Genomic DNA, 63,248 nt, shown 5'->3' with positions numbered 1-63,248 from the left:
CCCAGGCTGAGAGCTGTATTAATGCAACTCAGTTTGTTCAGCATGTTTTCTTGAAACTGGACAGCGTGATTTTAAAGCTCATATTTAAAAATATTAGCCAAGAATTATTTAAAACGGCAAGAAAAATGAAAATCTTTAGACAGAGGTTTGCCTGCCAGGTCTCATCAGTAGCTAAGCCGAGGTTCCATAATTTAAACAGATGGTGCATGCAGCTCCAGGACACAGACCCATGAGACAGAGACGAGCATCCAGACACAAACCTTGGTCTGCGTTCAGGGAAACACAGCGAGCCAGGAAAGGGCCTTTCAGTATGAGGGGAAAGGAACATTATCTAATACAAGAGGTGAAAACCAACAGTTACTTTTGGGATTAAATAACCTTAGCTCCTCTGTTACCAAATACAAAAATAAATGCCATCTGGCCTGAAAAGTCAAAATGTAAAGGTAACAAACAAAAAATAGGACTATATTAGCAAAAGTGAGGACCATTGTATAATAAAGAGATTTTTTAAGGCAAGACAAGAGGCAATTTTCACAAATTTGGCTTCAGAAAAGTTTACAACCTCTACACGGTGAAAGATCCCATAGGGTTCCTAATATGCAAAGAGTCACTATGTTTGATAATCCAAATAACCCAACTGTTGAACGTTAATTCACACCAGAAAAGTGGTAAAATGGTCAAAACATGAAGAAATCTTCAGTCCGAATGGTAGTAAGGAAATGCATATTAAAATATTATATTTTTCTTTGAATAAAACTAAACATATTGTTAGTATCTCATCCTGAAAAGAGTGACAGGGTTGAATGAAGTGTGAACTGCTCCACCCTTTTGGGGAAGTCATCAGAAAGAGTCTGTGAAGACGGAAAATGCACATGCCCTTTGACTCTTAGCCTCCAAAATAAAGCGACCTGCACTGCACAACACTGGCTCAAAGACGCTTCCTGAAACCCTGTTTGTGAAGCCAACCCTGGCCCTGCTGGGTGGGGCTCCAGGGTCAAGGCGTCCCCAGAGCTACCATTTACTTACCATGACTCAGGAACAGGTTGGACTCTCAGAGCTTACAATTTATATGAAACACTATTAGAGATCATCAGAAATACATTCAGACTCACAACTACAACTACACGTGTTCATGCAGAGATGTAGAAATAAATAAGGGGGTCTTATTCTTGTGCATTAGTTTAGATGTTAGTTATGAAGAAGGGAGTGAAGAATGTAGTTTCTGCAAGTAAGACAAGCACATCGAGATAGATGATTTGGTATAATTTAACAAAGTTAAACAAAACTATTTTAGCTTCTACTGCATCATCCCATGATGCCAAAATGTCTCATCATAGGTGAATTATTTTCCAGTCATTTGAGTTAAGAAAAGAATACAGATATTCTTCAGTGACCAAGCAACTGCAGGAAGCTGGCAACACCTATGCCAGATGAGCCCAAACCATCTCCTTGCTGTGGGGTAAACGAAAATTCGTAACATGAAAAAAGAAGTTAATAGAGCATGCATTTCTGATTCTAACTACACAAAGTCAGAATCTATTATTAGTGGGTTTTGAGGAATGGTACCTGGAGTTCTCTTGGGTCCTGAGTTCAGATCTCAGAACCACTTATGTGTGTACACGTTTTCATTTCTCTCTGATGAGAAACTGGGAGTGGGATTCCGGTCATAGACATTTATCTTTTGAAGAAATGCCAAACTGCCTTCAAGGTGGTAGCACTTTACACCCTCATTTAACTCCCACTAGCAACGCAGGAGACTTGCAATTTCTCTACAACTTCACTGACCCTCAGTGGTGTCTGGCTTTTTGATGACAGGCATTCTCCTGGGTGTGTGGTAGTATCTGGTTGTGGTTTTAATTTGCAGCTGCCTGATGTAGAACGATGTTGACATTTTTTTCCATGTGCTATGTGGCATCCATATATCTACATACCTTGGTAAGGAGTTTGTTCAAAATCTTTTGCCCATTTTATGTATGTATAGGCTTTTCTTTTGTAGAGGATACTGGAAGGCTAGTCTTGAACTTCTGGCCTCAGGCAGTCTCTGCCCGACTCCCCTGTACTGGATTAGAACTCCATTGTCCCCTCTTGCTTGTTTGAAAAACTGGGTTTCTTGTTTGTTTGTGTGTTTTGTTTGTTGCATTACAATGTGCTTGCCCCGAAGCTCTTTGTCTTTATTGCCCTCCGGTTATCAGTCCTAAGGGCCTGAAAATATTTTGTTTGTCTGTGAAATTTACCAGGGGCGAACACACTGGCACTGTGTGCTTTGCTTTACCGCACTTCATAGATGCTGTTTTTTTTTTTTACAAATTGAGGGTTTGTGGCAACTCCGGTCAAGCAAGTCTCGGCGCCATTTTCCCCGCACCATGTGCTCACTTTGAGTGTCGGTGTAAGCAGCTTTCAGCAATAAAGCACTTTTAATTCAGACACATAGTTTTCGGGCCGCAATGCTGTGCATCATGTAAACATAACTTTATACGCACTGAAACCGGAAGTTCACTTATTGGTGGTTTCCCCTGACAAACCACAATCTCATGTGTGCCTGTATTTTTATTTTCTTAATGGTGACTTTTCAACAGCAAATATTTTCATTTTTGGTAACATCCAAACTATGATTTTTTTTCTTTAATAGGCAGTGATTTTGGTGTCATATCAAAGAAAACCTTTGTCTCACTAAAGATCACAGAGATTTCATTACATGCTTCCTTCTAGAAGTGCTCTATGTTCAGCTTTTAAGTTTAGGTGTCAGATGGATTTGGGACTAATTTTTGTGTGGGGAATGAAGTGGTCCTGGGTAATCTTTGTACAGGTATGAAGAACTCAAATCATTCTTTTTTTCTTTTCCATGTGGATATCCAGTTGTTATAGTACCACTTGTTGAACTATAATTTCTCCCCATTTAATTATTTTAGTACAATTATTTAAAGTCAATTGACCATAAATGAAAGGTTTAACTTTGGACCTTTCTTCTGATTATTTCACTCTTCCTCTACATGTAATACAGACGCCACACTGTTTTTATTACTGTAACTTTATGTCTCTCCATGTCAAGCTTGCATCTTTAGTGCTACAAGCTTTTTCCTTAAAAATTTGGTAGTAAATTGCATGAACCTCCAATTTTATTTTTTCTCAAAATCGTTTTGGCTAGTATAGTTTAGGTCTTTTGAATTTGCATATACATTCTACAACCACTTTGTATCTATAAATCAGAAAGAGCTTGCGGGGTTCAACTTGAAGTTATTAATCTGTAGATCGGGTTTGGGGAAGGTAACCTTTCAATAGTACTTTTTTCCAATCTATGAATGCTGTATACCTTTTCACTCAATAGAGCATCTCTGACTTCTCTCAGTCATGGTGTGTAGCTTTCAGTGTATATATCTGCACGGGTTTGTCCCGTTGTTATTCTTTTTTTTTTTTTTTTTTTAGGGCGGGGTCACCAGCTCTACTACCTTAGGCTGGGTGAAGTGGCGGAGGATATAGCTGCACCAAGCTCCGCTCCGGGTTCCACGCCATTCTCCTGCCTCGAGCTCCCGGTAGTTGGGACTACAGGCGCCCGCCACAGCGCCCGGCTGGTTTTTGTATTTTTAGTAGAGAGCGGGGTTTCACCGTGTTATGGGATGGTCTCGATCTCCTGACCACCGTGAATAAAAGCCGTCCACCGACCTCCTCTTGAAGTGGGGATTTTCAAGGCTTGAGCCACGGCGCCCGGCCGATTTATTCTTTTTATAAGATTGTGAAAGGAAGTTTTAAAAATATAACCCAGATTTTTCATTGCTGGTGGATAGAGATGTGTGAGGATGTATTTTAAGACGTGCCCCACATCCTTGTTAAGCGATTTTATTATCTTAACTGGGTCTTAAAACATACTTTTAGGATTCTGTTGCCTGCAAATAAACAGTTTTACTTCGTATTCTGTATTGCCTTCATTTCCTATATGCGTTGGGCTGGCCGGAATGTTCCGGTAGCGATCAGTAGGAGGAGGCGATAAGCTGTTTAAACCTCAGAGAGGTCCACCAGCCTTTCACCAGGAAATGTCATGTCCGAATTGCTGCGGTGCTTTCCTGTCATTCCTAGGTCGCTGGATTTTGTTAAAAATGTGGGGTAGAACTTTGCTGGCACAAACTCTTTTCTGCATTGACTGGCTTGATCACATGGTCACTGTTCTCTATTGGACGAACGTGCTGAGCTGTAGTAATTGATTTCTAGGCCTTAAGCCACTGCGAGTGATATCACTTGGCTACAGTGCATGGTTCTGAGCCCGATGCTCCTGGATTTGGTTTGCCAAGGTCTTATCAGTGGTCTTTGCCTGTGTCTCCTGAATGTATTGATGACTTCTGAGCCTGGCTTTGATGGCTAAGTTGGTGGCATTGCTGAGTGAGTTGGGAAGTGTTTTTGGTGTCAGGTTGATGGTGGCATTGCTGGTGGGGTGGAAGTGTTGTATTTTCCTGAAAGAGTCTGGTGGCAGTTGGTATTATAGCGTCTCTGCTAGGAATTGCATGCATGAAGATTTCAGGGCCTGGGATTTTTCTTCACTGGGAGATTTTAAATTAGTAGTTCAGTCTCTCGGCAGCATCTCTATGTCTGTTGAGATTTTCTGTGTCTTCTTGAGTTGGTGCCAATGAATTCATGTCCACTTGGCTGAAGGGAACTAACTTCCCTTAAGTTGGCATGTTTCAGGCCGAGGTACAGAGGCTGCCTGCAGCATCCAGCACATTAGGGAGGAATAGCGAGGCTGGCGGATCACCTGAGGCCAGAAGTTTGAACCAGCCTGGCATGTCAGGCATCTCTGCTGAAAATACAAAAATGGCCAGGCATAGTGGCACATCACGATCCCAGCTAGGGAGGCAGGCGAGTGTTTGAACCCAGGAGGTGGGCTGCAGTGGGCTGAGATCTCCGCCCTTCCCTCCACCCTGGGCGCCAAAGAGATCACTGTCTAAAAAAAAAAAAAAAAAAAAAAGATGCAGCATTTCGCCTTAGAAAGTTAGAGATGTATAATGAAGTATAGAAATGTTTAGGAGACCCAGTTCCATTACTATCTTTGCACTAGGAAGTCATTGGTGCATTTCTGGTATTTAAGTTCACAAAGACACACAGACACACCCATGCACATAGCCTCACAGACACCTGCATGCAGGCACACACACTCATGGGGTTACAGGCTGCACCACTTCTGATGGTGGTGCCAAGCCTGGCGTGCCGAACATTGTCCCAGGCCTGAGACATGGAACAGAGACACAAGTGCACGGAGAATGAATCCCTCCTGGCTGAGAGAAGCTGGATCTTCTCATAACCACTTGGTGATTTTGAACTCTCTCTTCTTTTCGGGTCGCCAGCCAGGTACTCAGGGTGGTGCATCTTCTTGGCCTCTGGAAAGAGGAGGAGGAACAGGACAAGTTACCAAGCCCTGCAGCTTTGCATAGCGCCCTAGGTTGATTTCGAAGGGCAGCCATGCTGACCCAGCCTGTGCAGGGCGGTGCTCATGTCCCCTGCCTGAGGCCAGGATGGTGCAAGCCTCGTGTGTCCAGCTCCACAGCTAGCTGATGGTCAGCAAGAGAGCTCTGCAGCTGTGACCTGGGGACCGGCACCGGCCCATCACCCCCAGCCACCAAGACTCCTGCTGAGCTGCATTTATGGTAGGTGTCAGAAGCTACTCTCACAGACCTGAAGCCACCATACAGCCTGAGGGTTGCTCCAGATCCCCTGGGAACATTGGCGGGGTCAGAGGCCAGCTCAGGGGGCCTCTATGCGAGTCCAGGTGGCTAGGGTTCTCTTGCATGGGCAGGGGTGGGGCACAGGGATTCTAGAGACCCGTAGTCAGAGGACGGTGTGGCCACCAGGGCACTAGCTAGTGGGTGCACCGGACCACCTCCTGCTGGCACTCAAGGCCCCGGGCTAGGAGGTGAACCGGTACGTCATTGCCCTCCGGTGAGGGCAGACAGGTCTCCCTGCGGCCTGCACCCGAGGCCCACCTCATGGGCGTTGACCCGTCCACCGGCTGCGCCGGGCGGCCGAGCAGCACATCAGATAAAGGAAGCGAGGAACGCGGTTTATCTAAGACTTCGTTCTTGTGGTGTCAAAATGGGCTCACCTATTTCAATGAGCTTACCGGGGAGGTGCCAAAATCTCATGCTGCTTTCCCTGCTGCCATTGAGCACGATGACTATTTCGGAGAACTGGGGCGGCGTACGACTATTGCAGTGAGGAACCAGATGGCCCGGTGGGTGCCCTCAATGGGTGCCTGCAGCCAGCCGGCCGTACTTCTCACGGGTGAACTTTGGGTGTTACGGCTCGGCATGCGGCACCCTTCACACATGGCTCAGGCTAGTCCTCTACGTCCCCCAGAACCTGTCGTGGTTTGAGCCTTTTTGAGCAGCACTTGTTTATATTTCAATTAAAACCATGTTCTTTTTGCCGGTTTTGCACGCAGGAAATGCCGTCATGGAAAACCAGATTTTCAAGCTGCCTGTGACTTCCAGGGGCTACTTGGTGGGTGGGAAGCTCTGTGGGGAAACAGTTAGCACAGTCATGGTGGGGGTTGAGGGGCAGGGGAGCATGAGAGCTACTCCCAGGGGCCAGGGTTCTGTATGGCTGGGGCTAAATAGGCGGGTGTGTCATGGGAGGCTGTGCTTCCCTGACCTCATCAAGCAGGTTTTCTCTACAATCTACCGTGAATGTGGCTCCCATCCATCTCTGGAAGGCAGCCCCATGCTCACCGCTCAGGGGGTGTGCCCTCACCACGAGGCCCTGAGGGACTCTCAAGGTCCATCAGCTTCAAGATGGGGGTCTGAGGTAGCCAGCTGGCTGCACCCAGCTCCCCATGGCCCCCCACCCGACACTTGGCCACCCCGAGATGGGCAAGGGCTTTTGTTGCAGACCCACAGAGAAACACTCCGGGAGCCTGCACGGAGGGCCCCTGGCGACCCAGAGGGACCCGCTCACAGCTGCCTCAGCCTCATGGAGTGGGAGACGGGCGACCTCAGGAGCCTCTGGATGAGGAGGCACATTTAGAGCCCCAGTGGACTTTGCCACCTCCGGGGACCTAACGGGAGCCTGGCAGCTCAGAGATTTGTGAGGCGGTGGTGGCATTGCTGCTGCTGGGCGGCCTACGTTAGCCAGAACAGTTTTACCTGGCCTAACAATAACCAATCTACCGCTTTGTCACCCGGAAATCCTATTCTTTGCGATGCAATGCCTCAAAGTAACATTCCAGCTGCATCGATCACAAGGTCTGAGAGACCCTGTCAGCCGATGTTTCCAAGCTCATAAGGCTTTCCATCCTCTCAAGTTGCCTGGGTTGGGACCCAGGGGCCCACGGAGGCCCCGTCCTCATGTTGACCTCCTGTAGTGGGCCTTTAAGTGCTGCTAGTTTGGAGTCCCAGACTCCCAAACCACCCTTCCTTTGTTGTTTTAAAACCAACCATGTATAAGTTGACTAGGCTGTGCCCTGGCTTCCCTACTAGGGATGGCAGGGCACCAAGGGTAGCCAAATGTTTTCCTGCTTCACCCTTTAGATCTCCCGGGAAACGTCTAGGTGACCCGGGACTGACATGGTTTCAGCAAGCCTACTGACAACTGGGATGTGCCACACACTAGAACAAACTCCACGACACACTTGAGGCCACCCCGCTACCTCCCTCCATGGAGGCCACAGACGCTTACAAGGATGGGCAGAGTGGGGACTGAGCATTTGGCAGGTCAGGAGGTCTTCCTTGGAAACCCTCAGCAGCCTGGGAAGGAACTCTAGCCATTGCCCAGGCCCAGATCTCCCAGGTCCGGGGCAGCCTGAGCCAAGCCAGGGCAGGTGCTGGGGTTCTGATCACATTTTACCAGGCCCTGCAGGAGGGTCATCCCAGCTGCTCCTGCACTGGCTCTTACAGAACCACCTGGCCTGGGCCGAAGCTAGGTGGCCTACTCCCCTGCTGTTTCGAGTCCCTCGCCATCCTCCTCTGGGGGCCGCTTCCGACCCTGGTTGGGAAGGAAGGAAGACACCTGCCTCCTGCATCAGCGGTCTCAAGCCCATGAGGAGGCTCCGGGTCGCCTGGGGCTGTGGAGCCGGGAGCCCTGCCAGATGAAGCTTAGCTCCGGCATCCTGGAATGCACTGCCCAGGGAGGCTCCGGGTCATGGGAGTAGGGACTAGGCCAGAAGTGATGCCTCAGGCATCATGCTGTCTGCTGTGGTCGTGTGGGTTTGTCTGCCCACAGCACCCACCTACCTGTCCTTTCATGTTTCTGCCACACCTGATTTGGGTTTTGTGTTCAAGGGCAGTTTGCCAGCCTCAGTGCCTCAGGAGGACAAGACCAGGCCACCATCCCTCCCAGCCCTACATGGCTTCAGGCCCACTGCACTTCCCTGCTCTCCCCAGGCCTGACATAGCCTGGCGCGCATCTCCTCGCTGGTCTCTGATGTGGGGACAGATACCACTGCAGGAGACAGGAACAAACGGCTGATGCCTCAGATGGCAAAGGTTCATCCTCTGGGACTTCGCACCCTTCAGGAAGCAGTCTGTGTGTGGGCCACGCCTCCCCAAATGCCAGCAGCACAGGCTTCCACAGCACCAACGGTGCCACATTCAGGGCCAGCGTGGGAGTCACGATGAGGTCAGGAACCTTGAAAGGAGGCCTGCAGTGAAGGTGTAGCCGGCCTGAGCTTGGTCCCAAGTAGAGTAGAAGCAATAGGTAGTATTGACACCTATGGTCAAACACAGGTGACCGCTGCCTCCAGGACATGCAGGAGCAACAGAAGAGTTACCTTGGTGTGGAAAACCCCTCGGGTTGGGCACGTGTGGGGCTGGCCTTCTGCCCCTCATATGCCCACTGAACAGTGCATGTGTGAGCGGCAGCCAGCTCTTGGCATGCGTGTAGCGTGGCGGGGCGGCGACCACTCGGGCGCTGGCGTGCACCAGGGGTGGATGAGCGCAGGGCTTAGCCTTCCGAAGTCAAAGCTTCCCCTGGGGGCTTCTGGATCCACCATAAGCAGGAGAGTCCCGGCGACGCCCAGGTCAGAGCTGACCGGCCCCTGGGACGCGCCCGTGCCTCACTGCGCCCCATAACCCTCCGCCGCCTGGCTGAGGGCCGCTTCTTCCTTACAGGCCGATTCCACCCGTTTCCTGTCATTCTTCATCCTCTGCATTCCCCGGTACGGTGACCAATACCTGGCCACGGTGCCGCGGCCTGTTGCTCTGGCACGTTGGCATTATTTTAACCGAAACGGTACGCGCACCAAAGTTGGAAAAGAATGACAAGTGCAGACTTTGTACCACTGCGACGGTTTGAGTCTGTTCATCACGTGGGAAAAGACCATGTGAAGCTTGGCAGCCCAAGCAACCCGATTCTCGTGTTATGGGGGGACTTGCCCTGACTCTGAGCATCTGAGGGCAAGAGATTTCCACAAATAAGGAGGCGGAGTCTGGGTGGAGTGGGCTCAGGGAAAGCCTTTGTGGTAAACCCAAAAATATTTAAATATAAGAAAGGTGCTGAATGAATTCTGAAGTGCTGAAGTATTCCTGATTCCTAGGAGGTGGAACAGAAGGGTGGCCAACCTGCTGCCAGTTTAAGCTTCAAGGCGACAGCCTGAAAACTTCTAAAACAGAAATGCCATCTCCTATGAAGATTACATCACGGCTTTTAGTTCCGTTCCATTCCGTAAACACATCCTAAGCACCTACTCTGTACAGGCACTGGTCTTGACGTCCAAAATTAAAATTACAGAAACACCATTCAACGCCATCGTGAGTTTAATCCAGTGATCTTCACTGCACTCATTAAAAGGTTCTTCAGGCAAGACAACGGTATTTTGGTGCTGTGTTAGAGGTGTGTGTTTATAAACGTTCCGGATTTGTGTGTGGGGACCGTGGTTTGTAGGGTAACCTTTGGTTATGAACAACGAGCCTCTTGGTGGTGCACGTTCATTCTGAGCTGGACATTCTCACCACAGCTGCAGACAGGGGCACATTCGCGGTGGGCCAGAGGCTTGACCCACCCTGACCAGGGATTGGCCAAGCTGTTGGGAGCAGGGCATTCTTGGGGGCTGGCCTGGACACATTCTGCTGCCCGCGTCCAAAGAAACCCCCTGTGAGGCCACAGCCTCAGGGCCACCACTGCTCAGAGAATGGAAGATGCTTTGCAGCTGGCCCACCATGACCAAAACAGCTGATGCCAAGAGCAGGGAGGTGGTTGTTACTTCCAACAACAGGTTTCCCTGGGGCTGGAGAGTTTACCCTCCCTGGTTCATGACTGACCACCTACTGCTGTGCCCGCTGTGAGACTCAGCAAGACCAGCAACTCTCGCTTCAGTTGTCTGGGTAGTGGGTGACCTACCTGCCTGTAACATTTTTCATTGTTAGAATTTCTACTTGCTGTTTTTCTAAATCCACCTGTTCTTATTTCATAATGTCCTATTCTTGTTTCATAATGTCCTGTTCTTCTCTAATAGATCCCATTCCATTATCTCTGAACATTTTAAACTTACACTTCTGCGAAAAGCACTGCTTTTTCTCCTGCAGGTCTCTGTGTGAGTTTAGCTCCTTGCTGGGCCTGCTGGACCCTCATGGCTTTAATTTCTTCCTGTGATTTGCCCTTTTGCCGCGTTCTGGTTTGTTTTCTGCGAACGGAGACGAACTGACCCCAGGGGGCTCAGTGTGGGAACATACTCCATGGGTAGATGTGGAAGATGGTGTTGAGGCAGCTCTGACCACCCAGGCTTGGGGGAATCGGGGGGCTTAGGGTGGGGGACATACTCAGGTAGATGTGGAAGATGAGCAGCTGGCCCAGCTGCACCAAGCCAAGCAGGTCCAGCAGGAGCACGACCATCCGATGATCACGACTACCAGGGTCTGCACCTGCACCGGGAACAGGGAAGACGTGAAACGTGTTCGTATTCTTGACATCTGTCGAGACAAGGGAGAGACACTGTGTCCCGGCACCTGTTGTGGAAACACATCCCAAGGTGTGGGCGTGCAGACCAGAGCTTGCTGGGGATGGGGCAGCGTGGGACCTTGTAGCTTGAGGAAGCCTCTGCTGGTGGGCCGCCTCCCACCTGAAGGCCCCTGTGGGTCCTGCCTGTGGTTGTGCGGTTTTGATCCTGCATGGATCTGGGAGGTGAGGCTCCGACAGGGTCACTAAGTGCCAGGGCCCCAGCACTCACCTTCCTCACTAAGTGCAGGGGTCACATCGCCTGCCAGCTCTGCCGGGCCCCAGCACCCATCCCTTCCTCATGGCCCACGCTACGTCCCTGGGCCCTCTGCACTGAAACAGCGTAGCAGATAGAACAGGAAAGCCACAGCTTCTAAACCTGGGGTCATTTCTAAAAGATCTGATCCCTCTGAGACACTGAATGCCAACACTCAAAGAACCCTGCTTCCAAGAAGAAATCAGGCATAATGCAGAATGGCAGAGGGTCAGACAAGGTAGAATGGGAGAGATTCGGGTAAAGGGAATGGCAGGGTTAGGGTTGGTGGATGTCTTTGGGTGACTCAGCTTGAATGTCTTTGGGTGATGGACCCTCTCTGGAACTGGTGGCCTTGGGGGCCATCCTAGGAAGGAAAACACCACAGTCGGCCAGACGGGACTGCAGCTCAATGTGTCTGGGCCAGGCTGGACCCCACATGGCCCCCTTAGCGTGACATCACGATGAGTCCAGCCCATGGTAACAAGGAGCTGCTTTGCCCAGGGCCCTGCTGGTTTTAAAGTCCTGCAGAATCATCTGGAACAGCAAACCCAGGAAATCATCAGTCCACAGTCAATGAACTCACACCGAGCCACTGGCACTACCGTGTGGAAGCAGCATGTTCCAGGAGAGAAGCCAGCACACGCCGTCTCAGCCACCTCTTGCCTCTCACTCTCTCCTGGCATCCCCCATGGTGACAGCCCAGACAACGTGGAGGCTGCTGGGGAAGGCGACTTACTCTGGGGAGGCAGCAAGGCAATCCTGGGCAGGTCCTTCGAGGTCAAGAACGCCTGCCAGGGAATTGGAGCTGGCTTTCAGGAAGTGCTTCCGAAGCGGCTGTGAGGCCCGGGTGGCACCGGTCACGCTTCCAAGTGGAAGGAGGAGCTTTAGGGCCTTCCACACGGAGCTGGCAAAGCTCATCCTTGAAAAAAAAGTCACACCGTGTTGGCTCTGGAATGTTCTGGGAGCCGGGGCAGGCAGAGTGCCTCTCTTGCCACCTATGGGCGTGTGTGCAGTGGGAAGCAGCCGCGCCTGGGAACTGAAAAGCAGTCTTGGCACCCAAGGGGCTGCTCTGGCCCAGGTCCTCTTGGTGAGGGTCCCGGCGCGGTAGAAGCCCTTAGGCGGCGGTCGCCGGAGGCAGCTGACAGGTCTGCGGTGATTAAGGGGCAGGCTCTGACATCCAGCTACAGGACAAGAGGGCACACGGCCTCCGCATCCCACGGCAGACTCCTGCGCTCCGAGGCAGGGCTCTGACATCCAGCTACAGGACACGAGGGCACATGGCCTCCGCATTCCACGGCAGACTCCTGCGCTCCAAGGCAGGGCTCTGGCGTCCAGCTGGAAGACAGGCAGGCACGCCACCTCTACATTCCACAGCAGACTCTTGCAGTCGGAGGCAGGGCTCTGACGTCCAGCTTCAGGACAGGTGGACACACTGCCTCCACAGGGTCCAAGGAGGTCCTCCCACCTCTGCCAGCTCCCCACTGCAAGTCACGAAGGCGACCTGGGCTGTGACGTGTGACTCCCCTGCCTCCATCCTCACGGGGCTGCCTCCCCTCTACGTCTCTCCTTTCTCTTATAAGCACCCTCATGGCTGGATTTGGACCTCCTGGGACCACCCAGCATGAGACTCCCACCTCAGATCTCAAGTCACAGCGGCAGACCCATTTCCTGAGGACACTGGCATCACGGGGTCTGGGTTTGGCGTGGACTTCGCTGAACACAGTCCCTCACCACGTCTCTCTGTGGCTCAATGTAGGAGGGCATCCCAGGCTCTGAATTGCCAGCCAAGAGTGGCACTCTGCAGACTACAGCCCAGCACCCTCAGCTTTCTGCTCTCCCATTGGGCTGCTCCTGCTTTGGACATTTTCCACTGTCCACAGCCCATTGTGGCCCCTGGGAGACCCAGTGACAGGTGCTGCAAGGCTGGCTGACTGTGGAAGGCCGGGGGGGCAGGCAGGACCCCACTTCATCTCTCTGTGCAGCCTGCAGCATTCACAGAGCAGTGCGGCCAGTGCCTTCCCGAAGCCTGCCTCCTGCACGCTGGGGGCTGCTGGGCTGTGTGGACCACCGGGCTGCACCGGCCCCAGGAGTCAGAGCCTGCCTGGTGCTGCCCACCCTGGCCTCTCCCTGGGGCAAGAGGGGCCGACCACCTCCAGCAGAATCAGGCACTGCCGGAGAAGATGGCTGGAGGTGGAGGCCCCAAGGAGTCAGCAAATGATACCTTTCGCAGTTGGGGCCGATGGGGCCTTCCCGAGGTCCACAAAGTACTGGACGAGGATGTACAGCAGGATGGTGATCAGGCAAAACATGCCGGCTGTGGCTGAGACCACGGTGCTGAAGAAAAACCTGGGGAGACTTGCACTGCATGAGGCATGGGGGTGGGGACATGAGAGCAGTGGGCATGGGAGACGTGTGGGGAGCCGCAGGGGCAGAGGAGGTGTCTTGGGGGCAGGCCGAGGGGCAGGTGTGAGGGGCACAGGGGCATGGGGCAGGTGTGGGGGCCACAGGGGCAGGGGCGTGGGGGCAGAGTGAATGAGAAATGGCCTCTCAGAACTGAGCAGGGGTGGGGTGGCAGGGGCAGGGAGGCAGTGGGGCTTATGGGGGCAGAGAGCAGGGACATGTCACAGGGCATCAGGGAGCAGGCGGGAGCATGGGAAGCAGGTGGGGGAGCCTGAGGGGCAGGGTGGGTGTGGGAGGCGTGGGGGCAGGATGCATAGGGCAGTGGGGAGCAGAGTCTCTGCGAGAACCTGGGGCGGGACAGGTGTGGGAGGCAGGATCACTGGGGCGCTCGGGGGCAGGTGGGAGGGTGCGGGGGCAGAGGCAGGGACGCGCAGGGCTTCTGGAGCCCACAGGGTGGAGGCGACAGCTCAGCGTGGGCATCCACTAAGAGAGGGCCGCTGGCCACCGCCCGACACTGGCCTCAAACCCTGCTCCCGACCGTGCCTGGAAGCTCAGGCTCCTGTCTCTGTCCCATCCTGTGACGCCCCCCGGGTCTCCAGGCCTCTCACTGGAGAGGGGTGGCCATGGGACATTCCCACCATCTCACACTGCCCGACAATTCAGGCAGCACGTCTTGCAAACTTGGTTGCATTTACTCCCCACAACGAACAAGGAGATTGTGAGGAGGGGAACTAGCCCTTCTCACGAGTGGGGAAACTGAGGTCAGAGACGCGATGCGACTCGCCCAAGCCCACCCGGCCAGTGGAGCGTGAAGGTCACACCGCGTCTCCAGCGTCACGGCTCCGGGGCCTCTGCCCGCACCTCCGACTCCACCTCATTCAGACAGGGCTCCCTCCCAGCCAAGGAGCACGCGGGGTCCACTCAGGGCGCCCTGAGCATGGTCTGTGTTGGGGTCTCCATGGCACCATGCTGGCAAAGGCACTGAAGCCAGGGAAAGAGAGAGCCATGATTGCACCATGGTACCCAGGAGGGCCTGCAGGCTCAGGGACCTGGATCACTGCACCCAAAGGGAACTCGGGCTGAGGAGGCCCTGGAGGAGCCCGGCCGCTCCTCAGCTGCAGTTCCCCCTTCTCTGAGGCTCTCGTGCACAATTGAGCCAAAAGTGACGCGCATACTGTAGACATGAGACCAAAACCACTCCCAGCCCCTCGTTTTTGCTCAAAAGATGGAGAGAATAATCCATCCAGAAAAACCAATTCTGGACAGCGGTCCCTGGAACCTACTTTGACTAAACCGTCTTCCTTGGTCTTTCTGCCATTATGACTTTTTAAAATAAGGATCCTTTAACCTCCTTTAACCTTTTCCAGTGTATTCTGTTCACCTAAGTTCACTGAAATCCCTTTTTGTATTTTCAACTGGAGGCCAGAGCATGAATGCCGCAGTCTTCCGAGGAGGTGGTGCGGGGACAGCTGCCTTCCGGGCGCTCCTCTCCCTCCAAGAGTCTTCTGGATAATCCAGGGGTGAGGGGTGGCTCCGGCGTGAGGGGCTCCCCGACTGCTGCTCCCGTGCGCTGGCTTCCCTCTCACAGCGACGACCAGGCGGGTGGTCCCAGCCCTCCTTCCTGGTGTCCTGGTTCCTGACGCCACCAGTGCGCTCTCCTGCCAGCGCTGAGCCTGGGAGCCTGGCCTGGATGTGGCCGCGTAGCTCGGAGGACGTGGCGAGGCCTTCCATGCCCAGCCTGGGTTTCCAAAGCAGCAGCCCCTCCAGGCGGCGGACGTGCCCTACTGTGCCCCCAGTCCTCCTGGGCTTGAGCCCACTTGTGGGGAGTAAAGACCCCTCATCTTCATCCCACTGTCTGGACAGGACTCCCCTCTTCATCCAGGAAGGAAGGCGGGTCTCTAAGACCACAGAGACCAAAGCCCATAGGATGGGGCAGAGCCATTCACGTGGGGCCTCCTCTGCCCGCAGCCGCCCAGGGCCGCTCTCCTCCTGGTTAGCACAGCCTCCTGCCCCTGCTGCCCATGTTCAGCCCGCACAGTCTGAGGCCAGCGCTCACGGTCTTCCCGGGACACCAGGGCCGCCTGCTTCTTTCCATCCCCTTCCTCTTATCACAACGAAGTAGGCAGCCTCCCTCGCAAGGCTCTGCCATCAGCTCCTCGACTTTCCTCATCTTGCTCTCAATGCCGTTGTTCTCTCCGCCTCTGGCGGATGAAGGGACAGAAGTGAGGTTGGCACAGATGCCGGCGTTGGCTACTGCCTGGAGCTCAGGGCGCCCATGACCCCAGCCCTGCTCTCCTGATGCCCCTTTCTCACTTGTAGGCGGCGTCTACACTTGGTGCCCACATGGTGCGTCTCCAGTGCCCTTCCTGAGGAAGGCAAACCCTCTCCTTGCCACCTGCCTGTGGGCCCTCACCCCCCTCACCTTCCCCACCAGGCCCCGCCGGATTGAGCCAGCTCGAGGCACCAGAGCATAATGAGTCCAGAAGGAAGTGGCACCCGGGGCTAGCGTGACCCAGAGGAGCCGGCCACACCTCGGCCGTCCTGGAGCTGCTCCTCTCCTAGGGAGGAGGCGGGTGGGTCTCCCCAGCCCCTACCATCTCGTGAGGCCTCGGGACTCGCTCTGCAGTGATGCAGCCTCCGTCCCTGCCGGGCTGCTCAGCCACTCTGGACACACACAGTGCTCAAGGCGGGATGGCAGGGAGGCAGGGCAGGGACCCCACGGCACGTCCTGTGACACCAGATGACGTTGGTCCCCACTCCCACCCACACCAAGGCCTCTTTCAGGTCAGCACAGAGTAGCTGGGGGCAGATGTGGTTCTTTTCCCTGGTGATCTTCACAACTCAGGGCTGCTAACAGCCGGGGCTCAGAACACCGGGCCTTGAGAGTCCCCGGATCCTCCACCGCACTCAGGGGAAACACCTCCCATCCTTGTGCCTCCACCGCACTCAGGGGACACACCTCTCGTCAGTCCCCGCTGGGTGCCCACTGCCCTTCCGTGGCCCCACCCCTGCGCTGATGAGCCTCAGCCCGGGTGGAGAGGAGGCAGCCCGGCCCAGGACAGCGCGGTCAGGAGGCCTCAGCCAGGGCAGCCCAGCAAATGCCCACGCTGGGCCTCCAGGGACTTGCTCTGTGCAGATGACCTTGTCCAGGGACGGTCGCACCACAGCCCCAGAGCCAGACAGGAGGCCGGGGCACGCACGCACCAAGCGTCACCACATCAGGACAGGGACGCGGCCCCAAGACGACCCTCCACCTTTCACCACAAGGACCCCTGCCCACAGACCCCTCCCTTCCGAATTCCCCCAAGCCTGGCCCGCGCCGGCCATCCCCGCTGTGCCCCTCACCAGTAATTACGGCTTCCCACGCAGTTGTTGATCCACTTGCAGTGGTGGTCGAAGCCGGACACACACTTATTGCAGGAAATGCAGTGTTTGGTTTTCTTGTTCCTGGATGGATGAATCGGGGAACGGCTGTCAGGCCCCAAGTGCGCAGGCTGGGCCAGGGCCGGAGCCCCATCACCGGGAGCCAGGTGCCTCGGGGGAACCAGCCCTGTGTGGCCTGGGGAGTGGGCGTTCCGCGGGGAATGGGAGGCTGGGGGAGGGAGTTGAGGCCTGTGCGGAGGAGGAGAAGCAGGGCAGCTCTGGGCAGAGATAGCCACAGAGCAGGAGGAGCCCAATGTCTGTACCCGATTTGTATCTTGGAATTAACTAACTTGGTTTTGATTTTACAGGCACACAGGCAGAAGGAACTTGCCTTGTGTCAGATAAGACTTTAGACTCTGGACTTCTGAGTTAATGCTGGAATGAGTTAAGACTTTGGGGCACCGTTGGGAAGGCATGACTGTGTTTTGCAATGTCAGAAGCACAAGAGATTTGAGAAGAGTCAGGGGCAGAGTGATCTAGTTTGGCTCTGTATTCCCGCCCACATCTCATGTTGAATTGTAATTCCCAATGTTAGGGGAGGGTCCTGGTGGAAGGATCATGGCGATGGATTTACCCCTTGCTGTTCTCCGTTCTCACGATAGTGAGTGACTTCTCATGAGATCTGGTTGTTTAAAGCACTTCCCCCTTTGCGCTCTCTCCTGCTCTGCCATGTGAAGACACGCATGCTTCTCCTTCATCTTCCGCCATGATTGTAAGTTTCCTGATGCCTCCCAGCCAGGCCTCCCAGCCAGCCTGAGGAACTTAAAACCTCTTTTCTTCACCAATGACCAGTCTCAGGTGGTTCTTTACAACAGTGTGAGGACAGACTAACACACCACAGCACTTCAGCACCGAGCTGCTGAAAAGTAGTAATAAGGTCAAAATCTTAAAAGTGCTGAGAAAAATAGCCGCTGTGCAGAAAAGTGCTGTCACAGCAGCCTGATGCCAGGGTCCCCTGGAAGGCGAGGCCAGTCATGGCTGGCGTCTGGGGTCCCCCCCCCCGTGCTAGGGATTGTTCACAGCTCCAACGACAGGAACAGAGCGGTTTATGCTAAAGCTCACCTTCCCTCTGGGGTCTGGATTTTGGTACCTGCCTGGCAAGGGGGTGCCCTGTGACCAGACCCCAGTGACCCTGGGCACTAAGCCTCTGATGAGCTTCCCTGGTGGGCATTTCACATGTGTTCTCACAGCTCACACGTCCCATGTGCCTCTGCTGGGAGCGGATCTGGGCCTCACGCTGGATTCTCTTGGACGTCACCCACGCTCTTGCCCCTCTGCTGCTGTTGGCGCCCATCCCCTATAATAAATCATGGCCATAAGTGCCTGAACAGAGCCAGTGGAGACAGGTGGAATGTCCCCACAGGCACCCATGGATCCAGGCTCCACAAATGCCGCTGGAGGTCAGAACAGCTGGGAGGCGCTGCACAGGCAGCCTTCCAGGTGAGGGCTCAGTCTCCAGGACTGCCCCACCGGCTGATGCCAACCGAAAGCCCCAGGCTACAATCCACGCAAACCGACTAACCAGTTCCCAACACGAGCCAGACAGACCACAACTTCCTTACTTGATCTATGAATTTGCTAGAGTGACTCACAGAAGTCAGGGAAACATCTGTAAACGAAAAATAAAATGCTAAGCCCCACGGACTGAACGGACTCCCACTCTAGGCTACGGGCACTCCAAAGTCAACCCGGAACATGAGTTCAGGCCATGATGTGAAGCGGGATTGGACCTGCCTCATTATTCCCCTTTTGGAATTCAGGCACAGCTGACCAGCATTAACATGAAAACAGAAATCTTAAGGCTGACAAAGCAGACTCTGTGGTAATAAGACACCACATTCCGATCCAACTCCAGTACAGCATCACGTGCTAGATGGCAGGCCCTGAAAGAAACTGAGTATTGTAACTCAAAATATATGTCTTTGACGTAGTTTGAAATGGCCCTGCAAAGCTGTCTCTTATGGGGAAAATCTACATTCTGTAGAGAATCTCCTTCCCCTTCCAAGTCTCTTCCTGACCCAGGAGAGATTTAACTAAGAATCTGGTACCTTTCAGGGCCTGATAAGCGACATTTGCCATCTACTCTATTCTTTTTGAAGCCTGCTACCTGAAGGCTTCATCTGTGTGACAAGAACCTTGGCTTCTACAAACCCTTATCTTAAGCACGCACATTTCTTTCTGACTTCAGCTCTTCAGAGCTTAACCCTTTCAGCCAAATGCCAATGAGGAAATCTCTGAATCCACCGATGACCCAAAGTTCCTCACTTCAAGTTGTCCCACCTTTCCAAAACGAACCAATGTAACACCTGACGTGTACTGACCGATGTCCTCTGTCTCCCTAAAACACATCAAAACAAGCTGCAGCCCAGCCCTCCTGGGCAAGTGTTCTTGAGACTTCCTGGGACCATGTCACAGCCACGGTCTTCATATTTCACTCAGAAATAATCTCTCTAAATATTCTGCAGAATTTGACTCTTCTGTTGAAACACTCGGCTTATTATGCGGGGTGGCACCCAGGATACGCATCAGCCTCAGGTGGGAGCAATGCAAAGGGGGACCCGTGGGAAGGGGCTGCCGTCTTCCCAGGGCCTCCAGGCATCCAGCACTGAGGAGGCTCCCAAGGGAACCCCAGCTTTTGGGATTTCATGGAGGTGGTAGGCAACACTGATGAAATCCACAGCCACTGGGGATCGGCCAGACCCCATCCTGAGGTTACCCAGGGGCTGCAACACTACTCATCAGCTTAAAAAAGACACTTAACACTCAGGAGATTCCAAAGGTTTTAGGAGCTATGGGCCAAACACCTGGACAACCACCAAACACTGTAACAAAACATTTTCCTTGCATCCTGTCTAGTCAGGAAGGGAGAAGAGGTGGAGGCCAAGTGTTTTCTTTCTCTCTCACACTTTCACCAGGTCCCGTGGGAAAGCCCCTGCTACAACTCACCCAGAGAGCTGAGCATGGAGATATCCACAGAGACGTCGGGATACGACTTCATCGACATGAAATCCAGAACAGAGCCACTGCTGTCTCCTAGGGCATCCCCAACCTGTGGGGACAGACACGCATCAGGTGCAAATGAAACATAAAACGAAAAACGAAATGTTAGTTAATACTCGCTACTGAAATCACTCTATTTGCTAAACGTGAATCCACCCCTCAGTAAGTGACAAGAACAACAATGTTCACTGCAGCTGCTGTTCAAGGGACTGTCAGGATTGAGCTCATGACGCAAATCCACATCAAAGGAAAAACTACTCAGACCAACAATGCGAACTAATAATCCTTTACTAACTTTTTGGGGCTCAAGAAATTGGGGAGGGACATTATGCAACAGGAAGACACACGGAATTTAAGGCACTATTTTTCAGGCGCTTCACAGAGCACACCACGTTCCCTTTCCTTTCCCAGCAAGGCGTGTCCTCAGGGCTAGACTACAGCCACGCTAACACACACTCTCTCATCAGCTCCCGGCAGCCCGGCCTCTGCCCTCGGACAGATGGTAAGGGGTCTCTCCAGGTTTCCAGGGACCTCAGACCAAAGCCCATGCCTGCTGACTCCCAGAGACATACGCCTGCCAATCGGCAGGCGCAGCAGTCTGGGCTCACAGCACTGCCCTGCTAACACTGGCCCCAGAGCCCACTGTGCTTGGGACAACACCTGCTACTCACCAAGCAGGTCCCGAGCAGGCCCATCCTGCCCACCCCTTGCAAAGGTGTCCCATGAGGACAGCACCCAGCGGGGCCAACCGCTCTGAAACCACCATTTCTGAATTTGGAAGAACGTACTGCGCTTCACACCACTCACCTCAAGTCATGAAAAGAGCAGGAGAAACACCTGATCTCACTGATCAGAAACGGACTCCGTTTCTAAAGGCCATCGTACACACAGTCCTTCCCACCTCAAAGGCTGGACACAACTTTCCCTACAAGAATCCTAACGTTAGGCTTGCCCTTCCATGTTCAAAAACTCACCTTGGCTTCATCTGGAGGTTTCATGGGAACGTTTCTTCTCTGCAAAGTAAATGAGGAGAGAAACTAGTTTTTCCAGAGCGACTGTATAGAAACGGACAATTCACTGACATTACACACACGTAAAAACGGCTGGTGCACTTCTGCCAATTCTGCTCCCCAGTCACGCCATCGTCATGGATTCAGGCTGGGGGTCCTGCAAGGCTTCTTCATCACCAGCCACTGACCCAACCACAGCCAGCCCACTCCTCAGCGCCAGGCCCGTGTGCCAGGGAGAGCACTGCACGGGGTGAGACGGAGAGGACAGAGAGAGGACGCCGACGCTGTTTCAGCAGCCTCGGGTGGCTTCAAACAAAAGAAAAAAGATGTGCCTAGATCCTGTGGGCAGCTTAGGGTAAAAAGGGCCTGGTGGGTTCCACCTGGAACGTGGCCAGGTGTCTGAGACCAGCTCGAGTCCTGCAGCGGTGGATTTACCCACGAGCTTCCTGGCCCTCCTTGCTTGGCGCCCTGCAAATACACGTCTCCTTTCTACCACAACAAAACCTTGGCGTGGGTGCCTGGAATTCCTGCACCAGGCATGTGGACCCCAGCTCACCTGTAACAAGCACAGATGAAACCGTGCGGTCAAGGGACTGACCACTCCTCGGGAGCCACGAGCCAAACGTTCTCAGAGCCTGCACGGGACAGAGACTCATCCGAACTCCACCCACAGCAGAGACTACGCTGAAAAGTCAGGGCCCAAGAGCTCTCCAAAGGGCCACTCCTGAGTATTAAGGCCACACAAACCCTAGAATAAGGCTGCCCTGGACCCACCCCAGACAAGCCCGGCATGATCAGGACATCCACAAGTAACAACTGCCAAAATGATCCTCAATATTCTCTGGAAGAGGGCAAGAACCCAGATCAGCCTTGCCCAGCAGACATAACGCGAGCACACACCTCATTCTCAATGCTTTCTTTACCTTTTTTTTTTGAGACAGGGTCTTGCTCTATTGCCTGGAGTGCAGAGGTGCCTCCACCTCCCGGCCTCAAGTGATCCTCCCACCTCAGCCTCCTGAGGAGCTGATCACAGGTGCACGCCACTGTACCCAGCTCTTAAAATTCTAGCTGCCACATTAAAATTACTCTTAACATTCAATTAACTAATGCATTTTACTTAGACAAATTTATTGAAAATGTGTTTATTCCAACATGTAGGCCGTAAGAAATCGTTACTCATATTTTTACGTTTCTTTCTGTATTAGTTTTTTAAGATCTAGTTTGTAGCTCACACATCACATCTAAATTCAGACTGGCCACATTCCAATTTCCCATCGGCCATGGGAACAGTGCTTTTTTATCAGACAGCGAGGGTCTGGACTGTCCACCAGGCGCATGCACAAAGGCCCACAGCTCCAAGTGCAGCAAAGTGGCAAAGAGAAACAGAACCAGAAACGGCAGAGGTGACAGAGTCAGTGACTGAGGACTTCAAAAGCATCTGCAATTAATATGATGAACATTGCTCAAGGATGTAAGGGAAAACATACACATAACACGAGAGAAGAGAAGATACACAAAAGCAGCAAACAGAGCCCCAGCGGTGAGCAGCGAGGGGCAGCATCACCACTGAAAACTGAACTGGGATAACAGGTTCAGGTGTGGCCAGAGAACACGTTAGTGAACTTAGCCCACAGCATCAGCAACTAATCTGCACCTGCCTGGTGCAGCAGCAGTGTCTGTGCCATGTGAGATAACACGAGCTGTCCTCAGCGTGCCACAGTCCAGCAGGAGGAGGAAGAGGCAGTGGTGGAAAATGACATTTGAGTAATGGCTAAAAATCCTCCAAATATGATGAAAACTACAGACAGATCCAAGAAACAACAAATGCTAAGTCGAACACAAAGAACCTGGAAAATACAATGCTAAAAATCACTGATAAAGAAAGATAAAGGTTTAAAAGCTCCTAGAGAACCGGCCAGCACCCCGTCCTGCCTAGGGCCCAGGAGGGAGTAGCCGAGGCTCTGCGAGGGGCACGCTGCCTGCAGCATCTTCTTCCTTTTCTTTTCTTTAAACAGCCTTTTAAAGATGCAAAAGACATTCTTGGTTTGTGGCCTGTACAAAAGCAGACTGCAGGTCAGATCTGGCCTATGAGCTGCAGTTTGCCAAAAAGACACATCACATGTGGAAAACAAAGATAAGAATGACTTCAGATGCTTTTTTATAGCAAAGATGCAAGTCAAATGTATTTTACAGTAGACAGGAAAAAAGATCATCTAAAACTCCACACCCAGGGAAAGTGAAGATGAAATAAAGACTCTCAGACAAGCCAATGCTGAGGGTTCACTGTCAGTAAGCCTGAACTACATGAAGTATTCTTTTAAATTCTTCAAGATGAAGGAAAGTGACAGAGATGAGAGATGAAGATGGGAATAGAGAGTTACGAAGTGCACTGGGAGTGGTGAGCACACAGTCACGGTCTCTGGGGCACGCCCGCCCATGCAGAGCAGCACACAGTTGCTGACAAGGAGCTGGTCTCTGAAGGACGGACGCCCGCCCGTGCAGAGCAGCGCGCAGATCCTGACGAGGAGCCGGCAGCAGAGTCCCTGCGACAGCTCCTCATCCCTGAGAGCCTGGTCAGACCGCAAGCTCTTCCCACCAGCAGCACCCCAAGGGCACCTGCCCCTCCCCAGTGCGAGTGCAGCCCACCTGCTTCAGCTGGAAGAGCGTCCTGGAGTGGTCTCCACCTGTGATCTGGTCCAGGAGGTCATCCACCACTTTCTTGCTGTAGCTCCCAGCATCCTTCACAAACTCCTGCAGGCTAGAGGGGCCACAGGAGAAGCATGCTGAAAGGCAGGCTGTGTGCTCCACGCCAAGCCCTTGCTGCCTGGCCCTCGCGGCAGCCCTGATCACAGAAGCCTGCCGTGCCAGCGGAGCTCCTCAGTCCCTTGTGACCCTCCCAGAGTGGGTATTTTTGGGGGAGTGGCTGATAGTTCTCATTAGATTTTCAAAGTGGTCCATGACCCAAAAAGGTTAAAAAGATCTCGGGGGGGGGAGGGGGAGAACAGCATGAATACACACACACACAGCCTAGAAACACGCGTGCTGTGCTATCATTTGTAAAAGCACACTCCTATCTTTCCACTAGTTATGCGTTTAAATACACAAGTGGGTGTGGACGGAAGCACGGTGGCGGGCAGCGTCTGCCGGGGAGGAAGGGGCGCATGGGGCAGGGGTGGGCCGAGACTTCCAAGGCTCTCCTTTTAGCATCATCCTGACTCTTGGCCATATAAATGAAACAGCTTAAAAAGTAAAATATAACACAATTTAAAAAGTAGGCCAGGAACAAAAATGCGTAGTCTTAGAATCAAAGCAACAAGCAAGGGCCTCAGAAGGGCTCCCCAGACTCCAAAGACCTTCGCAGAGAGGAACAGGGACGGCTGCCAGTCAGAAGCTGAACCACGGTCACAGGAGGCAACAAGCAGACTCCACGTCTTTGTTAAAACACCCACAGCCCAGGCCAGGCCAAGCTCAGCACTCGCAGTGTGCTCGGGAAAAGCGCTCGGGGGCAGAGGATCTGGGTGTCTGTGCACCGAGGCTGGCGAGGGACCACACAGCCCACACCAGGCCCTAGAAGATGTGCTTCTGAGTGTTTTCCCTGCAGCCGCAAGGCAGGGGGGTCAGAATGATCTTTCTTCACAGAACATGGAACCTGACGCGTTCTAGGAGCACAAAGCCGGGGAAGGCGGGGGGTGCGCACAGCCGGGGAAGGCGGGGAGAGCGCACAGCCGGGGAAGGCAGGGGGAGCACACAGCCGGGGAAGGCGGGGGGTGCACACAGTCCGCTGATGACGCACCACATGGACAACAGATGACTGATGTCCTGAAAGAGCCAGGATCTGCGGACAGGGGAGCCAACTACGGACAGGATGGCACCAGGGGAGCTGCGGCCTTGGCCCAGGCTGGGCAGAGGCCCCACAGCAGGGGTGAGGTGAGGGCTGGCGGAAGGGCAGGCGGCGACCAACTCTTTAATTTCTGAGTTATGACGCCATCGTCTCCTACTAGAATTTCCTCTTCATTTTCCACGTTTACTTCCTTTTTTGACACAAATATCGGGGTCAGGTTTTCACTTATTTTATGAAGCGCTAACTGGATTATTTATTTTTCAAATGTATTCTGCGTTCTTGTTGGAATAAAATGAAGACCTGATGTCAAGATTCCATTTCTTAGAGGCTAGCAAAATTAAGTTGCTTTCCCTATAACAAACTGCCAAAATTTTACAAGAGTGACCCACATTTATTTTGCCACAGAAAACAAAAAATACACATGACAACATTCTATGGAAAAGCAGCTACTACATTTGTGATTTTTGTTATTATACTTTAGTCTGCCACGGCCTGAACTATGTCTCCCACTTAAAGTTTGCAAGTTGAAATCCTGACCCCAGTGCCTCCAAATGTGACTATACTTGAGGCCTTTATGGCCTTCAGAGGTAACTGCAGTGACATGAGGCCATTAGGGTGGCCCTGATCCAATGTGACCAGGGTCCTTGCACAACGGTTGGGTCTCCAGGAGAGCTGAGGACACAGGACGGCTCTGGGAAGGCACAGGGAGAAGACAACACCTATAGGCCCAGGAGAGAGGGCTCAGGAGGAACCAGTCCTGCCCACACCTTCATGGTAGACAGCAGCCCCCAGGACTGTGACCCCAGTCTTTGGCACTTTGTCACTACAGCCTGAGCTGGCACAGTCACTTAAGAAACACAATTCAAAACCATCCAGTGCGCTGAATACACCCCCAACCCCTTCACAAGCTACGTCCTGATCACCGCCTTCTTGCAATTCTGAGTTACCCAAATTTCAGGACTGGCCTGTGGCAGACCTGGGTGGGTGACGGAAAGCAACAGGAAGACCTGAGCTGCCATCTGGACGGCCGCGGGATGGCTCTTCCCCCACCCGCACACATGTGGGGCTCTGGGTCCCACACCAGGATGCAGCTCAAGCCGCACGGCAGCCAAGGGCTCCCCGGGGCCGACACTTGCCTCAGTGCACACTGCACGCCTGTCTCATCTCCGTAGGCTGAATACAGCAGCTCCATCTCGTCCGACTTCAAGTCACCAAATACTGAATTATTCTGCATCGAAAGCGCAGTAGTGGCACTGGAGAGAAAGGTGACTGGGAGGAAGAGGAGAAAGACAGCATCACTGGGCTCACTGGAAGGACTCGGTGTGCAGGCCCCATCCTGCTTCTGCAGGGGCTGAGGGACCGCCTGGCTGGCAGTCAGCACCCCAGTCTCGCCTCACTTGCTCTCCACAAAATTCTCGCTCCTGAGTGTAAGTTTTCCATGTGTTAGTAACCAGCAGGGGTGTAATTCACCCTCGTTTTACTTCTGCAGGCCAAAGACCGCAGGGAAATGAGCTCTCTGCAAAGAGGTGAGCTCCACAAGTAAAAGAGCTGCGTGGAGACGTGGGCGGAGGGCACCGTCCGTCAGTGTGGAGGATCCCAACCAACACACACCGCAGGGAGCACGCCTGCCCAGGGCCAGCTCTCTCTGCGGGGCACACGCGCCAGGTGTGCTGTGCGGAGTCCCACAGGGCGTGAAGCAGCACCCCTGGCGTCTCCCCACCAGATGCCAGCAGCACGCCCCACCCCACTGGGACCATCAACACGTCTCCGGACGCTGCCAAACGTCCCCAGGGACAGAAGTGCTGCGGTTGACAACTGTGTTAGAGGATGAGAACGAGGAGTGTGTCGAACACAACGAAAAAAGTATCAACAACCACAAGAACCCCAAAGGCAAGCGGGGAGCAGGGGCTGAGGAACGCAAGTGGTCAAGGCGAGAGGATCCTTCCCTGTGGAGGGACCGGCTCCTTTAACAGGAGACCCAGACCAGGCAGAATTCCAGCACCTGGAGCTGGAGGAAAGAACATTCCAGAAACAAGGAAGCTCTCGGGCCAAGGCCATGGTTTGGAGGGAAGAGGGAGCTGTCCCATTAGCAGATGGTGTGAGTGGCTGAAGGAGAAAGGGCCGGCAGGAACAGGGTCCGCGCAGCTGTCTGCACAGAAGGGACCCAGCAGAGGCAGAGACGTGGAGGGTGGGGCCGTACGGGAGGTCCCAGCAGCAGCGCAGCCAGGAGACAGCCGTGCAGATAGAGAACAGAACACACAGGCCAGACCCGAGGCCCAGGGGCCACACATTCTGATCCCCGAAAGGATGTTCAGTAAACGTGACAGGGACAGAAACACAAGGACGGCACAGCACTGACCAAGGCGAAGTCCAGTGATGCAACCAAGGTGCCCGCTGTGTGTGTCCCCAGCAAACCATCCAACACAAGTTTTGTTCCTGTCACTGTAACTGATCTCAATCCTACCCATGTGAAAATAGGAATCCAGGCAAGTGAGGAAACCCTGAAGCAGGAATCAGCAGTATTTGCCATCACTCCCCTAAACCCCTGCTCCAGCCGGCTCCTGGGACAGGACTATGGATTTACCTTTGTTTCTTCTCTCATCTTTGAAGCCCAGCGTGGTGAAGCCTGGGAGCAGCTTACTGGAGAGCGAGCTCAAGTCCACCGGGTGGGTCTCCTCCTCTGCAACACGGACATGGCGGGCCGTGAGCGGCAGGCGTGACCCCAACGCGGTGCCCCGTGCAGTGCCACGAGCCCTTTCTTCCACATCACAGTGGATTTGATTGGTGGGAGTGGAGGGATTTTAGAATGATCACCTGAAAATGAATTTGCAAAAGCCAACTACCATTCTCAAAACTAACTGCATTTCAATTTCATTTATCACCCCAAAGTCAACACAATAAAAAATATTGCATCTTAGGCCACCACACCAGCAATACTTTGAGAACATTTTCAAATAGATCACTCAACAACTCCAAGAAGAAATCTTGTCCTATGTGCTCTAACAGCGAAATGGTGGCGTGTGCAACCGGAACGCATGAATCTGACAGCACGTCTGCCACGCTCAAGTCACCATCCACACACCACTCCTGGCATCAGAGCAGGAGTTCCTCAGTTCCCAACCGGTACCTCGGTCTCAACACTCTCTTAAGCTAAATATGGATCAACAGTCTATCCTCTTTATGAAAATAAGCTGGAGATTAAATAGATCAGCCAGTTTATATTCTTCACACACTGGCATGTTGGAGTGGGTGAAAGACCCACCAGCAGGCATGCGGGTGAGAGTGAGGGAAGCGGAAAATCTAAAGGCAACCCTTGCCGGGCTGCGTGTTCCTCGTGTGAGCCTGTGCGTGGTTTCAAACTCAAGTGCGTCACACTTTTATTCAAAGGACAAGCCTCTTCATTACTTCCAGGCCAAGAAAGCGCCCCTGACGGGCTGGACAGGCCTAGTGCGCGCCATCCTTCAACACTGTCCTGGACATAATCATCTAACAGCTCTTTTTTCCTAAGACTGCTTTCCAGATTCAAGCAGCAAGGTGGGCCGGCACTCTGGTCTTTAATGAAGACAAAGCTCGGGGTGTGAACCCTTCCTGATGCTAGTGAGGTTCGGCCTTAAAGGCCTCTCGCCAGCTTTTCAGGAATGAGGCTCGAGTCCCCCTGCTCCCAAGGAGCCCTGACCGAGGTCTGACCAGCACCCCAGCCCTGCGAGACGGCCGTCCACGCCTCTACTCGGAGAACGTGTCACATCGGGGTGTGCGCAGGGACGGGAAGCCGGGCAGCTTCTCATGCTGCCCCCTGGCCAATGGCTCGGCTTTTCATCACAGAACATGAATGGAGGCCCGAAAAACAGTGTACAGACAGCAGAAAGCCAGCCCCGAGCAGGCACCCACCATCAGCGTCCGGCTCGGCCGTGTTGACCACGCTGTAGAGCAGGCTCCCGTCCCCGTTCCTCTTCAGATAGCCCATCTGGAAGGAAGCACTGCCTGAGCGTCTGTCCCTCAGGGGCAGCGCAGCTCAAATGAAACGAAGGCCAGCAAGCAGGGCTTAATGGGGGTAAAACCAAGTGTGTCCAAGAACAAACACCAGAGGGCCCCACACGGTATTCCCTGGAATTTGACTCACCGGCAACAGCAGAGTACACACAGGCACGAGGAGAACTCTTAGGCTCCCCATGGCCCTGCTAAAGGGGGAACAGCTGAAACAAAAACCTTCACCCACAAGCATTTAAAATTGTTCAGGAGCCTTGACAAATGGAATGGTCGGCAGGTCAGCATGGCACTGCCCTGACGGCAGGCAGCTCCGGCTCTCAAGCATGTGCGGTACTGGTTTTCATTTAAAAACCCGCCACCCCCAACCCTAGGTCTGTGTACAGGCCATCAGGAGGATCCAGGCAGAGGAGGCACTGGTGTGTGCAGATGTGGGGGTCAAGGGGGAAGACAGCTGTCACGCAGGGGTTGGCTGGGCTCCAGTGCAAGGGTCATGTCCATGCTGTGGGCAGGGCAGCCACCTGGCCTGAAAGGAGCCAGATGTTTGTGTGGGGGCAGCTTTCCACCGCCGATCCAGGCAAAGTATCAGAGCCCACAGGGTGGCCAGGGCCCTGGGGGAGAGGTGGAAGATCAGGTACAATGGGACACAGATTTGATACACAGATTAGGGAGTCAGGTCCTCAGGGTACAGATACAAAACTGAAAGGGAAGAAGTGGGGTGGACCCACAGTGCAGGATGGAACTGGAAGTTTCACTGTAAAAAGTTTTCAACACATGTAAACACAGGTGCCAACAGAATCCGTCTGCACAGTGTTCACATATGTGGTGCAGACACGTGCACAGGCATTTCCCAGCTCTATCTGCAGAGAGGGCTTCACCCAGCACCCAGGTCTTGGCTTCTAAACAAGGCTCTCTAGTAAAGAAACCAGGGCTCCTTGGAGAATGTGGCAATTCCAGGGCTGAAGCACAGAGTGCAGAACAAGGCTGTCCAAAAGAACTACAGTGCAAGCCACGCAGACCACAATCTCCAACAGGCAAGCCATGCAAACAATTTCCCAACATGAGCCACACAAACCATAACTTCCCAACACACGAGCCACGCAGACTGCAACCTCCCGACACACGAGCCACGCATACCACAACCTCCTGACACATGAGCCACACAGACCACAACCTCCCAACACGCGAGCCACGCAGACCACAACCTCCCAGCAAACGAGCCACGCAGACCACTGCAACTTCCCAGCAGGTGCAGGCAAACAGAAGCAGACGCCTCTGAAATGCCCCCACTTCAGCATTCTTTACATCCCATCCTATGTGCATTTTGAAGACTCACTATGAAAAAAAACCATAGTTCAAGTTAACGTTTTCTACGGACTACATGTTGAAACAAAACGTTGGATATAGAGGTGAAATAAAACCTGCCGGGATTAATGTCACCTGCATTGTTCTACTTCTCTTATCAGGGCTAGTAGGAAGCCTGAGACTGCAGACAGCCTGTGCTGTTTCCATTGGAGACACTGGGTCTAGAACGTCTCCTGCCAGAAAGGAGAGTGCAGTCAGCTGAGTGGGCTCCACCACCACACAGACCATCTGTGGCAGGAGCCACGGGAACAGGGTCGGTGGCCTATCATGGACCATCTGTGGATCCAACACCAGTCCCCGCTGGAATAACATGAGGCGGTGACTCACGTCAACACCCAGTGACAGAGACATAGAAGTCAGCATTCACTCCAAGAGAAAGGATGAGCCTGCAGCAGGGCCTCCATCAAGGAAATGAGGTCAGTGACCACGAGGCCTCCATGATGCGTGAAACACCAGCGGCGGCCCTGCCAGAGGCACCCGGACCCCGACTGAAGAGACCAGCCTTGCGTGTGTCTGACCCAGGCCTCCCGTCGGGGCCCCACGCTGACCTCTGGATCCCGGTGGCTGTGCTGGATCACACAGCACCAACCCAGAGGGAGAGGCACACGGAGAGTCAGGGGCCACGCAGCACCCTCTCTCGGTGGCCAGAGAGCACTACCTTGCCGCCTGGGAGGAACCGGTTGATCCTGTCCCGAGCCTCGTCAGCCGCGTGCTCCACCAGCGCCAGCACGTGCTCCTCTGCGGTACTGTCCGTCAAGCTGCAGGCGTTCCCTTCAGGCTCAAACATGCAGCTGTGAGGTGGGGACAACCAAGTCACCTGGAGGCAGCGCCCCACTGCGCACCTGCGCCCCACGCACTGGCACCTAACCCAGCCTCTGTGACCCTGCCCTCAGACACAGAGCTGGCAGAGCGTACCTATCTCCTTTCAGGTCTCAAAGCATCCCTTTCACCCTAACCAAGCAACAAAATAAGACACTTGTATTAAAATACAGAGTAAGTGTAAGCCAACTACACAGACTCCCTGTTTTCCAACGCGGTGAAAACTCAGTTAAAGTGCAGTCACTTTAACAACAAAAGCAACAAAATAACAGATGCACGCACTGGTTAGTCCTTAAAGCCCTCATCAGAAAAGCGACTGGAAAAGCGCACGTGACTAAGTGACTACGCAGGGCTCACAGCAAGGCCTGCAGAATGGGCGGGGCCGCTCGCCTGAAGTCTGATGCTGCTGGGCTGGGTGGACAGCAGCCCCCTCTGCTGTGGCCACACAAGGACGTCAGCAAGTGGCCCCAGGTTCCACCTGAAGCAGTTCTCAAACAGCTGAGGGGCGCAGGCTGCAGCACCCAAGGAGTGTGGAAGGTTCTAGAAGCAAGCGAGTAGGCTCCTTTCCACCCTGGGCACTTGCCTGGGTGTGGGTCTGAATGGCCTAGGGACAGGTGCAGACCGAGGGCAAGCCCTGCCCATGACAGCGGCCCTGGCCTTGCCTGACCTACAGCGCCAACCTGGCAACCCGACACAGGAGTCAGAGTCCCATGAGCTCCGCGGGAGGGCTCCACTCAGGCAGCTGCGTGAGCCCATCGCCGACGCACACTCTGCGACACCAGGTGAAGGGAAGGGCCGGAGCTCGGCACGCTCTGCCGACTGCAGACTGACAGCTGGGGATCCATCTAACCGGCCTGGATGCCACAGGCAAGGGTGGGGCCACAGCACCAGAAATACCCAAACTCAACCTGGGGCGGGTCCGCCAGCACACGACCCCCCACGGCCAAGCATGCTGGCCGACACCAGCTTCAATTCCCCCTCAATGCTCAGCCACCACGAGGCGGCAAAGGGCGGCCACGAATCCCTAACCCTGAAGGCCAGCAGCGCACTCGAGTTGGGGGCTGAGGTCGGACACAGCCACCAGCCAACCACGCAGCGAGTGTTCGCATGGCAGCAGGGTGGGAAACACACTGCACGTGGGGAGACCACCTGAGGAGACTGTTAGCCGTTGCCAGGCAACACGCTCTGGCCGCAGAGCACCCTCCGTCTCCTCAGCCAAGGCTGCAGGACCTGAGGGGCTGGTCTCAAGACAGCTCTCCCTTTTGACTGTTGGAGGGAGCTGCTCAGAGCAGAAGCACCGAGCCCAGCACTGCTGCTGCCCCACCTGTTAAATCCACGCGAGTCCCACATACACTGTCAGAAGGAAACAAACAACGGAGGGCCATGACCATCAGAATGGCCTCAAGGACATTCAGCACCAACTCCAGACGGTCCCTGACTTTCCACAAGACGGCACAAAAGCAGTACGCTTCAATAGAAACCATCCTTCACACCTGATCTGTCCCAGGCTGGCAACAGGCCACCGTCCTCTCAGGACACTGGGAAGTCAGCGAGCCACAGCGCTGTCAGGCACACGGCCATGAGGGCGGATGTCCCGAGACCGCACTCCCTGAGGCCTGCATTCAGCAAGTGACATGTGACGAAGCAGGCTCTGTGCCAGGCGCCTCTGCCCACTGCAGGCTATGGTAAGTGCTCTCGGAGCCTCTAAGGACCCTGGAGATACTCTAGCTTTCTTTGGTCCTATCAGGCGGCCACCTCAGGCAGGTGGAGGAGCATCTACAGGAATGACATGCGACAGACTTTGACAGATCTCAATGCTCAGCCACTGTGAGACAGAGAGGCCCCATGAAAACCACTGTGGGGTTTAGAGAAAAAGGAAGAAGGTTCCCTGATGGACCACTCAAGTCAGCTGCTCCCTGTGGGAGGGAGCAGAGCTACAGGGAGCTGCGGCCTGCAGTCCTCACCTGCTCCACTCCAGCATCCACACAGACACGGAAGTGAGCGGTTCTAGGGTGGGCGTCTGCCCCGTGGCAAGAAAGAAGCCCCCTGCCAATGCTGGCTGCCCAAAGTGGGCCTGCTTGTGCGGCACAGTCTGGGACAAGGGCAGAGCCTTGGCTGCCAGCTGGTGGTGTGCAGGAGAGGGAGGGGCCGATGATCTTAACAAACGGCGTGTGGAGAAAGAGACCACCAGTCAGTAGCAGACAGGGGCAGCGGTGAGAGGACGGGCCAGGGTACCACACCTGGGTCAGAGTGCATGTGGCTGGTGGGCAGGAGGGGCCGTCTGACCACACTCCTCCTGCTAGAATAAGCCCCTCCAAGGATGTCTAAGTGACATGACATCCGTTCTCCCACTCACTCTCTCTCCCCAACAAAGCACCTGCTTTCCTGGTTGTGGTGCTCAACTCCAAAAGCAAACGTGGTTTCCACACAGCCTTTACCTGATCACTTCTCTACTCGGCTTTTTGGATTTCTTGGCAGTTTCTACTTGTACGGGTACAACTTCAGGGACAGGTTCCTCAACAGCTGTATCCTCATTGCCCAGAAGAGCTGCCTGCTGAGAAAAATCCATGTCCTGCATAAACGACATGCTGCGCTTCAAAGCTAACAGCCGCTCCTAGAATCAGAAAGGACAGAGCAGCAGGGATTTACCTCTCCCTCACAGCCAGGGCGCCGTGACGATGGGATGGGATGGGGATGGTCACAGCCTCACCTGGCCTAAGAGCTAACTTTCGACGCGGAGCAGAGGGAGGTGGTTGCGGGGGCTGGACCCACTGCCAGAGTGCGGCAGGCACCGCACCTCCCCTTTACCTTCACCTACGTGGGACGCATGCAGCCTGGCTCACGGCACAGATCTGGGAAGCCACTCAGGATGGCCAAGGAAGACAAGGATGTCCCATCTGGATTCAGTGAGGTAGCCACGCAAAACAAGCCCGCAATGCTGGCTGCCATCCAGCAAGACTGACACCCAGGCTTAAGAACAAGAGATGCGGAACTTTCCACCAACCCTAAATGAGACGTCACAACTAGGTCATGAGCAGAGAGGGCGGCCGGGGACATCTACCCTAAAGCAAAGGGGGCAACACCATGAGGGTGACGGGTGGATGGAGCATGTGTTCACTGTGAGGCTCCCCTCGGGCACAAGCGACGGGGGGCAGAGCCCCTGCTTTCCATAGCTCGCTGCTGCCACTGAGTTTCTTACTTTGCTCATCATCTTAAAGCCTGCGTGAAGTATCTTCTTCGCCAACTTGTAGTACACGGTATCTGGCCTATTGTATGTCATTGCATTATCACACATCAGTTTGAAATCTGCCTGAAAAGAACACAGGAAAGACTTACCAAGTTTGAAATGCCACAGACAACAGTAAAGCCCTAGATGACTGTCAAGAGACCAAAAGGAAAAAGCTACAATTGAGTAGGAAACAATTCAACTGGGCTCTCTGTTCTAAAAATAATGTTTAAGAACTCAGAGAAATTTTCTTAGTTGCACGTCGGTCTTGCATGAAAAATGTTACAATGAAGAGTTGGCCAAGCCTGTAACTTCTAAGCATCACATACAAACGCCGTGCGAGGAAAAAGGAGCATTTACTGCGCTTCCTGCATTTCTCCAGAACAGAAATAGGAACAAGAAGCAACAATCTGATTCTTTCAAGTCAAAGTCGAGGGATAAAGGCAAGCACGGGGCACAGTGATATCCTCTATCTCTAGAATTTCTCCACAGAATAGAATTTAAAATTCTGTCACCAAATAGTTCCCTCAAACTATCAGAAAAAGACTTTGCCCCTCAAAAGGAGAGCCTTATTTCGTAATTTATGGTAAAAATATGGAAACATCAGTATTTTATTATCATAATCAGTTTCCTCAGCACAGGCCTCTCACAGGTGAGTACCAACGTCAGGCTGGAGCATGGCCCTAGAGGCCGGCCTCCCTAACTGAGAATGTGCCATCTGGACCCTCCCCAAGCCCCAGTTCTGGAGCCAGCGGCCCCAGGGCCTGGCCTGAGGCCAGGGAGCCCACCGCAAGACTCTACTGCGGACACTCCATGGAGTGAGTGCTGCTCCCCTTCTCACTTTGTTGCTAGGAATGGCCAGACTGGGGCCCAGAGCAGGGAATACCGAGGGCTTTAGCGCATGGAGTGCTCTGAACATCCGCCCTCAGGCGCTGCCTGATCCTCTCATCAAGTTTCCTTTTCTCCCACTCTCCTTTAAGTCTGTTCTGTTGTGTTTCTGGGAGTCAGCAAAACCCTTCAGTAAATGTAAAATAAATGAAAATAGAAAAGTCAAGCTTTCCCAAGCGGAATGGAACCTAAGAGAGAAACCTAATGCCTTTCTAAACTACACTAATGCCAATTTATCAAGCATCTATTTTACTTTCTTCCCCTGGGTTGCAAAAACAATGCGCAGTTGCTGATTCTCATAGCCAGTAGCAAGAAACAGAGTTAAGAGCAAAGTACTCAGGAGACAAAAAAACTTACCATGCTAAAAAGACTACCTGCTCAATTAGTATAAGACAAAATCAAGAATTAAAAATAAGCATGTTTTAAAAAATGTGTAGTCTCAAACCGTGCCACACCGGACACCTCATTGCTTGAAACATGTCCTATTTACGCCAGTGCAGTAACATAGAAAAGAAACAGCATGCAACCTGGCCTAGTTTCTAGACCAAAGCACAAAGAAAATGTTTATGACCAATCATTTCCTTAATGCTGTGTCTGTAAATAACACCCAAACACAGAAACACCTGTCAAAGCTCAAAAACTAGAAATGACCTAAGTTGAATGAAGTCTTCACGAGACATAAATACACAGAACTATGCCACAATTACTTCGGGCAATGAAAGTAACTTACCTTAAATTCCGTAACTGATTTGTATTCATTAGCTACAATTTTGTCTTTCATGGTGCCAAAATCCATGGGATGTTTTATTATCATTGAATATCCGGGAGCAATTGCATCCGTGACAGGAAAAGCAAAAAATCCATGGGGATCCTTTCTGAAAGCAAAGATATCTTAAAGTGGAAAAATCTAGATTTCTAAATGATACAAAATCTTCTACAATCCAAAAATTGGATACAAGTGACCGAATTTTGTTTCTTAAAAATAAAAAAATTACCAGGGTCTTTTAATTTATTGTGATAGGTATTTCACACATAATAAAAATTTCCCCCAAAGCATCCTGGCGGCTCAGTGTCCCAGCTCTAGCCTTGACTTCCCTCACCCTATTCTGACTTCAGAGTGAGCCACTACCGAGTCCATGAGCTCCTCCTGCCCACCCCGAAGTGGAGTGGGAGTCACCAAGAGAAGGTGCAGGGTCTGTTTCACAGCTGACAGGGCTGGGGTGGGGAACAAGGCCTCAGAAAAGATGACACCACACACCCCCAGACACATGCTCTTCAGAAACGCCCAGGTTTACCTCTGGAGCTGGCGGAGGAAGTGTTCCAGGAGTTGCTGAATAGGTGTGCTCTCATTTTCGGCTGACAATTTAAGGAAAAAAAAAAATTGAATACAAAGACTTTGGTATCCCTTCATTAGAGAGCTCCAAGTTCACAGTATCTGTCTGTATGGTGTCTCACAGCATTTTAAGCTCCAGCAAGAACTAGGGATATAAAGATACACCCAACTCAGCCTTGGCTCCCACAGAGCTCAGCTGGGTGGGAAAGGGCACCCCCCTCCCCGCAGCAGAAGTCATAAAAACCCCTTATAATAACCGGTAGCCCTGACATCAACAATGTGCGGTGATCACTTATCAATGTTTTCGGCTCATACCACTACTCTAGACAAGGAATGAAGGACAGAACAAAGGCTCTGGACATAAGGGTTGATCCTATATTCACCGATTATTATTTCACTTGAGATCCCTTAAAATTCAACAAAAAGTAAATAAATAAATGGCTGGTGTGGTGGTGCATGCCTGTAGTCCCAAGAGGCTGAGGTGGGAGGATCGCTTGAGCCCAGGGTTATCTGAGCCCAGGAGTGAATCACGACACTGCACTCCAGCCTAGGGGACACAGCAAGACCATGTTTCAAAAATAAATTAAAAAAAGAAAGTGCCTGAAGAGCCAAATGACCACAGAAGCTCAGAAGACCACTAGCTTTCCAGAACTTTCCTTCAGTGGAGTCAGCAGGGCTCAGATGGTTTCTGATGGCCTGAATGATTGCAGCACTAGCCTCCTCACTCCCTGATGTCCCATGTCCCAAAGCCCAGCTGTCTAAGTTTCCCTATAATCCAGGAACCACTAGATGCTGAGAGGTGCCGGGAAGAGACACCCCTTGTCTCAAGTACAAACGCCTCATCACTGTGAGTTGTGCACAGGAAGGCTGGGGACAAGGAGAACCCAGAGGGCAAGTCCTTGTCAGCTGGAAATTCCAGCCCAAAGCCATCCTTGGCAGACGGTGCCCATGACAGAAATTCTACTGAAGGCCTTCAGCTTCCTTTGTCTCAGCCTATGGTCACTTTCAGCAACTTCAGACCCATCATTTGGGGTTTCAGGTCCCCTCTTCCCAAGAGGAATTACCTGCGTTTTCACTGACATGCATCTCTCTCACCAGTCTGACCCATGTGGGGCTACTCTTCTGATGCTGTTCTCTTTGGGTGCTAAGTGCAGACAAAACCAAACTTATAGACCCAGGGCTGGCAAACTTTTTACATAAGGGCCAGACAAAAAATAGTCCAGGCTTTGTGGGTCACATATGATTGCTCTCTGCAGATATGCCTTTTTTTTTTTAACGAACCCTTGAAAAACATATAAACCATCCTTAGGTAACAGTAAGTTACAAGACAAACCTTAACGGCACCAGTGGTAACTGGCCAAGCCTTGCTCTAGACATTCAGAGACACTGGAGGAAACCTCAGATCCAGAGGACACCCGGGATGAGGCCCTGGAAATACCAGCTCTCCTCCCTCCCATGCTTCTCCCCAAAGCAAGAGGACACGGTGCCGACCCTCATTTACAACGACGAGCTGTGAATACCAGGAGAGTCTCTAAAAGTCCACCCTTGCCTGGCTGTGTCCGGCACGCTCGGACTGGCCGATCTGGGGGCGGCTCCACCTCCACCTTCTTCCCAGGATCAAAGTCGTCAGCCTCTCCCTCCGTGTCACAGTGCTCCCTCTCTCGCTTCCGCTTCTTCTCTTCCTGGGCGGCAGAGTCAAGGGAGTGAGAAGGGCACGAGTAGGTGGGATCCAGACACGTCTGCCCAATCCCCTCGCAGTTCTCAGGGGAGGGACAGAGCTAAGGGAAACCCCCTCCGAGACCCTCCTCAAGCCGGGCTCCCTCCTCACGGAGACCCTCGCAGGGTCCGCTGAGGAACAGCACACCCAGGATCCTGGAACTGAGTCTGCTGGCCTCAGCGGTTTGCGTTTTGCTACCAACGGAACACCCCTCCCCTCCTCCAGCCACGCAGGCGCACTCTGCCTGGGTCCTGCGACCCGGCTCCCCATGGGGTCCTCGTGGGGGGCGTCCGGGCCAACGCCGCTGCCGCTGCTCCTTTACCTTTCGCTTCCTCCTTTCCTCATCGTCCAGATGTTTCTCCTTCTCGGATTTCTTCTTCTTCTTCTTTTTCTTTTCTTTGTGCCTCTCTCGCTCATGGTCTGACCTGTCATCATAGTAACTGGAGTCGTGGCCGGACCCTGAGAGTTCCGTCACTTCACTTCCTCCGACTTTGAGGACTAGCTTCAGGGGCTTCTCCAGGGGCTTGTCGGCATAATCTGCACAGACACAGACCGAGTTCCACCCGCGTGCTCAGGTGCAAACGCCACGCAGCCAGGTGAGACATGAAGGTGCTAAGAGGTAAAGGCCGCCCTGAGGAGCACAGCGGGGCTGCCAACCACCAGGAAAGACGGAAGGGAAGACCACAGTGGCGGCATGTCACTGCCTCCTTGTTCTCCCTTCCCCTCCACAGGGAGCTTCAGGTCCCTTTCAAGTCACGGTGTCCTCACCAGAGGAGGCCCTGTGGGATGTTCACATCACTCGTTCAAGAAGATGGATTAAGAGGGAACTGGAACCCCGGAGCCCGATCTCCCTCCTAGAAACCCCCAGCACTTCGGTTCACCCTCGCCTGACTTCCTGCAGGCGCCCGTGCTGCCCGCTGACACCCACGGAGCTGCTGCGGGAGTAAGGGAGAGGGAGGGAAAGGCGGGAGAAAGGGCAGCCTAGCTTCTCCCTTAGCTCCACACAAAAGCCAGCACAGACGCTTCCCTGGTCTCCAGGACCGGGGTGAGTGGGCTTGCAGCCTCGAGCCCAGAACCCTCTACCAGGACCCCTCGCGCGTGCCCGGTTCCCTGCCCGAAATCTCAGGACCACCTCCCGCGTGCCCGGAACCCCTCCCCGGTGGCCGGGACCTCGCCCGGTGCCCAGGACCCCAGTCCGCGTGCCCGGAACTCCTCCCCCGAGCCCGGGACCCCGCCCGCCGCGCGTCACAAAGCGCCGCCGCCTCACCCTCGTAGGACGAGCGCCACTCGGCCTTGTGCTTCTTGTGCTTCTTGCCCATAGCAGCGCCGGCGGCAGGCCCGGAGCGGGGGCCGGGAGCAGCGGGAACCGGGCCGGACAGAAGCCGCCACCGCCCCCTGGCCCTGGTTGGCAGCCCGCGCTCACTGCGCCGAGGTTGCCGAGCCCGCGGAGCCGCGCCGGAAGCAGGGCGGGGCGGGGCCGCGGCAGGAAGTGGCCCTACCGGGCCCGAGCGCTTCCGGGTCAGGGGGTGGTGCGCCTCGCGCGGCAGATTCGAAGCTAGGGAGGGGCCGGCGAGCTGAGGCGGCGGCTGTGGCGGCGACGCTGGGCGTGAGGTGGCGGCGGCCACGCTCCAGTCGGGTCCCCACTGCTCTTGGGGGCGCCATGGACGAGGCCGTGGGCGACCTGAAGCAGGCGCTTCCCTGTGTGGCCGAGTCGCCGACGGTCCACGTGGAGGTGCATCAGCGCGGCGGCAGGTGAGCCGGTCCAGCCCGACACACCCTCTGGGCACCCACCAGCCCCGACCCCAGCTCGTGCACCGAGCCCGGACCCGGGGGCACTGACTCCTTTGCGACTGAACCCCAGGGAACTGACCCGGCCCGACTGGACCCCGGCGCGCAGGCCTCCGGGCCCCGACCCGATCCTAGCGCAATGACCCAACCCCACCCCAGGGCACTGACCCTGCCGACCCGAGTCCTGCGCGCAGGATCCCAGCTCCCCGACCCGACCTCTGCCCACGGACCTGGCCCTGACCGTGCCCGGCTGTTCTCCAGTGCACCGATCTGACCCTGAGTCACACGTTGGAGGATAGGATGGCCGGGCCTTACAGAGAGCTCTAAAGTCGCAGCCGAAATTGGGTTGTTCTTTGAGCCATTGTTTCTCAGACCTTTTAATTGTTCCCGTTCCTCACAGACTTGATGTTAAATTTTTAGGGTTCAAAGCAAATCCCACTCATTTGTGACCAAGTCAGTTCGTGGGATGGTGGGGCCTATGGGCTGTGCTGCTCCCTGGAGTTGGGGGAGCTCAGCAGCGGGGCCAGACCTTCACAGACCCTCCTCATGACCATGGAGGGTGGATTGAGGTCTAGGGAGACCACCAGCCTCAGAGGGGATGCAGAGGAAGAGACCTTTCCTTTAATAGAACAGTTGTTGACTGGTCACTTTCTAGGTGCTGGAGTTGAGACACGTCAGCATAATTGCACCAGGGCCCAGAGACATCTGCACAAAGCCCCACCACAGCCTTGTGACCCTGTGTAAACACCTTAGAGCTCAGAGACACCTGTACACAGTGTCACCGCAGCCTGGAGACACCTCATGTACAACCACCCCTGGGCCCAGAGACGCTAGGCATAATCGCATCAGAGCACAGCTGCACCTAGAGGACAGACACCTACGCACAACTGCACCAGAGTTCATAGACACCTGCACACAACCACACTATCTATGCATGGTGGTCGCTGCCTTGTAGGGTGCTGGGATGATTGCAGAGGGGCCACAGATCACCTGCCTGGCTCTGAGGAGCCTGTCCAGGAGGGAGGGGAGCCTGTCAGAGGGAGGCAGACATTAAATAGAACCTAAAGGGTGACTGCAGTTGATCAACCCAGTAAGCTGGGACAGTGCACAGCAGGGCACAGAGGTGTGATCCAGGACCAGGTCACTGTTGTAGAAAGGGGAGGTGTCAGGGGGAGTGCAGCAAGGTGGGCCAAGGGAAGCCCTGGATGCCAAGCATAAAGCATTAGATTTTCTCAGCACGAATCACAGCTATTGGAGACTTGTTACAATGCAGACCCCAGGCCTGACCCCACAGCTGTGGAAGTTCCTTAATAATAGTGAAAGCCACCATTATTGACTGCTTACTTTGTGCCAGGTATCGTCCTAAACACTTTGAATGTATTAATGACTCTTCACAGTAGCCCAGCATAGCAAGGACTCTTACTGTTGTCCCCTTTTTCTAACTGGCAGCTGGGGCACAGCTTCTTCAGGGCACAGCTGGTAAAGGACCCATAGGCAAGGGGTGGCTCTAGATTTGGTCTCCAGGCAGGCCAGTTTCAGCCTGTCCTCCTAACTACTGCACTTTCTTATGTATTGTCTGAGTTTTTGAAAACACTTAATTTTAACATTTTGTTTTTGAATTAAAATCATTTATGTGTGTTTCGGTGCTTTTTTTTGTTTTTGTTTTTGTGGTTTTTTGTTTGTTTGTTTGTTTGTTTTTTAGCACTGCAAAGAAAGAAGACATAAACCTGAGTGTTAGAAAGCTACTCAACAGACATAATATTGTGTTTGGTGATTACACATGGACTGAGTTTGATGAACCTTTTTTGACCAGAAATGTGCAGTCTGTATCTATTGTTGACACAGAATTAAAGGTTAAAGACTCACAAGTAAGTTACTAATTTGCTGGGCCAAGAACAGTTAGCTGAATACAAAGGCTGTATCATGAATGTCTTGCCGTTTTCATAGCTTGTTTTCAGAAACGGGTTCACTTCTCTGTTGGTTTGGGTGGCTAGACAAGTTCTTCTCACTAGCTGTCAGGAGCCAGGTGCTGGGAGCAGGAAGTGGCCCTGATGTCAGGGTGCTGTCAGTATAGCAGGGGACAGATCGGAAACCAGGAATGAGAATTCAGTGTTGTAGAATAGTGGACTCTGCTGGTAAGGCCTGTGTATGGTGTCTCATTCTTACAGTCAGCAAATGTTTATGAAGTGCTCACTGTGTGCTAGGGCCATAGGAGGTGTGGGGGCCACAGAGATGAGGAGATGGGCTTGCCTTGTAGAAGTCCTTCATCTCATCCCATGCATGGCCACCTCACCCACCTTGGAGTTCATGTGTATGTGTTAGAGGAGCTTTGTGTGGGGCAATTCTGGCACCAGTACAAAAACAACCTGAAGCATATTTCTAGGGAAGACGTATCACAGCAGTACAATTCCTGTCCTGTAAAAACCAGCTGTGAAGGACAGGCTTGGTACTAAGTTCTGCTCATGAGGTGGACCTCCGCATTCATACGTTAGGACTCATGTTTGTGCATGCTCAGAGCTTTGTGCACACTGAGATCTGATACTGCCATGGTTTTGGCCAGTCTGAGGGAAGGAAGAGCTTCCCACACTGTTGTGGAGGGATGGACACCCTAACTGGAGGGCAGCGGGGCTGCCCAGGGAAAGTTCTAATGTTCTCTATCTGACTGCAGATTCACCTGTAGGAATTTATCTTAGCTGATAATTCTGCAATTTTGTAGATCTTTCTGAACAGATGTTTGTTAGATGCTGTTAATAATAGCCAACAATTTGAAGTATTTTAACTGTCCACCAAAGATCACTTAATAAATGTATGAATTCCATATATCTACACTATGTACAATGCAGCCATTAAAAAGAATGAAATAGATTTCTGTCTACCGATGTAAACATTTCTCTGAGCTATAACAACTGTAAAAAGACACAGTTAGGAAGCCAGCCGGGCAAGGTGGCTCATGCCTGTAGTCCCACAACTGTGGGAGACAGATGGAAGGATCACTTGAGGCCAGGAATTGGAGACTGGCCCGGGGATCATAGCAAGACCCCATCACTAAAAAGAGTTTTTAAAAATTAGCCAGCATGGTGGCGCACACTTGTAGTGCCAGCTACTCAGGAGGCTGGAGGTGGGAGGATCACTTGAGTCCAGTAATTTAATGTTGCTATGAGTTGCGATCGTGCCACTGCACTCCAGCCTGGGCGCAAGATCTTGTCTCAAAAAATAAGTTAATTAAAAAAACAAACAAAAAAAACCCTATGTGGTAAAACTCAATTTTTGGTCAAATCTGTGTGAGTGTATTTATAGACTGTAATAACATCCCAGAGGTTGGATTTAGGGCACTTTTTCATTCTATAGGTAAATGTAGGGCCCAAAGGGCAAGGGATGGGTATTAGCTTTCAGAAGAGCTAATCCTCAATCTGAAATAAAATAACAGCCTTCTCATCTAATCTGAGAACTAGTTTTTCTTGTACTATACATTCAGTTTTTATTTGTGGACCTTAACATCTAATTTGTATGGTTGGAATTAAGTGAGAGATTGTAAATGTGTGTGGATTTATTTGGCTTTTCCCTCATTTTAGCCCATCGATTTGAGTGCATGCACTGTTGCACTTCACATCTTCCAGCTGAATGAAGATGGCCCCAGCAGTGAAAATCTGGAGGAGGAGACCGAAAACATAATTGCAGCAAATCACTGGGTTCTGCCTGCAGGTATGGGGTGTGATGGAAGATGAGGGGAGGCCGAGGTCAGAGGACTGCATACTCCATGCCAAGTCAGTTCACGGGGGGTTCTGTTTGTCCGTTTGTTTTGTGGGATTTTAGGATGTTTTCTCTCTTATGAAATGTAAAGTATATCACAAAAGAGGAAAGTAGAGATTTCTAGGGTGGGACCATACTGTTCCTTTGGGCGGGTACCTCAGAGTTCACGGCTAATGGAGAGTGCCCATGTGCTCTTCTCACATGCCCGGTTGGTCTTTTCTGCTGAGTGGCTCCTTGCTATCTGCTTGGTGCTTCTCCGTAGGCGTCGCTGATGGGCTCCAGCAGGCCGAGCCCAGGGCTTCGTTCAGTCAGCCTGTGGAGAAACCGGTGGATTTAGTGTCTGAACTTGTGTTGAAGCATGGGTAAAAGACAATTGAAAATGGTCATGATCATAAATTTTATAATGTGTTTACCACCAAAAAAATGATAGTTTAATGAAAACATATTGTAGGGATTATGATATACATAAATGTAAAATAAATGACAACAATATTATAAAGATGGGTGGGAAGTTTAAAGTTTTTTTAACAGACCATTGCATATGATAACGAGACATAAAGTGTAATTCTTTGACTCCAATTATCTGCCAAAAGTTATATGTGACTGGCATTTATTTTACATCTTTGATTTTAATAAAAACTAAAATTTGAAGAAAACTTTGCAGAATTTATACTTTCCTGTAATCGGAATTGTAGTCTTACACCGTGCAGCACAGTGGGAAGCTCAGGCTTAGGCTCAGGGGAGACTGGGGTGGCTGCAATTGCATTCCTGAAATCAGGTCTTTGTTTAATTCTGTCACAGCTGAATTCCATGGGCTTTGGGACAGCTTGGTGTACGATGTGGAAGTCAAATCCCACGTAAGTTGCTGTGTCTTTTCCCAGAATGCCCTGTTATTTGAAGAGGAACCGTTACTGTTTTGCTCTCCAGCACCCCCGAGCAACTTGATGCAGATGGATTTTTGGGAGCCCCCGTCTGCTGGCAGCCCTTGTCCTGGACATCTGTCCTCTAGGATTGCTCCAGAGTGGAGCTGGTCTCTGGGGAGCTCCCTGAGGGAGAAGAGGGAAAGGGAGAATGTGAAGGCAACTTAGAGAATTGAACCCTCTGGAGATGGGAGGAGGGAACGTGAGCAGACCTGGTCCGCACAAAGGAAAGGCTAGTGTGTCTTAACCCCTGCACCCTCTGCAACGGGAAGGGTCCTTCCCACACAGGCAGCTTGATAGAATACCATCACGCAGCTGTCCCAGGCTGCTTCTCCACATTGTGGCTCTTGATATTTTGCGAATAATAACTGCTGTATCATTCTAGAGGAAGGAGCTTACTCATTACTTGATAAAACAAACCCCTTAGTGGTTTTGTTTAATGTTGGCACTTTAAATAAAAGTGATCATTTTGTTTCTCTTCTTATAAAAGTAATAGCCAGTGTTTTTCCTTTTCCCTTTTTGAAGCACCTTCTCTTCTGAAATGAAAGCGTTTGGAGGTGATGATCTCTTAGGAGGCGGCCTTGCTTCCTTTGCTCCCTCTTCTCATGTAGGATCAAGCCCTGGGGGGTCATATTTCTTGGGGACCTTTGCCTTGTTGGTACCTTTATCTAGCTCTTTTTCTTCTATCAGCTTCTTGATTATGTGATGACAACTCTACTGTTTTCAGACAAGAACGTCAACAGCAACCTCATCACCTGGAACCGGGTGGTACTGCTCCATGGTAAAGCATGCAGGCTTTTATTTGACCAGATAAGTGGCATGAAATTCAGCCTTTACTTTTACCTTTGTTCTTCTGCAAGGAGTTCCAGCTTTTTGTTTTCTGAAGGAGCCACAGCTGTCCTAGAATGTCCCCTCTCTGTGAAGCAGATCCAGCTCATGACACTTGGGACATTTATTTTTTATTGTTTTTGAGACGGAGTCTCGCCGTCATCTAGGCTGGAGTGCAGTGGCGATCTCAGCTCACTACAACCTCCACTTCCTGGGTTCCTCCAAGGTTCCAGCGACTCTCCTGCCTCAGCCTCCTGAGTAGCTGGGATTACAGGCATGCGCCACCACACCCGGCTAAGTTTTGTATTTTTAGTAGAGATGGGGTTTCGCCATGTTGACCAGGCTGGTCTCAAACTCCTGACCTCAGGTGATCTACCCGCCTCAGCATCCCAAAGTGCTGGGGTTACAGGCGTGAGCCACTGCTCCCGGTCCTTGGGGTATTTATTACTTGGTACTTCATCAAGTCTTCCTGTGGGGTGCCGCATTCCAAGACATCCTCAGATGCCCCAAATGTGGATAGTACTGAACTCTGTGTAGACTGTTTTTTCCTATACAGACTTTCCTATGATAAACCTTAACTTATAAATTAGGCACAGTAAGAGATTAACAATAATAACCAATAGGAAAAGGGAACAGTTATAATAGCTTACAAAAGTTATTTTAAACTTGTGAATTGTTTATTTTTAGAGTGTTCCATATAATATTTTTGGACCGTGGGTGACTGCAGGTAACTGAAACCTTGGAAAGTAAAATCTTGGATAAGGGGGGACTATTGTGTTATTAAACTTTTCCAAAAATTCTGCCTTGTTTCCCCAGCTGATTGTAATTCTTTAGAATTCTGCCTGTTTCCTGGCTGATTGTAACTCTTTAGAATTCTCCGTTGTAGGCCAGGCGCAGTGGCTCGCACCTTTAATCCTAGCACTTTGGGATGCCGAGGCAGGCGGATCACAAGGTCAGGAGATCGAGACCATCCTGGCTAACATGGTGAAATCTCATCTCTACTAAAAATACAAAAAAAATTAGCCGGGCATGGTGGCAGGTGCCTGTAGTCCCAGCTACTTGGGAGGCTGAGGCAGGAGAATGGCGTGAACCCAGGAGGCGGAGCTTGCAGTGAGCCAAGATCACACCACTGCACTCCAGCCTGGGTGACAGAGCAAGACTGTGTCTCAAAAAATAAATAAATAAATAGATAGAATTCTGCCTTGTTTCCCAGCTGATTGTAACTCTTCTTTAGGATGGAAACTTCCTCATATTTCTTTGTAGTACTCAGCTTTACTTTGTGAGGAGTAAACTGAAAAAGCCATATTTTAAAGACATTCTGTCTGGTTCTTCTCAGGAGAAAATATTGATGATTTGTTGTTTTGTTTTGTTTTGTTTTCAATATCACTGGGTAGAATGGGGACACAGGAATTGAGTGGACTCAAGAGTATGAAACTGTAGCAAAGTGTTAAATAGAAACTTGAAGAGTACTTAACTTCAGTTAAGATTGCGTGACGACATGCCCTTAAAACACAATGTTCTTTTAAATAGCAGATATGCCCCACATACTGTCCTCGCAGCACGATCAGAGTAAGCAGCGGGTGTTTTAATTAGTGAATAAGTTGTTTCTGTTTGGAACCAGTTACGTATTTCCTCTTTAATCCTTGAAAATGCTTGCAGAAAGTGAGAGTTGCATGTCTCCATTTTCTGTTAGATGCTTTCCTTTTTTCATGTTGGTCACCTCACAGCTTCTGGGAGGCATCGTGCTAGGGGACGCTTGGCAGGCAGGCCTGCAAGAAGAGCACTGGCCTCTGCCACTCTTCGAATTTAGTGTGGGGTACTAGCCCACTGAGAATCGTCTTAGGAAAGAGGGTGGTTCTGGGGGCAGCAGGAACAACACATGTCAGTGCCTGAGGAGGGTAGGACCCTCCACCTCCATTTATCAAGAAAGGTGTGTTTGGCCTCTGAAAGGTGCCTTGATGAGTGGCTTTCATAGAGGAAGTGTGGGGACAAGGACAGGTGTCAGCAAAGATGTAGGCTAGAAAATGCAATGCTCACTCCCAGTGCTAAGCGGGACTGCAGGCGAGTGCTGGGGGTGGGGAGGCGATAGAGGCTGAGACTAATTTAGTACAAATTAGTAAGAAAGAGGGGGAGACGTAAGTGTATTGGTAATATTTCACAGCATTTAAGCTTCTAAGCAGACTTCATTGTAGTAACAACATCAATAGCTTTTAACTGTATTCCTTATATTTTATGGAAAATGGAAGTTACTGTTGTTTTAAGAAATTTGTTGCAGCACTAAAACATATTTGCTCTGATCTTTGTCACAGGTCCTCCTGGCACTGGAAAGACATCCCTGTGTAAAGCGTTGGCCCAGAAATTGACGATTAGACTTTCAAGCAGGTAACTTGGTAATTTGTGAGAGGAGAGCCGTGGGAATGGGATTTATGACAGGAGGTTGTTTTTTTCCTAAATCATTTTACACAAGTAATAGATTCCTTCTCTCCTTCACTGTAAGTCACTTGATTCCTCTGTATTCAGCATAGTTTTGAGTTATGATTTCAGTCTTTTAAGATTTGAGACTTATTTTATTGCCAGCATAAAATATTCTGGTGAATTGCACTTCAGAAGACTATACTTTCTCCGCCTGCTGGATGGAGTGTCCTGCAGATTTCAGGTCAGGATACTCGGTAGCTTTGCTGATTTTCTGTTCACTCGTTTTATCCATTACTGAGAGAAGAATGTTAAGTCTCTAATTATGGATTTGTCTTTTCCTTTTGAATTCTGTTTGGGGCTTACGGTTTTCGTCATACTTGGAAAATATCTGGTCACTATTTCCTCACCGAATTTCCTTGCCCCTCCCCTTTATCTGGGACTCTGTCTATTTTCATGTTAGACTGATGTTGTTCCACAGGCCACTCATGTGCTTTTTTGTTTTTTTCAGTTCTTTAGAAATATCTGTTTTATTCTAAAGTTTCTGTTGCTGTATTTTCAAGTTGACTGATTTTCTACATCGTCTAATCTGCTTTTAATTCCATTCAGTGAAGTTTTTATGTCTGATAGTGTATTTTTCTGCTTTGAATGTTCTGATTCTTTTTATACTTTTCTTTCGTTATGTTCTTGTTCACATCTTGAACAACTTTATACTAGCCGTTTAAATGTTCTGTCTGCTAATTCCATCATGATTGTCACTTCTGATTCTGTTTCTATTGACTGGTTTTTCTTCTCGTTATGGGTCACATGGTTTTGCTTTGTTGGCATGTTAGGTAGTGTTGGATTAATGTTGAACGTTGTGGTTTGAAGTGTGTGGATTGTGTTTTCTTTAGTGAGTGTTGAGTTTTGTTCCGTTAGGCCTTTCCATTACCTGTGATTTGGTGTGATCCTTTGAGGTTTGGTTTTTTTAAGCTTTGATTGGGAGGAGTTTAGGTTTAGTGTTAACACTAAATTGTGGTCCTCTGGGGTCTACACTGAGTGTTCTGAAGGATCGGTGAGCGCTCTCCACCCCAGCGGTTGGGATGCACTCCTCCCAGCCTGCGTGAGGTCCAGGAGCCCTTCAGCTCACAGATCGTAGGCACCCTTTACGTAGCTGCATGGAATGTCCCCGGCTTATAGGCACTTGAGTATTCATCCAGGACACCGGGGGTGCCATGAGGATTCCTGGGCACTCCTTCTGAGGTATTTCTTCATATTTCCTTCCCCTCTGGAATTCTGTTTGCAGCCTTCAGTCACCTCAGACTCCCTGAACTCCATTCTCTGTCTCCTTGACTCAGCAAGTGGCCATACTCCACTTGGGTTCCCTCCTGTGCCTGTCGTCGGAAGACACCTCCCGGCAGACAGGGCATTTGTAGTGGGTCCCTGGTCTTCCGACTCAGGAGTCCCAGCCCTCACTGCCTGTGTCCAGCAACCTTACCAGATGGTGTTTCATCCATTTTGCCTGAAATGAGGTTTTCTTATTTAAGATTAGATGGTAAATCTGCTTCCTATTACTCCAGTATGACTAGAGGAAATCCTGTGAGGTTTAATTTCATATACATAATTTTAGTTCTTCAAAAATGTCTTGTAAATGTTTTTACATAGGGAAGTTGCTTTATTTTGACCCCTTAGGTTATGTTTAGCAACTTGCCCTTTGCTTTGACATACTGAAATACATGTGTGTTTTCAAGATCTCTAGGGGCATGCCGGCATGGCGGCTCACGCGTGTAATCCCAGCACTTTGGGAGGCGGAGGCAGATGAATCGCTTGCAACCAGGAGTTTGAGACCAGCCTGGACAACATGGAGAAACCCTATCCCTACAAAAAAGTACAAAAAATTAGCTGGGCGTGGTAGCACATGCCTGTGGTCCCAGCTGCTCATGAGGCTGAGGTGGGAGGATCACCTTAGCCCACTAGGTCCAGGCTGTGGTGAGCCTGGGTGACGAGAGTGAGACCCTGCCTCCAAAGAATAACCAAAAAAGATCTCTAGGGGCAGAGAGGGAAACACAAGAGAAGGAAAATGTTATTATTCGGAATATAACTTCTTCCAGTACAAAGATCTGGAAATATGCTTTGGTTTTATGACTTAGAAATGACAAAAAGAAGTCTTAGCAAGCTTTTGTTCCTCACTCTATTAAAGAACCAAAATGTTATATAATTAATTGTTTAATGTTCAATGTAGTTTTTGTTTTGTTAGATTGTCTGTATCCCTTCACTGTTTTATAAACAGTATCAGTAAATGGTCTCTCTCTTTTTTACGTGGAATGCCAGTGATGCTTTTTGAATGTAATTCTTTTTCTTTTGTGGACTTTTGATGTGGAGGAAACTGAAAAGAGGACTTGGAAGTCAGCTTTTCTCTGGCCTCAGTCTTGTTCTCTGGTGATTTAGTCCGCAGCTAAGTGCGCCCAGATCTGTCTGCAGGCTTCTGAACGGATAGGGGAGTGTTCTGGGTTCCAGTCCGTCTGTGTGTGTTAAGGTTAACTTTGGACCACCTGAGCATTCCTGGGCTCTGGGGTCTGTGCTGGAAGGCAGATTATCGTGCTCTTTAGGGTTCTGTGGAAGGAGGGGAAAATGCTCAGCTTCTGCCAAAAGCTCTTGATGCTTCTGTTTTGTTTTCTATGTTATATTAGTACTGCTAGTATTTTTAAACATAGAAATATAATTTGTAAATAGATTTAAAATAGGAATTTTTACTCTTTAACTTAATTGGTACAGTCTGGAACTACTGGTTGAATCTTGTTAGACTTTTTCATAATTATTTAATACACAGAGGGCTGGATTCCTCATTTCTTTGTCAGTAGCTGTAGTTCCCCCGATGCTGGACACTCGAGATGTTGCATTCAAAATGCATGAATAGCTGTCGCTGAGGATCCACAGGACCGATTAGTAATTCTCTCAACTCCTTTTTTCTGTCTCAGGTACCGGTATGGCCAATTAATTGAAATAAACAGCCACAGCCTCTTTTCTAAGTGGTTTTCGGAAGTAAGTTAAATATTCTAATTATCTGGATTGTGTAGCTGAAAAAATGTCTTGTATATTAGGCAAATCCTCCTCCAGAAGCTTCAGGAGAGAACTGGGTGGGAAAGGTGTGTGAGGATCAGGGCTGACTGTGATAGAGAAGGTTCCGGAGCTGGGCCGCCCGGGGACCCTCCCTTGGTTCTCCCAAGACCTCCGACTGGGTGGGATAGGGCATTTGATGGACTTTCAGGAGGGCAGGACTGGTACTCAGGGGACTGCAGCCCTGCCACACATGTCCTCGGTGCTCATGCGCCCTAGCGCTGTGAGCTGAGGGGGTCAGACAAGGTGATGTCACAGGTGATTCTTATGTCTGAGGAGCTGTGCCCAAGTCACCTGGCATCCGGACATCCCTCTGGTGAGGTGAGGTGGGACCAGGCACACAGGGCACAGGAGAGCCTGTGAGGAATGCATCCCAGCCCGTTTGCATCTGTGGTCTGTCTCCTTTCCTCATCAGAGAGGACACACAGGTAAAGCAGAGGTACAGGTCACCCTCACTGTGCCGCCCTGGGCAGGGCAGGTATGGTCTCAGGTCTCAGCACCCTGGCATTCAAAGCAGAGGGCAAGAGTATTAGGCTGGCCTCCTCGCATGCTGCCCTGGCTTCTCTGATTTAGGGAGCTTTCTGAGGGGCCATCAGGAGACAGTGGGCTTGTGGGGACAACCGGGGCAGCAGGCCACGTCAGGGTCCCCCTGTGCACCTGGCGGTGTGGTCCCTGCACGTTGACACTAAAAGGGTGTTTGGGTTCCAGAGTGGCAAGCTGGTAACCAAGATGTTTCAGAAGATTCAGGATTTGATTGATGATAAAGACGCTCTGGTGTTTGTGCTGATTGATGAGGTAGGCATTTCCAGATAAGGACATTCATGACAATCGCCTTTTGCTGTTGTGGGGACACAGCCTGTTGCTGATGCTCCTGGCTTTGCCTCCCTCCCTCCCTGCATTGTGCGCCTTTCCGCCTTCCCGCAGCATCTGCAGGCTAGGCATGGGAACACCCATTCATTCAACTTTTTCACGTGCTCAGGGGGACGTATCCCCATAGCTGCCTGTGAGGTGCCAGGCCCTGTCCTTTTTGACCCCATTGCTCCCTCCCAACAGGTGGAGAGTCTCACAGCTGCCCGAAATGCCTGCAGAGCGGGCACTGAGCCATCAGATGCCATCCGCGTGGTCAATGCCGTCTTGACCCAAATTGATCAGATTAAAAGGTAACCAGGACATGCAGCGATTTTCCCTGAGAAGTGATGAGAAGTTTGTTGCAAAGAAATGCGTGATACTTGTACAACTCTAGATCTTAGTCCCCAGTTCTTTTACCTAAAAGTGCATTTGGCATTGAGTATTGACTCCTTTTCCACATTGGAGGCAGCATATCGTAAATGCTTTTTAAAGAAATTGTTTTTAGTTTATTAAAAATGTAAAAGAAGGCTGGGCATGGTGGCTCACGCCTGTAATCCCAGCACTTTGGGAGGCCGAGGTGGGCAGATCACGAGGTCAGGAGATCGAGACCATCCTGGCTAACAGGGTGAAACCCCATCTCTAGTGAAAACAAAAAAAATCAGCCGGGCGTGGTGGCGGGCGTAGTCCCAGCTACTTGGGAGGCTGAGGCAGGAGAATGGTGTGAACCCAGGAGGCAGAACTTGCAGTGAGCCGAGATGGCACCACTGCACTCCAGCCTGGGCCACAGAGCAAGACTCTGTCTCAAAAAAAAAAAACGTAAAAGAAAACTCAGGCATGCTAAGAATTTTACGTAGCACAGAAAAGCATGAAATGAAGAACTGCTACATTCAGGCCTTATACCGCCCACTTCTGTCCTATCCCACCCAGTGTCTGCACCAACTGGTGCAGCTCGTAGATGAATGGCTGTCCCCTGCTCGCCCTGCTGGCCCAGGACAGAAAGCTTCATGGGCGGATGGTCCATATCTCCACAGTCCAGCCTCACAGGACCAGGGCCTGTTGTCAGTGTAGCCCAAGTTGATCAAGCTTAAGGAGGGACAGCTGCTGGCCAAATTCCCAAGGAAGTGATGGGCAAGCTAGAACCTGTATGTGCCTGTGTGGTGCTCAGCCAGGACTCAGGTTCCTTCTCCGAAGTGCTCTTTCTGCCCTCAGGGTGCCTGGGGAGTCCCCGGCATTCTCAGAAGCTGGATTGTTGAGTGTGGGGTGACAGCAAACTGAACTGTGCAGAGGAACATTTTGTCCAGGCCATGACCACTGTCTCACCACAGATAACGTATCTGGCTTCCTGAGAAGCGCTCGTCTTGGGGTCAGCTGCAGGAGTGTGCAGGTCCTGGAGGGGGGCCTTCCCTGCCTCTGACTTCCTTCTCCTTGTGTCCACTTCCTTCCCTACCCGGCTTGTCCCTCAGTCTGCTGCAATCTGGCTCCTACCCCCACCACAGCCCCGCAGCCCCGCATTCACACGAGTGCTCACGTTTCTCTTTCTGGAACTTTGCACAGCGCTGATACCCTGATGGCCCCTTCCCTGAGTCTCTTTGTGCCTCCCTCCCTGGCCTGCATTCTCCTGTCTCCCTGGTTTATGCTGCTGGCATCTCTCCTCAGGGAGGAGTCTACACAGCCTGGCTGAGGCCTTCTCTCCTGGCATGTGTGTGTTCCTGGTGTGTGCCCCTTCAGCGTAGCTCAGGGTTCTGTGGGGGGAATCCCAGACCTGTACATCCACCTGTGACCAGACATCACGGCTTAGATGCCCAGGATGTCAGGCACACTCCCACACTGCTCATTGGGCCCCAAATCCCTCACTTCCTGGGATTCTGCATGACACTGACGGCCTCACTGTGCACCTACCACTCAACCAGAGGATGGAGGTCACCGTGACTTCCCTGTCAGTCACAAGGACGTGTGGCTCAGGAGGAAACAAGGAGACACCCTTGCCTCTCTTGCCTTCACTCCCTCGTGCTCCTGGTTCCAGCCCCTCTCTAGAGGACTCTTCCTTTCCCCCGCCAGTCCTGTCTACTCCTGCGTCTCTGGATTGTCAGCCCCTGGGTCGTGATCGCCAGGCCTAGGCCTCCCTCTGGCCCTTCCTGCAGCCGCACCCTCCTGGTGCTGGACTGAGCAGCTGTGAGCCCACCCGGCCTCTGTACCTTGTTGTCTCTACCGGGGATCCATATGCTCCCTGCCCTGCCTCTGATTAACTCACCCTGGCTCACAGGCACAGGGCCTGCCCTCCCTTGTCCAGGGTCTAGGTGAAGCTAACCTTCCCCAGGCAGCAAGGGCAGCACTGCCACACATGCAGCCAAGCCCCACCAGGCCTGCACAGCATGCTCCCTGGGGACACCTTGTGCCTGCTCTGTGCTGGCTCATGCTGGGCCCTTGAGACCAGACAATGGGCTGTTTCTGTGGAGTTTCGACACTAGAGGGGAAAGCAGATCATAAACACGGGAAGTAACCCAGCTCTACGGTGTGTCCAGGGATGATGAATGGCCATGCCCAGGTGGATAGTGGGCACCAGAGCCTACAGTAGGTGGCATAGGCAGGAACACTGTGCAAAAGTGAGATCTTTGCCAAGGTTGAAGACAGTGAGGGAATGAGCCAAGTGGGGCTGTAGGAGAATTCCTGGAAGGCCAAGTGGCAGCAAGAGCAAAGGCTGGGGGCATCTGTGTGACCTGTGTTGGCACAAGGCCCCTTTCCTTCCTGTTGGCAGCCTGCTGGTCATCGTCCTGCCAACCCCCTTGCCAGACAGGATAGAATTGGGTCACTGACAGCCATGATGACTGTGGTGCTTGCTTCTCGGCCACAACAGGCATTCCAATGTCGTGATTCTGACCACTTCCAACATCACCGAGAAGATCGACGTGGCCTTCGTGGACAGAGCTGACATTAAGCAGTACATTGGGCCGCCCTCTGCAGCAGCCATCTTCAAAATCTACCTCTCTTGTTTGGAAGAGCTGATGAAGGTACGTTTATCTTTTTTTTCCTGTTGATACAAATGGATTTCTTATGTGTTCTTAATTAAGATAGCTTAAAATAAGCTTGTTTCAGTATGGAGGATTTCAACATACGCATTAACTCCCTTCTTAAATTGAAAACTAGTTTTGTATGTGACAGGTTGAGCTGATAGTTGAAACTAGGGCCACCGACTCAATATTTTTGTTCTTTTGGCACAATACAGTCATCATTGTTCATTATTTGAGGTACCAATCAATGCAGGGCACATCAGTGACCGGCTGTGCTCACCAGGCTGGCTGCACAAATCCTGGTTCTCAGCTTACTCTGGGCTTTTCCAATGCCCTGCCTCTTGCGGGCCTGGATCCTTACCTGAAAGAGCAAGTAAGGGCATAGTACGAACTGGCAGTTGTGGTCACGGGGTCCATGTGATGTCATGTTCTTGAGTCGCCTGTTGTGATGATAGGCAGGAACGCCATCACCCTGGGCACAGTGACGCATGTGGGGAGTGTGTGTGAGTCAGGGACGCCGTCCCCACGGGCACAGTGATGTGAGCGGTGTGTGTGAGTCAGGAACGCCATCACCATGGGCACAGTGACGCATGCGGGGAGTGTGTGTGAGTCAGGGACACCGTCACCATGGGCACAGGGAAGCCGTTGCCATGGGCACAGTGACATGTGCAGTGAGTGTGTGTGAGTCAGGGAAGCCATCGCCATGGGCACGGTGGCACATGCAGTGTGTGCGAGTCAGACACCGTCGCCCTGGGCACAGTGACGCGTGCGGGGAGTGTGTGTGAGTCAGGGACGCCGTCGCCCTGGGCACAGCGGCGCGTGCGGGGAGTGTGTGTGAGTCAGGGAAGCCGTCGCCATGGGCACAGTGGCGCGTGCGGTGTGTGTGAGTCGGACACCATCGCCCTGGGCACAATGACGCGTGCGGGGAGTGTGAGTCAGGGATGCTGTCACCAGGGGCACCGTGGTGCATGTGGTGAGTGTGAGTCTGGAACACTTTCGCCATGGGCACAGTGATGCGTGTGGTGTGTGTGAGTCAGGCTAACAGGGAACTGCCCCATGCTTGTGTTTCTGCTGCTCTAGCCCCTGTGGGAACAGGCCTGTCCCAGACAAATCATCCTGCGGGAGCATACCTGGACCCTTCGTTTAGGGGAGTTGGACAGTAACCAAGCAAACCAGTGAATGGGGATTTAAACAGTGATGAGTTTAATGCCGTTGTTTTCACTTGTGGGTACCACAGAGCAGGGGCCTTAACAAGGACGGCACTGCCTGCTTGGACTGGGAACTGGTCTCAGCCATGGACCCACGGGGCCTCCCCGGGTCAGCACTGTCCGGGCATGGTTTTCTCAGGGGTTGGGGAAAGGAGACGGAGCTCTGTGGAGCTTTGGCTGGAGAACACCAGTGATCTGAAGACTGATTTTACAGCAGTTTTGCTGCCAAGGAGCCCACGTGATAGCAGATCCTGCGAGGAAGTTGTGTGTGTTGGGGGTCCTCACACACCTTCAGTGTGGGTTCCAGCCTCGCAATGTGACATTTATACACTCATACACTTGTGCTGTGAATCTAGGGGATGTTTAAAGTTTTAGCTAAGAGGGATGGACTTTTTCTGGGACAGTGTAGGACAGAGGTAGGGTTTTTCTGTTGGTTTTTTGTTTGTTTTGAGACAGAGTCTCACTCTTGCCTAGAGCTGGAGTGCAGTGGTGCGATCTTGGCTTACTGCAACCTCCCCCTCCTGAGTTCAAGCAATTCTCCTGCCTCAGCTTCGTGAGTACCTGGGATTACAGGTGCAAGCCACCACACCCGGCTAATTTTTGTATTTTTAGTAGAGACAGAGTTTCACCGTGTTGGCCTGGCCGGTCTCAAACTCCTGACCTCAAGTGATTCGCCTGCCTCAGCCTCCCGAAGTGCTGAGGTTACAGGTGGGAGCCACCGTGCCCAGTGATGGGGTAGTTTCTTATTTTAGGCAGTTTATACGAAATTCAGACATGCAGATGTCACGGTGGATATTGATCTGGTCTCGAAAGCTGTGGGCATGGAAGTGGGGACCCTGCACTGTTGAGGCCAGCAGGGCCTGGAGAGGTGTCGAGGGGAGGCCCAAGCACTCCAAGCACAGACAGTGTGTCTTCATTTTGCTTACACCCCTCAACAAACCTCCAAAATGTTCAGACAATGCTGTTTTCTTCCTTCTCCTGGTTCCTGAGTCAGAACGGTTCATATTGGAATTCAGTCATAGTAAGTCAGTGTGCCCACCTGACTGTTGGCAAGGCTACTTGGAAAAGCATGACTTCTAAGAAAACTGATCTCTGAGGTGAACTTCTGGTGCCCAGCTCCTCGGTCAGTCAGACACTGTGTCGTGCCGCCAAACAAGCCTCACCCTTAAAACAGACAAACTAGGACCCTGCTTTGGAAGTCAGTGGAAGTCCTGGCTCTGAATCCCAGCTCTGGCCACTGTGGGCTCTGACGTCTCCGAAGGTGACAGAGTGGACTGAGTGCCTCCAGGTCCCTTCCCTTCCTGACACACAGGGAGGAAACGTTTTGGCCCGAAACACAGAGGAGGCTGTGTTGCTACTGGTTTCTGAGGCATGTTCCGTTATTTGTATTTGTTTGAAAAAGCAGAATGTGTACGCTGAGGGGCATGAGAGAGCAAGCTTGTTCACTAGTGCAGCTGTGCATCTTGAGTCATCACTGTCTGGATTTCTGTGAGACGTGACATGGTTGATACTTTACCTGCAGGTGCTGTCCCTCTTGCCAACGGTGCCTACGCTCAGGCCTCTGTGGACTCTGCTAACCGCCTGTGCCTCTGTCTCCCCAGTGTCAGATCATATACCCTCGCCAGCAGCTGCTGACCCTCCGAGAACTGGAGATGATCGGCTTCATTGAAAACAACGTGTCAAAATTGAGCCTTCTTTTGAATGAAATTTCAAGGTGCAAATTGACCTCATTTTTGTAATCAGGACGAATCCATTTGTGATATTGACTAGGGAGTCATTGTTTCCTTTGAGGAGACCAGGGAGGGCTCTGGGTGTGAACTCTCAACACCCAGTACAGGTGTGAACGTGCATGTACGTGTGCACGCATGTGAGCAGAAACACTCAGCACAGCCACCTCCTTCCAAATGTGTAACCCGTGAGCCCGGAGGGCGCTGGCTCATGCACTGGAAGCCTGCGACCCTACGGCTGACGGCACTTCCAAGGATTCGCAGAGTCCACAGAAAGGAAATGGCTTTGGGGGTCCGGAGAGGGTGGAAGGGAAGATGGGGAAAATGATATGGTGCCTTGAAGGATAGAGTTTGGTTCCAACAGGAGAGAAATCAGGAAGGCTGCTGGAGCAGTGTGTTCAGGTAACCTCCTAGTGGGTTGCAGTGCAAAGGCTAGGGAGGTGCCGGAGAGGCGGGGGGTGGAGTAGACAGAGCCTTGGGTTTCTGGCCAGAGTTTTAATTTTATTTTGAAGTTGGCAATAGTGTGGAAGGCTTTAAATAAGGGATAACATGAAGAATGCAGTATTTTTTAAGGATTTGGATTATCCGTTGAAGAGATTTAAATCAGTTAAGATGAGAACGAAGAACAGTTCAGAGACTTCTACAAAAATTGAAGATGTGAATCCACCCATTATTTGGGGAATCTGTGCCTCCTGACCATGTGCCCGCTGCGTCGTGCCCTACGCCTGGTGCTCCCAGGCAGGTGATGCATTCCCTGAGCGCGAGGATGCTGGCCCTGGGCCAGGGCACAGAGGTGTGCCTTGGGTGTGCTTCAGAGCAGCGAGGACACTGCCTCCCGAGCAGGAGCTGAGGACGGGGAGAGACCGGCAAAGGGATGTTCACAGGACAAGGCTGAGGAGACCAGTGAGGGGCAGGAAGTGCCCTGTGAGCCCCAGGGTGTGCCTGGGGTGCTTTGGCTTGTGTTCCCAGGGATGCCTTAGCCAATGAGGAAAATTAGTCCTGAAACATGTGATTGTGTAAATTGCTGTCTCTGAACTGGGTTTTCTTGACACAGGAAGAGCAAAGGCCTCAGCGGCCGGGTCCTGAGAAAACTCCCCTTTCTGGCTCACGCGCTGTATGTCCAGGTGAGTCTCCACTGCTGTCCTCCAGCACCCACCCTGTCCACAGGTCTCAGCCTCGCTGGAAATTCCACTTAGTAGCCCTGGGGTATCAGCCTTATTTTATCTCAGTTTCCAAACCACAGGGTCCTGGGGCAGGAGGAGGAGCTGACCTTGGCACCGAAACACTGGGGCTGTCAAGTCCTTTGGGAGAGGCGGCTATGCCACGTGCCTCTGCTCACACGCATGCATGCACACACGTGCACGTCTGCCTCTGTGGTGTGCTGAGCTCATGGCCGGGGTCCTCGCTGGCCTCGCCAGAGGTTTGTGCTCTTGCAGTCTGGGCTCAGCCCACACAGAGCAGGACCTGGAGCCACAGCTTCACCCACTGGGTGCTGGGCCCGTTGCAGACGCTTCGGCCCAGGGCACTCACCCCTCTCCTGCACTGTGCCCAGCAGCTGGTTGGGGTAAGGACTCAGTGTCTGGCAGAGCAGATACACTTACATCTGAGAAGAGAAAACCCCCATCTTGGAATGGTTCCTTTCAAATCAGAAGTGACCCAGGCTCTGGTCAGTAGCAGCCTCTGAGCTGGACACGGTGCTCAGCACAGAGGTGACAGTGGCCATGGACCATGAGTGGGAGCCTTTTGAGCCAGGGAGGTGACAGCTCTGGGCACCGGGACCATGGGAATTCTCTGGTTATAAGCCCGGGACATAGGGTGGGTCCTTTGGAAAGGACTCCAGGGTCTGCTCCCAACAGCTTCTCATCCTTCTCAGTGTGTGGGTGGCTGCCTTGGTGCCCCCCTGCCCACCCCCGCGGCTGTTTCTGACCTGTAGGACGGGGGGAGGGTCACGTAGCCACCTTGTTCGCCTTTTCTGAAGTAAAGGGCATGGCTCATCTGCGCCCTGGATGTGTGTGGTGCGCACTCACTGCTCAGCCCATCAGCTGCAACCCCCTTCTGCACTGTCTGCACTGTGGGTGGCGGCAGGGGCTGTGGATGCCAGGTGGCCCCACTAACAGTGAGTTGAGCCCTTCCAGCGATGACCGTGTACCTTCCAGGCCCCCACCGTCACCATAGAGGGGTTCCTCCAGGCCCTGTCTCTGGCAGTGGACAAGCAGTTTGAAGAACGAAAGAAGCTTGCAGCTTACGTCTGATCCTGGGCTTCCCCATCTGTGCTTTTCCCATGGAGAACACACAGCCAGTAAGTCAGGTGGCCCCACATGGCCGTCTCCCAGGGAATCCCTTCTGCAAACATTGCTTAGACTGCAAGCTAGAAAGCCACCAAGGCCAGGCTTTGTTAAAAGAAGTATGTTTTATTTATGTTGTTTTAAAATGCATACTGAGAGACAAACCTCTTGTCATTTTCACTGTTTGTAAAAGATACTTCAGATGGTTTGTCTCCTTGTGAAGAACCATCGAAATGTGTTTGTTCCCAGCCCACTTGCAGTGGATGGGATGCGTAATGCCAACAAGTTTTGTTTAACAGCAAAAAAGGAAGATTAATGCAGGTGTTACAGAAGCCAGAAGAGAAACTTTGTCATCCTAAAGAAGCATATAATCATAGCATTAAAAATGCACACATTACTGCAGGTGGAAGGTGGCAGTTGCTTTCTGATATCAGCTCGTTTGATTTAATGCAAAAATGTTTTCAAGACTATTTAATGGATAAGAAAAGTCTATTTCTATATTATACCAACTGAGAAAAAAAGGGTCGGTAAAGTATTCTTTCATAATAAATCATCAGACATGGTCCCATTTGCAGGAAAAGTGCAGACTCTGAATGTTCCAGGCAAACGCATGCCGAATGTCCCTTGTCACCCAGTGTGGGCACCCCTGCATTGCTGAGATGTTTCTGCCCATGGTTTTGTTTGTGCAATAACGTTATCACATCTCTAACGAGGATTCACGTTAATAGAATATAAAATAAATGGGTCAGTTACTGGTCTCTCAGAATATTATGTTTTGCTTTTATCTCACACTAAAATAAATATCATTAATGCTTTGCATGTGAAATTCACTTTCGAAAGAACATGTTACATTTTGTTTTAGAACTTTTTAAGTATTAAAATATTTTTTAGAATTTTCTTGTTTTGATTCTAAGTATCTCTTCCAAGTGCTTTTAATTTTACTGAAGATTACTCACATGATTACTTAACTTTAAGCCTGATTTATGCTATGAGGACCTTATGGTGTAACTGCATCTCCAGAAGAAGCTGGGAAGGTGCCAGCGACCCAGGTGCAGATTCAGGAGGAGGATCACCAAGGCCGAGGCATAGGCAGGTTCTGGTCACTGCGCCGTTTGCTAGGCCCTGGGGGTGGCAGGGTGAGAAGTGGGCCCAGTCCTTGCACGTCGGTGCTGTTAAAGGATCTTTTCACCAGTGGGTACGACCCTAACAGCTCCCCACCTCCACTCTCCAGGAGTCAGCTTGGGGTCCACAGTGGCATGCGGCCTTCATACGCAGAAGTTCTTCGAGAAATTTAAAACTGTTGGGGTGGGGTATAGTGAATAAGCCAAAAGACTCATCTGAGAGTAAAGGCAGTGTATTAGGGTTCTCTAGAGGGACAGAACTAATGCAATAGATAGATACATATATAAAGGGGAGTTTATTAAGTATCAACTCACATGATCATAAGGTCCCACATTAGGCCATCTGCAAGCTTGAGGAGCAAGGAGAGCCACTCCGAGTCCCAAAACTGAAGAACTTGGAGTCCGGTGTTCAAGGGCAGGAAGCAGCCAGCACAGGAGAAAGTTGTAGGCTGGGAGGTTAGGCCCATCTCGCCTTTTCACATTTTTCTGCCTGTTTATGTTCTAGCCGCACTGGCAACTGATTTGATTGTGCCCACCCAGATTGGTGGTGGGTCTGCCTTTCCCAGCCCGCTGACTCAAATGTTAATCTCCTTTGACAACACCCGCACAGACGCACCCAGGATCAATACTTTGTATCCTTCAATCCGATAGACATTTAGTATTAACCATCACAGGCAGACACATGTCTAGAAGACAAAAGGTGCAGTATTCTTGCTGCAGAAGAAAAGAAAAAATTGCCAAACCTGAATTGCCGAGAAGGACATAGCTTGGAAGGCATCACAGAAGGCTCCCTGCAGCTGTGGAGGGTGAGCGTGGGTGAGGTGCTGTGGACCCCAGCTCCAGTATCACTGGGCAAGTCTTGACAGGACACCGAGGTCATGGAGGTCAGCCTTGTGGAGCCCACTCTGTGCTCAGATGAGATCTGCTGGCTCCAAACAGCTCAGGCCATCTGAGTTTGTGCTGTTTGATTTGCTTGTTATATAAAATCAATCAAAAGATAGATAAGTGATAAACGTGCCATTTCATTTACGCCACTTCTGGAACCGCACTTGAATTCTGGAGGCCGCTGGCTCGTACGTCTCAGGCAGGCCCACTAGATGTGGTGGGACCTGGCAGTGGCAGGGACTTATCATGGAGTCATCACAGGTGTCAAGTTCCTGAAAATAAGATAACCTGTGGCAGGGAAACCAGGCTGTGTCCTTGAAGTCCTTTCAGGCTATTAACCAGAGTGGGAATTCAGGGAATTTCACATGTCAACAGTAGGATGATTGTTGTGTTTAACTGCATGACCTCTGCAAAATGGGGATAAGAGATCAACTGATAACAAAGTACTTGCCCGAGTTCAGAGACCTACCACAGCACAACCTTACTAAGAAATAGAGGTTGAAAATGGCAATTTCAGTATAGAAATAAAACTTTTAAACATATTCTAGTAGTTTTTTGATAGCGTTCTTAACGATTTTTTATGCACTTAATTGTGCCAGCTGTGCATAAAGACAATTTGCTTATTTTTTTAATCTATGCTTTTTTTTTTTTTTTTTCCCCCCATTTTCTTGCCTTGCTGCATGGGCCATGACACGTATGAAGTTGAATGAAAATGCCATAGTGGATGTCTTGGCCTCTTTCCTTCTGTCTGTAAGCTCTGGAGCGATGTGCCACTTTCATTCAAGTACCAGCTTTAGGTTTCAGAGATTTTATCTATTGTTTGTTTTCTATTTTATTAATTTGGCCTTTAACTTTCTTTTCTTCCTTCTACGTATGTTAGATTTGTCCTTTTCCCGGCTTCTTAAAGTGGAAGCTGAGCCCCTTGGTTGAGAGCTTTGTTTCTCAGCATTGAAAACATTCTGTTTGCACATTGCACAGCTGCTTCCCGCAGATAGATGGAAATGTGTGACTTTTCATTCATCCTGTTCAAAATATTTTCCAATTTCCCATGTAATTTCTTCTTGGACCCATGGGTTATTTAGAAGAGAACTGTTTCGTTTCCAAATACTTGGGGATTTTCCAGATAGCTGTCTGTTACTGATTTTCTTTAAATTGGTTGTGGTCAGATAACATGTTGTATTATTCTAAATCTTTTTTTTTT

At 51.6% G+C, this 63,248-nt stretch overlaps 2 protein-coding genes across 9 annotated transcripts; one reads left to right on the top strand and one right to left on the bottom strand.

Annotated features, from left to right (window-relative positions):
- Positions 1-17,248: 17,248 nt before the first annotated feature.
- Positions 17,249-39,693, bottom strand: BRD9 (bromodomain containing 9). 8 transcript variants are annotated; one of them, XM_031666059.1, is made up of 15 exons: positions 39,438-39,693; positions 38,493-38,707; positions 38,003-38,135; positions 36,416-36,476; positions 35,851-35,995; positions 34,206-34,316; positions 33,445-33,620; positions 30,846-30,978; positions 28,727-28,802; positions 27,423-27,518; positions 25,975-26,107; positions 23,644-23,755; positions 20,962-21,000; positions 19,934-20,036; positions 17,249-17,846 (listed from the first exon to the last, which is right to left on the bottom strand). In XM_031666059.1, the coding sequence occupies exons 1-15, from the start codon at positions 39,487-39,489 to the stop codon at positions 17,833-17,835; spliced, it is 1,599 nt and encodes a 532-aa protein (XP_031521919.1). In that variant the 5' UTR covers positions 39,490-39,693; the 3' UTR covers positions 17,249-17,832. The 8 variants fall into 8 exon arrangements, with proteins under 8 accessions (XP_031521919.1, XP_031521924.1, XP_031521925.1 ...); XM_031666064.1 differs by lacking the exon at positions 17,249-17,846 and adding an exon at positions 17,858-18,284 and having other exon boundaries at positions 36,416-36,598; positions 39,438-39,594; XM_031666065.1 differs by lacking the exon at positions 17,249-17,846 and adding an exon at positions 17,858-18,284 and having other exon boundaries at positions 36,416-36,598; positions 38,493-38,949; positions 39,438-39,551.
- Positions 39,694-39,697: 4 nt separating this feature from the next.
- Positions 39,698-60,934, top strand: TRIP13 (thyroid hormone receptor interactor 13). Its single transcript, XM_003899458.3, has 13 exons — positions 39,698-39,922; positions 41,661-41,826; positions 43,531-43,660; positions 44,510-44,565; positions 45,319-45,409; positions 47,766-47,838; positions 50,826-50,889; positions 51,673-51,759; positions 52,018-52,124; positions 54,668-54,821; positions 57,631-57,743; positions 58,811-58,880; positions 59,913-60,934. Exons 1-13 carry the CDS (start codon positions 39,831-39,833, stop codon positions 60,006-60,008), a joined length of 1,299 nt encoding a protein of 432 aa, XP_003899507.1. The 5' UTR covers positions 39,698-39,830; the 3' UTR covers positions 60,009-60,934.
- Positions 60,935-63,248: the final 2,314 nt, after the last annotated feature.

Source organism: Papio anubis, chromosome 5 (genome assembly GCF_008728515.1).
Source record: "Papio anubis isolate 15944 chromosome 5, Panubis1.0, whole genome shotgun sequence".
Taxonomy (NCBI): Eukaryota; Metazoa; Chordata; class Mammalia; order Primates; family Cercopithecidae; genus Papio; species Papio anubis.
Note: the sequence above shows the minus strand (reverse complement) of the source record. Positions and strands in the feature narration are given on the sequence as shown.

Bases quoted from the DNA above. Each gene is read 5' to 3' on its own strand.
- TRIP13 (XM_003899458.3), top strand. From the start codon at position 39,831: ATGGACGAGGCCGTGGGCGACCTGAAGCAGGCGCTTCCCTGTGTGGCC. The intron at 41,827-43,530 runs GTAAGTTACTAA...CCCTCATTTTAG, and splicing joins TAAAGGTTAAAGACTCACAA to CCCATCGATTTGAGTGCATG. The intron at 45,410-47,765 runs GTAAAGCATGCA...TCTTTGTCACAG, and splicing joins CCGGGTGGTACTGCTCCATG to GTCCTCCTGGCACTGGAAAG.
- BRD9 (XM_009208072.3), bottom strand. From the start codon at position 39,489: ATGGGCAAGAAGCACAAGAAGCACAAGGCCGAGTGGCGCTCGTCCTAC. The intron at 21,001-23,643 runs GTGGGCTGCACT...TTTACTTTGCAG, and splicing joins CGCTCTTCCAGCTGAAGCAG to AGAAGAAACGTTCCCATGAA. The intron at 20,037-20,961 runs GTGAGTTTTTGA...CTGTCCCCACAG, and splicing joins AACCTCCAGATGAAGCCAAG to GTTGGGGATGCCCTAGGAGA.